At 49.4% G+C, this 72,089-nt stretch overlaps 1 protein-coding gene across 1 annotated transcript; it reads right to left on the bottom strand.

The window, feature by feature from the left end:
• Positions 1-6,250: 6,250 nt before the first annotated feature.
• LOC122383973 lies at positions 6,251-46,256 on the bottom strand. The gene is made up of 2 exons (XM_043370878.1): positions 44,180-46,256; positions 6,251-7,275 (listed from the first exon to the last, which is right to left on the bottom strand). Exons 1-2 carry the CDS (start codon positions 46,254-46,256, stop codon positions 6,251-6,253), a joined length of 3,102 nt encoding a protein of 1,033 aa, XP_043226813.1.
• Between the last annotated feature and the right edge of the window lie 25,833 nt (positions 46,257-72,089).

Raw genomic sequence — 72,089 nt, forward strand, 5'->3', positions numbered from 1 at the left:
CACCTTATCATACATCAATTCTACACATGTTGTGAAAATTTCAGACCTAGGTCATTTAAGGTCAGGTCACCAGGTCACTTGAAGTGACCTCACCTCATAAAAAGTTTCAATGTCTGTCATAGCTACACCGAATGACCGATCGCTTTGAAACTTTCAGCGATTGCTAAGAGCAATAGCATGTACAAAATGTATATCTCAGAATTTTGATATCGATGACCTAAGGTCAGGTCAATTTTGCGACCTCCCCATTATAAGTCAATGGGAGAAAATTGAAATGCGCCTCTTTTGGACGAAAGACATTATAAACACTCCCAAACACCGAATTACAAGTGGATTAGACACACTGAACATGAAAATGGTGTCCGTGACCCTTGTGTATGCCCTGAGGTCATCTTAGGTCACGAATGGTATCTAACAGTTTTTCGCAAATAACTTTTGATAGGGGCATGCTAGAGCGATGAAAACGCCTTAGATGTGTTCAGCTCGACGATACGGATCGACTGATATGCAACATGACCCTTTCCGGTCAGGTCATGACCTTGACCTGAGGTCAAATTTTCAAGTTGACCTTTCAAGGTCAAGTTATAGTTCATTCGATGCGTCTTGACGAGAGGAACACGATGCCGGTAAAAGTAAGCTCGTACAGGGCTTGGGTCAAAAGTTATTGCAGAAAAACTGTTTCCGAAAAAATCGGCTATTTTTGCAGTTTTTGCCCCCTGCAGGCAAAACCGTTGACGTTAGGTCAAATCTGAGAGAATTACTCAGAAAGGGCGTTAATAGGGCTATCGAATGCGCTTTTCCGCGGCGCTGTAGCTCTATTGGTTCCCGAGTTATGCGTTGGCTTCTTGGAAATTTTCGACATTCGACCTGGAAATCGGCGGAATTTTGCCTTCAATGGCCTCTGGTGACCTGACCTTTGACCTGACCAAAAAATTGACCGAAGTGATTTCGTCATTATTTTTGACGCTCTTTCGAACGCCGCCTTCCGCGTATCGCTACGTGGCCCAGGAGCCGAGTTACAAGGGGGGGTGTTCAAACACCCCCCCCCCAGCAGGGCGTGGAAATCCAGGACCCCCAGCCGGGCGCGGGTTAATGATTTGAAAGGGAAGAAATACAAATTAACCACAAACCGATGAAACTGTTATAAAATACGGTGGATTCACCTCTCAACCAGTCCTACGGTCAACAAAATCCTGACGGAATCCGTTTACAGCGTTTTATTACTATATAATTCCTATTGAACTGATTATGAAGAAGAAACTACCTACCGACAAAATCTCCATATGTAGCATATCGAAAAGAGCAAGTTTTAGGTTTTCAGGTTTCATTCAATAGTCACACACTCACGGAGGCTGGTGGTGGGCCTGGTCCCGGAGCCGGTGGTGCTGGTGGTAGTGCTGGTGCTGGTGCTGGTGCTGGTGATGGTGATGGCCGGTGTTGATGGCGGACCTGAAATAATATAAACAATTGAATTATTGTACATGACAGACCAAATGATCACCTTATCATACAGACAGAGCGGTAGCACTGTCTACGGCAAAATGAACAAAATTAGTCTGACACTAAAATACAAAAAGTTTCGATAACATATAACGAAACCGTGAAATCTGCAACTAAAAAACAAGTTCATGGTGCATTTCACACAGATAGCGGGCTATTGGACACAGCAAAGAAGAGTAACAATTGACAATTTCGTATATCGAATCTAAAAAAGTGTATCCATGACAATGACGGAACAAACTATTCCATTTGTTTCGTCTGTGTATCAATTATCAACGTCAAGCGTTCCTTTGCTAGAAACTAGCCACGGACGACAGTGTGCCCCAATGACATCGTGTCCGAGCTCTTAGAGGCTGGTGGTGGGCTACCCTATGTATGTACTGAGACCTGCGGCGCAGCAGTCTTCAGGTGCTGTATGGCAGAGCCATCTGTTGGCGACATAAGAAACTACTGAGTCGTGCGGCGCAGCAGTCTTCAGGTGCTGTATGGCAGAGCCATCTGTTGGCGACATAAGAAACTACTGAGTCGTGCGGTACAGCACTCTTCAGGTGCTGTATGCCAGAGCCATCTGTTGGCTAACACTGAAACTACTGAGACCTGCGGCGCAGCACTCTTCAGGTGCTGTATGCCAGAGCCATCTGTTGGCTAACACTGACACTACTGAGTCGTGCGGTACAGCATGCTTCAGGCGCTGTATGCCAGAGCCATCTGTTGGCGACATAAGAAACTACTGAGTCGTGCGGTACAGCATGCTTCAGGCGCTGTATGCCAGAGACATCTGTTGGCTAACACTGAAACTACTAAGTTGGTGCGGTACAGCATGGTTCAGGCGCTGTATGCCAGAGCCATCTGTTGGCTAAATATCAAACTACTGAGTCGTGCGGTACAGCATGCTTCAGGCGCTGTATGCCAGAGCCATCTGTTGGCTAACACTGACTGAGTCAATCGGTACAGCAATCTTCAGGCGCTGTGTGCCAGAGCCATCTGTTGGCTAACACTGAATCTACCATGAGTCGTGCGGTACAGCATGCTTCAGGCGCTGTATGCCAGAGCCATCTGTTGGCTAACACTGAAACTACTGAGTCGTACGGTACAGCACTCTTCAGGTGCTGTATGCCAGAGCCATCTGTTGCCGACATAAGAAACTACTGAGTCGTGCGGTACAGCATGTTTCAGGTGCTGTATGCCAGAGCCATCTGTTGTCGAGATGAACAACTACTGAGTCGAGCGGCACAGCATGTATCAGGCGCTATATAGGTAATAGAGTCATCTGTTGGCTAAATTTCAAACTACTGAGACGTGCGGTACAGAAGACTGTGTTCCCGCCGATATCGCGTCTGTACTCACGGAGGCTGGTGGCGGGCTTGGTGCTGAGGCCGGTGGTGCTGGTGGTGGTGATGGTAGATGACCTGAAAAAGAATCAGCACATGTTTTATTCAAATTGTGATAGGTACACTGCAAGAAAAAAAACATCGCTAATTTCTTTTCTAAACACGTCTTACGTTTTCGGGTATTTCTGACAAACTATTAGTTACAATACAAGGTAAGGCCCATCTACCTACATTTTGTGATGAGAAAAGAACTACGAATGGGTCTCGAAATTACGAATAAAATAAAATGTTAACGCCTTTAGGGCCAATATGTTACAAGACACTTACGGACGCTGGTGGCGGGCTTGGTGCTGAGGCCGGTGGCGCTGGTGGTGGTGCTGGTTGATGGTCTGAAAGGACGGAATAAAATTATAAATTGATCCCGATTGCTGCATGTATAGGTAATACATTACGGTGGTTTCTTTTCTGACCATATCTTACGATTAGAAGCTTCCTGACAGAATCCGTCATCAGTATTTGAATAAATATAATGCTACAGTACATCACTTTATCTGATTATTAAGACGAAGTTACTCACTAAATCTCCTGTTTATAATACAAAATCAGTTTTTCGTTTTCAGGTTCAAAGATCAGCCACTCACGGAGGCTGGTGGAGGATTGATCCCGGAGCCGGTGGTGCTGGTGGAGGACTTGATCCCGGAGCCGGTGGTGCTGGTGGAGGACTTGATCCCGGAGCCGGTGGTGCTGGTGGCGGTGCTGGTGATGGTGGTGGACCTGAAATAATACAAACGTTTTAATTACTAGGTACGCAGAGACCAATTAGCGCCGCATGTAATTCAGATACAATACAACTGCTAACCACACAACAGATATTACTAACATTGGTTTGACTTTACATACGTAGGACTAGGTATTTTACATCGATTGCTCTGTATATTTTGATGAGAACCATATAAGAGAAAAGAAAAATAACCATGGTGGTGGTTATTTCACGCAAAACACGACCATTCATAACAAAATGAAGAGTAAGAACTGACCTTGTGTTTATGAAAAAAATCATCTATAAGATAAAAGACCACATTCACAAGTTGTCTTTTATCTGCATACATTAGAATGGCCAAATATTGTATTTCCTATAGACGAGTAAAACGGGTGACAGTGTGCCCGCCGATATCACGTCTGTACTCACGGAGGCTGGTGGTGGGCTTGGTGCTGAGGCCGGTGGTGCTGGTGGTGGTGATGCTGGTAGATGACCTGAAAGAGAATCAACGCATGTTAAGTTCACATTGTTATTCATTGTATTAAAAATATTGCGTTCACTTTTTTCTTAACACGTTTTGCGCTCATTAGCATTCTTATGGAATATTTGTTACAATATGATGTAGGTATGTTTGATCGATATAAATTTAGTGATGATTAACAAACTATGAATGTGTCTCAAACTTACGACATAAATGAAAGACATTTGCTTTTATAGTCAATTTGTGATAAGATACTCACGGAGGCTGGTGGCGGGCTTGGAGCTGAGGCCGGTGGTGCTGGTGGTGGCGGGCTTGGTGCTGAGGCCGGTGGTGCTGGTGGTGGTGCTGGTAGATGACCTGAAAGGGAGATAGTACAAATTAACCACAAACCGATAGAACTCCTATAAAATACGGAGTATTCACCTCTCAACCAGCCCTACGGTCAACAGAATCCTGACGGAATCCGTTATTATTGTTGTATAATGATATCAATATTACTATTTGTTATTCCTATCGATCTGATTATGAAAAAATATGGACCACAAATCGTATGTAACATTGCGGAAAGAGCAAGTTTTACGTTTCAGGATGCATTTAACGATTACACACTCACAGAGGCTGATGGAGGGCTTGATCCCGGAGCCGGTGGTGCTGGTGGCGGTGATGGTGATGGTGATGGTGATGGTAATGGTTATAGCCGGTGGTGGTGGTGGACCTGAAACAATATAAACGATTGAATCATTATATATGACAGACGAAACGATCACCTTATCATACAGACAGAGCGGTAGCAATGTCTACGGCAAAATAAACAAAAATGTTCGGACAAGTACATTCAATACAAAAAGTATCGACAACATATAGCAAGAACGTGAAATATATAACTGAAAAAAGAATACGTTCATGGTGTTTTTCATGCCAAGTATAGGACTATTTATTGGTAAGATCAAAGAAGAGTCGGAACTGACAGTTTGGTAGACCGAATAAATATAAATGTACCTAACGAAGACAATGAAAAAAAATCAAATATTTCAGTGCCTTTATTCTTATTTTCATTTTTAGCTTGTTTATAGTTTCTGCATTATTGAACACCGTCAAATGTTTGCGTTTCCTAGAGACAAGCAACAGGCGACAGTCTGCCCGTATATCACGTCTGTACTCACGGAGACTGGTGGCGGGCTTGGTTCCGGAGCCGGTGGTGCTGGTGGTGGTGCTGGTGATGGTGGCGGTGATGGTGATGGTAGATGATCTGGAAAACAGTCAGTAGGTTTTGAGATCAGCGTATTATGCACTGTAAGAACAAGCAGTAAGACAAACAGAGGAATTTGGTCAAAATTAGGACGATTGGAGAAAGGTTTTGAGTTTAACATGATCATTGTCATTTTATGATTAAACACTTACGGACATGCTGGTGACAGGTTTGGTCCCGGAGCCGGTGGTGATGATGGTGATGGTGATGGTGATGGTGATGGTGATGGTCATGCTGGGGACGGTGGTGATGGCGGATCTGAAATAGAAGCCGCTAGTTTTAATGATTAAAGTTATAATGTCGACATTGATATTTAGATATTAGATACAGCGCTAAAGAAGGGAAATTACCATGACAATTATTTTGAGTTAGGAAGCAAATGGTAAAAACATGAAAATCGCACCATGCATTATTTATACCCCCGCGCGGGGCTGGGGTCTCCAGCCGAACGCGCGGGGCTGGGGGGGGGGGGGGTAAATTTTACCCCCTCCCTGTTATCTCCCGATTTAATGGTCCGATTTGGAAATTCAAACGCCAATCGAAAGATCTCATCACGGACAACTAAAAACATGTACTTAATTTAAAGTTTGAGGTCAAGGTCAAGGCCAGGTCAAGGGTACATATTGCAAGTCTCTAAAATGCCCAAAAGTTACTCAGAAATGCCGAAATATGTTCATAATAATTATTTTACGCAACATCTGTTGCAAAACTCTCACATACCCTAGCCTAACATACTATGGTCACAATAACAGCTGTTTTTAATTAGTAATCAAATGGAGGACATGGTTCTTTTTGCAACGATATCCACATATTTTGTGTCAAAAGCAGAAACATGATCTGCAAAAGATGTCTAACAAAGATAAGGCGGCATTCATTTTGCATTGCCCGCTGCCCAGATCTGTGCTTCCCAGAATCGCGGAATATGCCGCTCATTGCTTACCATCTTCAAGCTGCTTTTGTAGCTCCTCCAGCTCCTTCTGCAGCTCCACCTGCAGCTCGTGACATCTGCTGCTGCACTCCTCCAGCGGCCGATCCAACTCCTCCTCTGACCGAACGGTCCGGAATCTCTGCTCCAGTTCTTGTGACTCCTGTTGGTGTCTGCGCTCCATTTTGTTCCGCTGTGTTCGGAGTTTCCGCCCCAGGCCCGCCCACTGTGCGGCATGCTGCTGCTCCAGAACTGCTCGCTGTCTCCGCTGTCTCCGAGCCTGCGCTTTCCGCTGTCCTTTGGTCACCGATCTCTGCGGCTGCGGCTGTCCCTCGGTCGGCACGTTCACACCTCGAGAGTCCTCCTCGTGCTGCCGAAGGAGCTGTTCACGCTCCTCCTTTTGACGCGCCAGCAGGCTCTGCCGCTGATGGTCGTGTTCCTGCTCCTGAAGCTGTTTCTCTAACTTCTGTCTCAGCTGATGACGTCTCCTGCTGCACTCCTCCGTCAGCCGATCCAACTCCCCCGACCGGACGCTCGGGAGCCTCTCCTCCAGCTCTCGTGACTCTCTTTGATGTCTGAGCTCTAGCTCTTGCCACTGGTGCTGCAAGGTCTGTAGGAGACTTTCCCATTGCTTCTGGTGGGAGAGGTCCAGCTGCCTTATTTGGTCCTCAGTCGGCATGTTGATGCATCTGGTGTGCCCCCTGTGCTGCTGATGAAGCTCAATGCGCTCATCATAGTGACGTTCGGCCAGGTTCTGCCACTCCGTACCGTGTTTCTGCTCCAGATGCCGACGCTCCTCTTCATGCTCTTTGTCCATCCTCACTCTTTCTTCGTGACCTGGATCCTCCAGCTCCTGCCATAGCTGCTGATGTTGTAGTTCCAGCTCCTTCCACCGCTGCTGATGTTGCTGTTCAATCTGCCGCCACCTCTGCCCGTGTGGGTGAGGAGCATCCTCTGATGGCTGCTCCTCCTCATCGCAGTGCTGCTCCTCGTCTTCGACCCCTCCGTCGCGGTCACTCTGCGGCGAGTCTGGAACACAGCAGGCCAGGCAGAAGTCACACGCTGGGAGGAAGGTCGATAGGCGACCGAAACGTAAGAAAACTAGATCACTATTCACAATGCAAGCTAAGAGACATTTTGTAATGTCACGTCATTTTCATCATGGCGAAGTAGTACCAAAATCTAGTTACGTCGTTCAGCATGTCTTCTATGCAAGAACGATTTGTTGATTGTTCAAATAATGAGTACAGCATCGTGCCTCACAATGATAACGTAACAAATAAGACACTGTTAACACTCGCGGTATTGTATATGACTGAAATTATTCAGTATGGGCGTCATTACTATCGCCCTCTAGCCCATGCTGTTGGATATAAACACAGGACGGCAGTTGGTGCACAGGGTACTTAGAGTGGAAGGGGTCAGTTTTTTTTTACCCTCGCCAGCACATGCCATTTTTCCATCCTAGAACGCATTACGCATATGGGTTGCCACCCCCACCCCGCACCATTTCATTCCTGCTGGAGGTAAAGCTTCGCGGTTAGGACCAATATATTCTTTGGGAAAGTACAAGTCCAATGGTTTCCAGTTCTACCTCATTGTGTCAGTCTTTGACATTCCAGGTCAGGTCAAACTAAAAAATGTTGCTGTTTGAGGTCACCGTTGGATAATCAAGTGCGGTGCCCATCATACACCGATGACGCTGCAGTATTGGTGCCAAGCCAGCTAGAACAGCTCGTTGTCACACTATCCGACTAGGTTTTTGCTGGCTGTGGTCATTTCAGTTCAAGTTAGGTCAAGGTAAATGATGTGTTTGTATGTCTGTGTGTGTCTGTGTATATGTGTGCACCAATTGGTTTGTGTGTCCCTATTACATGAGATCATGAACTGAGAAGCTTTTATCAAAAATGCAGACAAGGAAACTTCATTAACCCGCGCCCGGCTGGGGGTCCTGGATTTCCACGCCCTGCTGGAGGGGGGGGGTGTTTGAACACCCCCCCTTGTAACTCGGCTCCTAGGCCACGTAGCGATACGCGGAAGGCGGCGTTCGAAAGAGCGCCAAAAATAATTACGAAATCACTTCGGTTAATTTTTTGGTCAGGTCAAAGGTCAGGTCACCAGAGGTCATTGAAGGCAAAATTTTGCCGATTTCCAGTCAAATGTCGAAAATTTCCAAGAAGCCAACGCATAACTCGGGAACCAATAAAGCTACAGCGCCGCGGAAAAGCGCATTCGATAGCCCAATTAACGCCCTTTCTGATTAATTCTCTCAGATTTGATCTAACGTCAACGGTTTTGCCTGCAGGGGGCAAAAACTGCAAAAATAGCCGATTTTTTCGAAAACAGTTTTTTTTTTGCAATAACCTTTGACCCAAGCCTTGTACGAGCTTACTTTTACCGGCATCGTGTTCCTCTCGTCAAGACGCATCGAATGAACTATAACTTGACCTTGAAAGGTCAACTTGAATATTTGACCTCAGGTCAAGGTCATGACCTGACCGGAAAGGGTCATGTTGCATATCAGTCGATCCGTATCGTCGAGCTGAACACATTTAAGGCGTTTTCATCGCTCTAGCATGCCTCTATCAAAAGTTATTTGCGAAAAACTGTTAGATACCGTTCGTGACCTAAGATGACCTCAGGGCATAAACAAGGGTCACGGACACCATTTTCATGTTCTGTGTGTCTAAAACACTTGTAATTCGGTGTTTGGGAGTGTTTATAATGTCTTCCGTCCAAAAAAGGCGCATTTCAATTTTCTCCCATTGACTTATAATGGGGAGGTCACAAAATTGACCTGACCTTAGGTCATCGATGTCAAAATTCTGAGATATACATTTTGTACATGCTATTGCTCTAAGCAATCGCTGAAAGTTTCAAAGCGATCGGTCACTCGGTGTAGCTATGACAGACATTGAAACTTTTTATGAGGTGAGGTCACTTCAAGTGACCTGGTGACCTGACCTTGAATGACCTTGGTCTGAAATTTTTACAACATGTGTAGAATTGATGTATGATAAGGTGTACCAAAAACGGCGGCGCTCCGCGCCGCCGTTTTTGAGATATTCGCGAAAAACCACAAGGGGGGGGGGTGTTCAAACCCCCCCAGCAGGGCGCGGGTTAAAGGTAAATTCAGCTTGCCTAAAACGAATTGCTTTTAGATGGCCTAAGGTTGACCTTGACCCTCACCCTGACATCTGTACCTACATAGTCAAACAACATGTTCCGCATGATAGGTTGGAGGTAAGACCGGTAAAAGCCGAAATCAAGGTGTCTAAAGCTCACAAGATCCATAGCCAACGCATGATATTGGGTATTGGTCATTTGGGTCATGACATGACATGAAAAACGAGGTCATATCTCCGAAACCAAAAAAACAGAAACTGATCACAAAAGTAGTTACTAGGAAGGCTTTCTATGGGTAATCCATTTTTATTTAGTTCCTCGTTATATGTGCAAGAAGTGTAAGTCTGAATGGGGAGAGGGGGGGGGGGGCATACTCCTACTGAATGCCATCCCAGGCTCCTGTCGGGGAGGGGGGTGGCATATGACCCTATATGCCCCCCCCCTTGGATCTGCAAGTGATATTTCATATACAAATGGTGTAAAATTAACCCCACTCCACATCAACATATAACAAAAAACAGGTAAGTTTGTGGGTGGATAGTGAATCACCGAAAAGGGAAGTCCCCCCCCCGGGCCAATGCGACATGCGAACTGTGAACTCTGCATCCTTCACAATCTTAGATCCCGGTATGGCGGGAAACTCGGCCAATTGGAATGCCCAGATTGGTTGTCATGACAACGGTTGCCTGGCAACGGCTTGTATCGGGGAGCGGAGGGAGGGAGCGGATGGAAATGCCGGCGAAAACGGATTCTTGTGTGTTCATTTGGCATCAGCTCTAAATAGGTATAAGAAGATGTGAAGGTGATTGAGAGCGAAGATCAGAAAGACGGCCTTCAGGAATTTGGGACACAACTCGGTCACGATACGACATACGTAAACAGTAAAGTAGATACTCGAAAATATTATATAGCTTCATTCATCCCTAGTAATAATATTAAATTAGGTATAGGTGTAAGTTTCATGGAATAGGTATGAGTGACACAATTGTTCTTATCTTAATGTTTTATTGCATTTTGTGATATTTTTTATTTTTCGCCTTAGATTCTGTTGCCATAGTGACCGCTCGTCCAAGTAGGAAGGTACTTTTTGTTACAAAAAAGCAAGACTTCTATTTCGTCATGACAGAGGGTAAGCTATCTACATAGGCGTGGGGGTATCGGTAACCAGAGCTGGGCGCGTTCCTCGATTTTCGGTAGTGCGTTAGCGTTCCTGCGTTCCTCCGGCCGCGGTTAGTGCGTTCCTGGAATAGCGTTCCTCAAATTTTTTCGCTCGGTGCGTTAGCGTTCCTGCGTTCCTGCGTTCCTCCCTCAAAAATACCGCCGAACCACGCGGCGCGGGCCCAACCAAACACGGGGCGAATCGATCACAGAATGCCCAGAATGGCGACGTGGGGCAGAAAAGCAACTCGACATCTCTTTTCCGAATCGAATATCTGAAATACGTTTTACCAATATCATCCGTAGGGTTTTCAACAAAAATACGACCTGCTTAAAATTAATAGTTAAGTTAAAAGATGTATCTTAGTAAAAGTTATCATATTTACTTTACACATTTAATGCCTGAAACTGAATCGAATAGTAAACATCACCACTAAAAATATTTACACATTTAATGCCTGAAACCGAATCGAATAGTAAACATCACCACTAAATCTAAGCAAGCCTTCCTCGATTCGACCGACAAGTGGCGCCTCTACCGGCAAACACACGTACTCGAGATTCAAACATTTGACACAGAGTTCATTGGCAGCAATATAATTTTTCGGGTGGTTCCGCAAGAACGCAGGAACGCTTCAAAATTTCGGGTGGTGCGTTCCTCTTACTTGCGTTCCTTTGAAAAACTTTGCGTTCCTGCGTTCTTGCGTTCCTAAAAAGGGCGGTGCGTACGTACGGAAGAACGCAGGAACGCACTAAAGGAACGCACTTGCCCAGCTCTGTCGGTAACCCTGGCGTCACCGGTAGTGTTTTCGTTCAAGGCTAAGGTTTCCTGTATTAGGCTGCCGTGCCAAGCCGAAGCATGCTGTGACGTCACTGGGTAAGAGAAGATAACGTACCACGCTATCGACTATCGACTGAGACTCAGATAGACTCAGACCGACTCAAACTACTCAGACCGAATCAACCGACTCAAATCGATTCCGATCGACTCAGACAGACTTAGAACGACTCAAACCGACTCAGGTAGACTCAAACTGACTCGACCGACTCAAATCGATTCAGATCGACTCAGACCGACTCAGATAGACTCAGACAAGGGCGCACACAAGGGGGGGGCACACGGGCCCGTGCCCCCCCCATTCGAGTTGGGGGGGGCCCAACTCGAAGGAAGGGGCCCATTTGAGGCGGCCGAAGGCCGCCTCAAATGGGCCTCTAACTAATCCTTAGACCACCGAAGACCGTGTACAAAGGGCCCTCAAATGGCCTTAAAGGGCCCTCAAATGGCCTTAAAGGGCCCTCAGATGGTCTCAAAAGGCCCTCAGATGGCCTCGAAGGGCCCTCAGATAGCGTCATAGGACCCTCATCTGGTGTCAAAGGGCCCTCAGATGGCCTTAAGGAACCCTCAGATGACCTCAAAGGACTCTCAGATGGCCTTAAAGGGCCCTCAGATAGCCTCAAAGGGCCCTCAGCTAACGTCAAACGGACGTCAGAAGGCCTTAAAGGGTGTCAAAGGTCCCTGAGCTGGCGTCAGAGGGCCATGCCCTTGCGTCGAACGGCTCTCCGAAGACTCTAAAGAGTCCTTTGCTGGTGACAGAGGGCCCCCAGCTGGTGCCAGATGGCCCCCAGCTGGCGCCAAATGGCCATCAGAAGATCTCAAACGGTCCTCAGCTGGCGTCAAGCGGCCCTCAAAAAGCCTCAAGGGGCCCTTAGAAAACCCCAAGGGGCCCTTAGAAGACCTCAAGGGCCCTCAGAAGGCCTTAAATAGCGTCAAAGGGCCTTGAGCTAGCGTCAGAGGGCTCCCCAGCTAATGCCAGAGGGCCCTGAGCTAGCGTCAAACTTAAAGTGCCCTTAGCTGGTGTCAGAGGGCCCCAGTTGGTGTCAGAGGGTCATCCATTGGCGTCTAATGGCCATCAGAAGGCCCAAAAACACGATCCTCAGCTGGCGTCCAACGGTCCTCAGCTGACGTCAAGAGGCCCTCAAAAGGCCTCAAAGGCCCCTCGACTGCTCAAAGGGCCCTTAGAAGGCCTCAATGGGAACTCAAGAGACGTTAAACAGCCCTCAAAAGGCTTGAAAGGGCCCCCTGCTGATGGCAAAGGGCTCGCACCTGAGTCAATAAGAGCCTTGTCAAAAAACGGACCTGAGAAACCTTGCCGGCCCTTCTGCGGGACTCCTACACTTACCTGAGTGGCCCCCGTTTACTGAGGGGCCCTGGTTATTGATGGGGTTCCTCGTTACTTAACGCCTGGTTACCAGAGGGGCCCATGGTTACCTGGTGGGCCCCTGATCAACTGAAAACCCCTGGTCATCTGAAACGCCCCTGATTACCTAAAGGGCCCCTAATCACTTGGATTCAGTGACATAGCAAGGGAGCGAGGGGGTACGTGCCCGTTCTCGGGTTTAGGGTTCCTTCAAAACCGAGGGGCCCTGCGGCGCCAGTTGGTAGCAGAGGGTTCGCGCTGGCCGCACTTCAACTCGGAAGGACACCACAGGGCTTGTGGGGGCACGTTATTGGCTCCTATGTAGCCACAATTATCTTCATAAAGGCCCAATGCCGGTTTCTGAGAGACCTCGCCGGCCGCTCAGGGCCCTAGTAACGGCCAACGAGGGATTGGCTGCTATGGCTCCACATCCGTCTGTGATAGACACACGGTCCACACCAGTGTTTCTAAAGGCACCCACAACGGCAACTGCGAGGCCCCTCGCCCCACCTCCAAGGGACCCCCACCAGCGCATCTTAAGGGCCCACATCGGCGGCTCTGAGAGTCCCCACACCGACGCCTCTGAGGGCCACGTACCAGTGACTCTGAGGGCCTCTTACCAGCCTCCGAGTGTCCTTGGCAGCCTATGACGGGCCACTTTCCACTTGCAGGCCATTTTGCAGGGCCACACACATGCCAATGATGGCCCCACCAGTGTCTCTAAGCCCTAAGACCCCGCAACGGCGCCTGTGAGGACCCAACACCAGCGCATCTGACGGCCTTTCACTGGCACCTCTGAGCGCGCCACACACCGGTGACTCTGAGGAGCTCGCTCGCTTCGCTCGCTCGTAAAATACCATGTAAATTAGGCATTAGTGTACATTAGGCACACTCCTCGGGCATAAATGATACTTTTGCTTGCCGATTTTCCACATTTTCTCATGCAAAGACCGTTTTAAAGAGACCCGTCTGCCAGTGAGACTGGACCCACCGTGCCTTCCTCCTCCCATCGAAAGGTCCTGGATACATCCTTGCCTGAGCTGACCCCGGGCCACCGGGTGACTCGCGGGCCCGGGGTCCGCGAAAAAAAAACATGTTAAAAAAACATGCTAGCGTAAAAATATATATGTTTTGAAAATTAAGCTGGTACCGAAATAATTGTTTTACCTACCATGCATTGACAAACCAATTGCTCAAGCTTCAAACCAACCGAAATATAGCCCCGTGGGCCGTATTTTTTTTTGGGGGGGGGGCCCTTCGGCATGGGGGCCCAGTTCGAAGGTCGTGCCCCCCCCCATTCAAAAATCCTGTGTGCGCGCCTGGACTCAGAACAACTCAAACTGACTCAGACCGAATCAACCGACTCAAATCGATTCCGATCGACTCAGACAGACTCAGTCTCAGAACGACTCAAACCGACTCAAGCAGACTCAAACTGACTCGACCGACTCAAACCGATTCAGATCGACTCAGACCGACTCAGATAGACTCAGAGCGACTCAAACTGACTCAGACCGAATCAACCGACTCAAATCGATTCCGATCGACTCAGACAGACTTAGAACGACTCAAACCGACTCAAGCAGACTCTAACTGACTCGACCGACTCATACCGATTCAGATAGACTCAGACCGACTCAGATAGACTCAGAACGACTCAAACTGACTCAGACCGAATCAACCGACTCAAATCGATTCCGATCGACTCAGACAGACTCAGAACGACTCAAACCGACTCAGGTAGACTCAAACTGACTCGACCGACTCAAATCGATTCAGATCGACTCAGACCGACTAAGATAGACTCAGAACAACTAAAACTGACTCAGAACGAATCAACCGACTCAAATCGATTCCGATCGACTCAAACAGACTCGGAACGACTCAGACAGCCTCAGGCAGACTCAAACAGACTCAAACTGACTCGACCGACTCAAACCAATTCAGATCGACTCAGACCGACTCATCTAGACCAGAACGACTCAAACTGACAGACCGACTCAACCGACTCAAACCGATTTAGACAGACTCAGACAGACCCATCGGTTTGACCTGAATCATCAGACCTGAATCGGTTTGAGTCAGTCGAGGCTGTTTGAGTGTGCCTGAGTCGGTTTGAATCTGCCTGTTCTGAGTCGTTCTGAGTCTGTCTGAGTCGATCGGAATCGAATTGAGTTGGTTGAGTCGGTCTGAGTCAGTTCGAGTCGTTTTGAGTCTATCTGAGTCGGTCTGAGTCGATCTGAATCGGTCTGGGTCTGCCTGAGTCGGTTTGAGTATGCCTGAGTTGGTTTGAGTCTGCCTGAGTCTGTCTGAGTCGTTCTGAGTCTGTGTGAGTCGTTCTGAGTCTGTCTGAGTCGATCGGAACGATTTGAGTCGGTTGAGTTGTTCTGAGCCAGTTTGAGTCGTTCAGAGTCTATTTGAGTCGGTCTAAGTCTATCTGAATCGGCCTGAGTCTGCCTGAGCCTGTCTGAGTCGTTCTGAGTCTGTCTGAGTCGATCGGAATCGATTTGAGTCAATCAGATGCGATTTGAGTCGGTTGAGTCGGTCTGAGTTAGTTTGAGTCGGTCTGAGTCGATCTGAATCGGTTTGAGTCGGTTGAGTCAGCCTAAGTCGGTTTGAGTCTGCCTTAGTCGTTCAGAGTCTGTCGGAGTCAATCGGAATCGATTTGAGTCGGTTGAGCCGGTCTGAGTCAGTTTGAGTCGTTCTGAGTCTGACTGAGTCGATCGGAATCGGTTTGAGTCGGTCGAGTCAATTTGAGTCTGTCTGAGTCGGTCTGAGTCTATCTGAGTCTCAGTCGATACTGATGGCGTGGTACGTTATCTTCTCTTACCCAGTGACGTCACAGCATGCTTCGGCTTGGCACGGCAGGCTAATACAAGAAACCTTAGCCTTGAACGAAAACACTACCGGTGACGCCAGGCGGCCAGGGTTACCGATACCGGCGTGGGAACCCGCGCAGTGGGAGGGGGCAGTTGGGCAGCTTGCCCCACAATTCTGGGGGCGTGTGGGCGGTGCCGCGGTGCCCCCACAACTTTGAGACTGAATATCGCACTTTGTATGCAAATGTTTTCTTTTTTTGTTGAAAGGGTAAAAGGATGAGAAATAAGTGGCCAAAAAACGATGAGAAAACTAGATTTCGGGGTACCCTAGGTTGACCTCTATTATAGGGTGCACCACCCCCCCCCCCCCCCCAGTCTGAAAGTAGTTCACACGCCCTGGCTATCCAAATGATTCGTATAGCCCACGCCCCGTGGGCCGTAGGGCTATCGCCGGACAATGCTTCATTGCCACCCGTAGGGGGGGGGGGGGCTGTTTCGCCCCTGAACCCTCGCCGGTCCTATAGGTCCGGCGAGTGTTGGTTTTCTACATTTTCGCCCGCCGAAGGGCCGGTGTTATGCCTACCTATTCGCCTGCCGCCGGTGTTACGACCTCCCTCGCCGTTTCGACCCTGATAGGCTGATGGAGCTAGAGCGCCGCGGAGAGAACGAGCGTTTGTGCCGTTACGAGGCACATCGACTGGAAGGTCTCAGGTGAGCCGGTGACCTCTGAGGTCAGGTCAAGTGACCCGGGCACGGGTTCAGTTTTTTCATTAATATTTTCGAAAAAAACGGTCGCAGAACCGCGATTTTGGCATCATCGTCCTCGCATCGCTCAGGCGAGTCGAATCGTATACTTTTTGTTCGGGTAAGGTTAATTTAAGGTGCTCACCTCGGGTCAAGGTCAGGTCAGCGCCCCATTGAGTCCATTGGTGGTTTTCCCGGCTCGCTAGGTCCATTTGACCGAGAGTTATTTACGAAAAACCCTTATGACCCAAGTGACGCCATAAATAATAAAAATGTGGGGGGGGGGGGGCGGCACCCAACACCTAATAGTTTTTTTTTTTGCCGAAAACGGGGCGATAGAGAGCTGAATCTTGTGTTACGTGACCTTTGATCCAAGCCGCATTTTGTGACACCAACTGCATTTTCGCGTCACATCAGATCACGTCATAATTGAACCTCTGCACGATCGTCAGATGTCGCAACTTCACAACGCTCTCAGTGCCAGAGGAGCTTTCACAGGGGGATGGAACTTACAAGACCTATGCAGTATCCTCCAGAGGTCTCAAATCTTGTATATCGGATCTTTTTTTAACACTCGCACCGACGGGGGTCTGCGCCAACTTCGTAACGACGGGGGGGGGGCGGATGACCTCCCCCCACCTGAGATCTCGAGAACGAAGCAAGATAGCGACAAGCGGTAAACGGCATCGGATACGGACGGACAAGGTCTACAATTTTTACGAAGGTCATTTTTAGGTCAGGTCAAAGATGACGTTACAAGGGTCAAAAAAAGTCAAAATGGCGGCGCAAGATATGGAGAGTTTTTCTCGAATAACTTTCGAATTAGTCCAGATAGGAACAAACTAAGGGCATCATCGTGATCCTTTCGTCAATCCGCATCGAATGATATATATGTTGACCTCAAAAGGTCAAGGTCAAAGGTTGACCTCAGGTCACGTGACCTCGAGGTCATCATGTATATTATTCGATGCGTCTTGACGAGCTGAACACAATGAGACCATCCGCACGGCTGTATCTTGTTCCTGTACGGAGTTATTGGCAAAAAACCGCTGGTGACCTTTGACGACGTCACATGACCTTACAGCTCTGCCCAACAGCAAAACTGACCTCAAGGTAGTGAAGGTTGATCGTATATGAAGTCGTGCATGGTATATGGGGCCATTCAGACCCATTTTAGTGGTAAAAACAGGGAGTTGATTTTTCCCCCATTTACTTATAACCCGCGAGTTGCTGGGGGGGGGGGGGGCGTTAAACGCCCCCACTTTTTTCGCCGGGCCATAGCATAAAAACGGCGCGCCGCAGGCGCGCCAAATTTTAGGTACCTGTAGGGAATAGATTGAAGTTTATTGTGACAAAGTTTCAAAAAATCGGTCGGAAATTTTTGAGATCGAGGTTTTAGTGACGTCATGATTTCTGAGTTTTTGACCAAAAACGGCATATGTTCAAAAAATCATATAAAATCACAGAATAGACATACAGACATGCCGTAAACGCCATTAGATTGGCAATACCATGAGCCATCAAATGACTTATCTTCGATTGTTGATTATCGTTCCGCATTTTCCAAAATCTTGAACTGAACCTTGGCAATTTCTCGTGAGTACTCTACGACCATGATACATGCATTTCTTAAATTGAACTTTTTTAGCCAAACACGTACACATATGATAAAATGAATGTCACCATCGTGTTCTACGCCCCAAATTACCCATAAAACATGTGTCACAGGCTGCGAATATCAGTTTTGATTTTCGGGGATATGTGCCTACCCGGTCGACCTGACCTTGACCCTGACCTATGCTTAACCCTCGCCCGCACATGCCATTTTCCCATCCTAGAACGCACATGGGGGGGGGGGTGGTTGCCACCCCCCCTGCGCCATTTCGTTCCTGTTGGAGATAGAGCTTAGCGGTAAAGACCAAAAAGATTCTTTGGGAAGAGACGAATCCAATGATACCCAGTTTTACCTTCTCAGGTCACTCATTGACCTTCCAGGTCAGGTCAAACTAAAAAATGTTGCTGTTTTGGGTCACCGTTGGATATCAAGTGCGCTGCTTGTCATATACCGATTACGATGCCGTTTTCTGGTGCCAGGCCAGCTATAACCTCTTTGTCACACTACCCGACCAGGTTTTTGCTGCTGAGGTCATTTCAGGTCAAGTTAGGTCAAGGTCAATTATATGTGTTTGTATGTCTGTGTGTGTCTCTGTGTATACTGATGTGTGCACCGATTGTTTATGTGTCCATATTACATGAAATCATGATCTGAGAAGCTTTTACCAAAAATGCAGTCAAAAAACTTCACAAAAAGTAAATTCCGCTAGCCTAAAACGCAATTATCTTAGATGACCTAGGTTGACCTTGACCTTGACCTTGACATCTGTACATCGTCGAACAACATGTTCCATGATAGGTGGGAGGTAAGACTGGCAAGAAAGGCCGAAATCAAGGTGTCAAAAGCTCACAAGGCTCATAGCCAACGCAAGATGTTGAGAATTGGCCATTTGGGCCATGACATGACCTGAAAAACAAGGTCATATCTCCGAAACCAAAAACCACAGAAACTTGAAATTTTCAGTGGACATCAAGAAAGGATAGAGGAGAAGCTATACGAAAAATCAGCTTTCTAGCTCTAAAAATGTTGAGTGCAGAGCAGAAAGACTACCTGGAGGGGGGGGGGGGGGTGGCAACCACCCCCCCCATGTGCGGGCGAGGGTTAACTGACCCCTACATGGAGCTGACACCTTTTAGGCCTTATATGATGCATTGTGTTTTGACAGAGTTTATGACGAGAGGCGCCCATTGCGAAGTCCTGAAGTCCATGCTACTGAAAGCCCGATTTCAGGTGTTTGACCTGACCTTGACCCGACCTGTGACCTCAAAATTCAACTTTAAAGTACTCATCTGAAGCGTCTCGTCGCGTTCTTTCGTTTGCCGCCTCGTGCGTTTCGCTGCGCCTATTGGTTCTCGAGTTATCGGCTGGGGGCGTTTAACGCCCCCCCTCCCAGCAAACGGTGGGTGGCGAAATACCCCAGCAACTGCCGGGATAATGGGGAGGTCGCGAAATTGACCTGACCTTAGGTCACCAATATCAAAATTCCGAGACATAAAAATTGTAGCTACTAATGACCTTATAACATCCTGCGACATTCAAAGGCCTCCGACATCTACTGTAGCTCTGGTACGGTGACAAAGTTGCAAAAAAGTGACTTGAGGTTGGGCCATTTAAAGTGATCTGGTGACCTGACCTTAAAAGTTAGGAGGTTCAAACTTGCACACCATGTGTAAAATTAATGAGAGAATAGTCGTACCAAATTTCGCTGCGCAACGCGCTGCGGTTTTCCCGCTATTTGCGAAAAAACCTCAGGGAGGCGGATATCCGCCCCCCGTCGGTGCGCGTGTTAAGGTGATTAAAACCCACGAGCCGCTGGGCGGGGGGCATAAAGTTGCCCCCCACCCTTTACGTTTTGTGAAATATCTCCGAAACCTGATGAGCTACGAACGTGAAACTTGGCATAGCTTCAAATGAATACCTAGGCAATGTTTGAGGAAAGTTTGGTGGTTGTAGCACCTAAGATGACGTCACAGTGACGTCATAAAGTTTTGTCGTTTTCCGATATGGACCGTTTCTGATGACGCTGAGCATGAAACTCAACTGTAAATGAACTAGACAGCACCTGCTGTCATCCTAAAACATCTAACTACACTTCCATCTAGTTTCTGACCAATAATCGACCCTTTATATTCGGTCTCATATATCTGATGTATCGTGAGGAATGTGAGAGTCGCAAATCTATAATTCCACTTATGACGTCACTGTGACGTCATTCCGAATGGGATCGACACCAAGTTTGGACACCACCTCGGCTAGGTATTCAGGAAGATGTGTGCAAAGTTTCGCTTCTCTATCTCTTCGCGTTGCGACGATATTGTCGCAGAAGTAAAGGGGGGCAACTATATGCCCCCCCCCCAGCGGCCGGCGCGCGGCGGGTGGCGCGGAGGCCCAGCGGCCGCCGGGTTAAGGTGATTAACCCGCGCCCTGCTGGGGGGGTGTTTGAACACCCCCCCTTGTGGTTTTTCGCGAATATCTCAAAAACGGCGGCGCGGAGCGCCGCCGTTTTTGGTACACCTTATCATACATCAATTCTACACATTTTGTAAAAATTTCAGACCAAGGTCATTCAAGGTCAGGTCACCAGGTCACTTGAAGTGACCTCACCTCATAAAAAGTTTCAATGTCTGTCATAGCTACACCGAGTGACCGATCGCTTTGAAACTTTCAGCGATTGCTAAGAGCAATAGCATGTACAAAATGTATATCTCAGAATTTTGATATCGATGACCTAAGGTCAGGTCAATTTTGCGACCTCCCCATTATAAGTCAATGGGAGAAAATTGAAATGCGCCTCCTTTGGACGAAAGACATTATAAACACTCCCAAACACTGAATTACAAGTGGTTTAGACACACTGAACATGAAAATGGTGTCCGTGACCCCTGTTTATGCCCTGAGGTCATCTTAGGTCACGAATGGTATCTAACAGTTTTTCGCAAATAGCTTTTGATAGAGACATGCTAGAGCGATGAAAACGCCTTAGATGTGTTCAGCTCGACGATACGGATCGACTGATATGCAACATGACCCTTTCCGGTCAGGTCATGACCTTGACCTGAGGTCAAATTTTCAAGTTGACCTTTCAAGGTCAAGTTATAGTTCATTCGATGCGTCTTGACGAGAGGAACACGATGCCGGTAAAAGTAAGCTCGTACAATGCTTGGGTCAAAAGTTATTGCAGAAAAACTGTTTCCGAAAAAATCGTCTATTTTGCAGTTTTTGCCCCCTGCAGGCAAAACCGTTGACGTTAGGTCAAATCTGAGAGAATTACTCAGAAAGGGCGTTAATAGGGCTATCGAATGCGCTTTTCCGCGGCGCTGTAGCTCTATTGGTTCCCGAGTTATGCGTTGGCTTCTTGGAAATTTTCGACATTCGACCTGGAAATCGGCGAAATTTTGCCTTCAATGACCTCTGGTGACCTGACCTTTGACCTGACCAAAAAATTGACCGAAGTGATTTCCTCATTATTTTTGACGCTCTTTCGAACGCCGCCTTCCGCGTATCGCTACGTGGCCCAGGAGCCGAGTTAGAAGGGGGGGTGTTCAAACACCCCCCAGCAGGGCGTGGAAATCCAGGACCCCCAGCCGGGCGCGGGTTAACATGAGTTCAGGTCGGTCACAAGACCTCACCATTAGCTGAGTCAATGTCAATAAGTCATTGGGGAAAAATTAAAACTGCTATTTTGGCGCCGGGAACGATGTCACACTAACTTAACCCGCGCCCCACTGGGGGGGGGCTATTTATAGCCCCCCCTCCCGTTTTTCTGCAATAACTTCCAAACCGCTTGACGTATCGACGCCAAACTTTCAGTACCTTCGGCTGCATCAATTTGACACCTTGTGTCAAAATTTGAACTTCGTAGCTACCATAGGTCGGCCGGAAATGACGTCAGAGTGACGTCATGTTCGGCCGATTTCGACGCAAAACATTGAACCACGGCAATCGTTCCCAAGGGCTCAGTTTTTGAGCTAGATCCAATTTCTTTGCATGAGAGGACTCCGAATAGACTGCGCTATCAAACTGCTATCTCGGATTTTTGAAATTTTGAAAATTTTGAAAATTTCATATAATGAAATTCAAAATTTACATTTTTACATTTTTTTCAAAAAGTTTTTGACTTTTCCAAAAAACCGGAATATATGTGATAGAACGCGTTATTATGACTAACTCTAGCAAGTTTTAGCTAAATATCTTCAAAAATGACCAAGTTATACGCATTATTGCAAAAAATTCACAATTATTAATTTTTCAAATCAATTTTTCAGCACGTATTTGACATCGTACGCCAATATAAATAGCACCATCGTGTTCCTGAGCTCAAACTGCATCCAATAGACACCTTTTTTGTTGAAAAATTTTACCTTCAAAATTTGACCTTTTTTGACCTGAAAGTGACCTGACCCTAAGCTAAATTCGACTCAAAATGACCTCGAATGACACAGACGACATCAAATTCGAAATCTTTGGCCTAAATGGACCATAAAACATGTGTCACGTGACCGAGGAATGATATAATATTTTCGTGACCTGTGACGACCTGACCTTGACCTGAAAATCAAAGCACAAGTTTGGTACCCTCAGGGTATCTAGAACATCTGTTCACGAGTGTGTGAACCAAAAATGAGCCTGATCTGACTTGTAAGACGGCGGCCAGAGCCCAAAACGTGAACAAGCCAAAATGCTAATAATTTTTACTTTGACCTGACCTGTGACGTCATCGGTGACCTCGAGGTCAATGAAATTAGGTTTCGCTCGACAGTTTTTCCGGGGCTATCAGACGCCGTTTGAATTTTGACGATCGGCCCAGTAGTTTCGGAGTTAGGAGGGGGGGCTATGAATAGCCCCCCCCCAGTAGGGCGTGTTATACGCAGACCCCAGTGGGGCGCGGGTTAACCCTTGCCCGTATTGGTGTTTTTCCAGCCGCGAACGTATAAGGGGGGGGTACGTTGGACCCCCCTTGCCGTTTTGCCCCTGATCGAGCTAGAACTTCGCGGAAAAAAAAAAAACGAGCGTGTTGCCCGTGACGAGAGGAAGCCGATGATACCCAATTTTAAGGTCCTAGGTCATTGGTTGACCTTGCAGGTCAGGTCAATGACCCCAAAGGCGGGAAAATCGGGACCTGTTAGAACGTCGTAAAGTGTGGCTGCTATGGGGTTTTTCGGGGAGCTGATCACGAATATCATGTTAGTTTTTATCACAGATATGATGTCTTCATGTATTTAGGCCAGGTCGGGTCAGGTCAGGTCAACCAGTACGGGTATTCGTAGTAGGTGGCAACCGCTTCTGACAGCTTCGTAACATGTTACGAAGGCACCAAAACTACTTCGTAAATGTTCATATGGTTGCTAAATTCGAATTCAGCTCTAAAAACTGGCCTAGAAACATGTAAAACTCGAAATAAGTGAACCGAGGTCATCAAAGGTCAATGACCTGACCTGACCTTCAGGTGAACTTCACACCCACCCTAATGCATGGGGGCAACATCATATCACATGTTTGAACGCTTGAAACCACGAAAAGACTGCAAACGCGCGGCTAATGCGAGCCGATATACGCCGAATCGCGATTCCAGCCAAACATGGTCTCGAAAAGTAGGTCACAGGTCACAGGTCATTTGGGTCAGGGTCATACAATTTTCAGGGTAGGTGTGAAATTGATAAACGCAAGACTACTGAAAGTTTCGTCGCGATCGGCCGCTTTTTACGCGAGTTATTCGCGAAAAACCATGGGGGGGGGTCCGTTCGACCCCCCCCCCCCCCTATACGGACGAGGGTTAACACGCGCAGTGGAAGGGGGGGGGCGGATTTCGCCCACGCCTCCTGTTTTTCGCCAATAACTCGCGCCGCAAACATGATATTAATGTGAAATTTTGGCTACCTGTCCAGAATTGAACTGCGGATCTTTTCGTGCAAGAAATAAAAAAATCGAGTCACAACTTTTCTAGTAATAGCGGTGTAAAGTCAAACATCCTGCCGCCGCGGCGGCGCGGCGGCGCGGCGGCCGGCGCTAGCCGTTACGCGCCGCCTGAATTGTAGACTGTGCCGGGGCGGGACGGTTCCGTCTTTACATCGCGCTCCTTACCGCTGATTACATTCGATTCGCGTCAAATTTTGTGAGAAGACTAAGAAATGTACAGGCAATCTTATGGTCAAAGAATTTTGAAAATCGGCCGGTAACAACTTGAGTTATGAGTGTGTAAACACAAAATTGTGATTGCGGCGTTTCCCGCGTCCGCCGATCCCGCTTCAGCCGGCGACATCTTACGCTTAGTAGGCTTCTAACTGCAATATTTATTGTTGGATTTACAAGAAATTCACTATACGTACTCACCAATGTATTTTCTTTCGTATAGTGAAAGAAAAAAGAAAATCGGCCGGTAACTTTTTGGGTTATCGGCGTGTAAACGCAAAAAAGTCGCTTATATGGCAGATTTGACCACTTTTGACCTCATTTGACCTTGAAGATATTGACCTAGGGTCATGAAATTCACACACAACAGAGTTCCCATGAGCTTTCAACTACCCTCCAAATTTCGTCTTTCTAGCTCCAGTGGGAGCTGAGATCTTAGGCCGCCCCCCTTCCACTGGGCGTAGTATGTACTCGCAACCCTTCCACTGCGCGTGTTAACCCGCGCCCCAGTGGCAGTCTCAGCCAACTTCGCCCTAGTGGGGGGGGGGGCATATGTTACTACCCACCTCTAACTCAAAAAACAAGAGGGCTAGAAAGACGCGGTAAAAAGCAGTCGATAACTCTCAATGCGTACGTTTGAAAGTATTTCAGTCATTTTTCATCTTAGAGCAATATTGGGGTCACCAGAGGTCATCAAATGTCAAAACTTGCCAATGGTCATAATATTTTTCAAAAAACATGCCGTTATCTCAGGAACTATGGTAGCTAGAAAAACGCATGGAAGAGCAATCGATAGCTCTTAAACTCTTCTTTTGAAAAGGTCATTATCAAAATTGACCTCAGGTCAATGAATTAGCCTTAAGAGGGCAAAAACTAAAAAAAATAGCTGTTTTTACGTTAAGTGTTTTTCGACAATAACTTTCGACAACAAAAATGCACGACATTTCTATTGCCAGAATCATGTTCCTCTCGCCGAGACGCGTCGAATGCACTATAAGTTGACCTTGAAAGGTCAACTTGAAAATTTGATCTCAGGTCAAGGTCATGACATGACCGGAAAAGGTCATGCTGCATATCAGTCGATGCGTGTCGGCAAGACAAACACAATGAGACCATCCCCAGCGTTCTATCTCTTTCCAATCGCGAGTTATTGGCAAAAATTTGTTTGTAGCCTCAAATGACCTCGGATGACCTTTCTAGAGGCTATCAGCAAAAATGACACCTTGGTCATCACGGGTGGTCCAAATCATTGTGATTCTGAAATATTTGGACTGTTCCTATGCGTACACACGGATCTAGAGGCATTTTCATTTTTCTCCATTGACTTGTAATGGAAAGGTCACGCCACTGACCTGAACTTAGGTCACGGATGTAAGAAATCCGAGATATGCAAATTGTCGGCGCCCATAACAGCATGCAATCCACCAAGTTTAAAACCTTTCTGACAAACACTGCAGGCTGGACATGATTGCAATTTTTTTAGGCTTGGTCAGTTAACTTGACCTGGTGACCTGACCTGACATGACCTGGGGTCAAAAATTTCACACATTGTCCAAAATTGATGTACCAAAAGCTACCCCAAGTGGCGCGGCGCTATGCGCCGCGGTTTTTATTCACACGCAAAAAACGAGACAGGGTGGTAACATATGCCCCCCCCCCCCCTATTGTGGCGAAGGCTAACCACATGGAATCGTGATTTCATGCACTCATTGCAAGTTGCAATGTTTCACTTTTGTATTGTTGAACTTGTGTGACGTCATTTATGACGTCACTAGGGTCATAATAGTTTTTCGTCAATAACTCCTGATCAAATTGAGCTAGCGAGCCGGGACAGCCACCAATGGCATCAGAAAGACCTGCCGAATCGAATGATATGCAAAATGACCTCCTTCGACCAACTTCGTGACCTGGGGGCTCTGACCTGACCGTGACCTTAGGTCAACACCACAAGTTGACCTTGCCCGAACAAAAAGTATACCATTCGACGCGCCTGAGCAAGGCGAACACGATGATGCCAAAATCGCAGCTCTGCAGTAGTTTTTTTGCGAAGATTTTGGCCAAAAACCGAGCCTTGGGCCACTTGACCTGACCTCAGAGGTCACCGGTTGACCTGAGACCTTAACCCTCGCCGGCACAGGGGGGTTGATGCAACCCCCCCTAAGGTTTTTCGCGAATAACTCGCGTTAAAAGCGGCCGATCGCGACGAAACTTTCAGTACCCTCGCAATGATCAATTTTACACCTACCCTGAAAATTTCATGACCCTGACCCCAATGACCTTTGACCTGCGACCTCTTCTCCGAGACCATGTTTGGCCGGAATCGCGATTCGGCGTATGTCGGCTAACATTAGCCGCGCGTTTGCAAGTTTTTTTTGTGGTTTCAAACGTTCAAACATGTGATTTGATGTCGCTCCCATACATTAGGGTGGGTGTCAAGGTCACCTGAAGGTCAGGTCAGGTCATTGACCTTTGGTGACCTCGGGTGACCTCGGTTCACTTGTTCGAGTTTTACATGTTTCTAGGCTAGTTTTTGGAGCTGAATTCGAATTTGGCAACCATTTGAACATTTACGAAGTAGTTTTGGTGCCTTCGTAACATGTTACGAAGCTGTCAGAGGCGGTTGACACGTATTACGAATACCCGTCACAACCCCTACCGGTTGACCTGACCTGACCTGACCCGACCTGGTCTAAATGCTTAAAGTCATCATCTCTGATCAAAACTAACACGATATTCGTGATCAGCGCCCCGGAAAACCACATAGCAGCCACAATTTACGACTTTCTAACAGGTCCCGATTTTCCCGGTTTTCGGGTCATTGACCTGACCTGGAAGGTCACCCGATGACCTCTGACCTTAAAATTGGGTATCATCGGCTTCGTCTTGTGACGGGCAACACGCTCGTTTTTTCCGCGAAGCTCTAGCTCGATCAGGGGCCAAACGCGAGGGGGGGTCGTACCAAACCCCCCCCCCCCTTTGTGCCGTCGGAGGACGCAAAATGGCCTGTGCCGGCGAGGGTTAACCCTCGCCCGCACATGGGGGAAGGGGGGTGGTTGCCATCCCCCAGGTAGTCTTTCTGCTCTGCACTCAACATTTTTAGCGCTAGAACGCTGATTTTTTGTATAACTGCTCCTCTATCCTTTCTTGATGTCCACTGAAAATTTCAAGTTTCTGTGATTTTTGGTTTCGGAGATATGACCTTGTTTTTCAGGTCATGTCATGACCCAAATGGCCAATCCTCAACATCTTGCGTTTGCCATGGGTCTTGCGAGCTTTTGACACCCTGATTTCGGCTTTTTTGCCAGTATTACCTCCCACCTATCATGGAACATGTTTTTCGACGATGTACAGGGGTCAAGGTCAGGGTCAAGGTCAACCTAGGTCATCTAAGATAATTGCGTTTTAGGCAAGCTGAATTTACTTTTTTTTAATTTTTTTGACTGCATTTTTGGTAAAAGCTTCTCAGAGCATGATTTCATGTAATATGGACCCAAAAACAATCGGTGCACACATCAGTATACACACAGACACACAGACATATAAACACATATAATTGACCTTGACCTAACTTGACCTGAAATGACCTCAGCCGCAAAATTCTGGTCGGGTAGTGTGACAAAGAGGTTCTAGCTGGCCTGGCACCAGAAAACAGCATCGTCATCGGTATTTGATAAGCAGCGCACTTGATATCCAACGGTGACCCAAAACAGCAACATTTTTTAGTTTGACCTGACCTGGAAGGTCAATGACTGACCTGAGAAGGTAAAACTGGGTATCATTGGATTCGTCTCTTCCCAAAGAATCTTTTTGGTCTTTACCGCTAAGCTCTATCTCCAACAGGAACGAAATGGTGCGGGGGGGGGTGGCAACCACCCCCCCCCCCCATGTGCGTTCTAGGATGGGAAAATGGCATGTGCGGGCGAGGGTTAACCCGCGCCCCACTGGGGGGGGCTATTTATAGCCCCCCTCCCGTTTTTCTACAATAACTTCCAAACCGCTTGACGTATCGACGCCAAACTTTCAGTACCTTCGGCTGCATTAATTTGACACCTTGTGTCAAAATTTGAACTTCGTAGCTACCATAGGTCGGCCGGAAATGACGTCAGAGTGACGTCATGTTCGGCCGATTTCGACGCCAAACATTGAACCACGGCAATCGTTCCCAAGGGCTCAGTTTTTAAGCTAGATCCAATTTCTTTGCATGAGAGGACTCAGAATAGACTGCGCTATCAAACTGCTATCTCGGATTTTCAAAATTTTGAAAATTTTGAAAATTTCATATAATGAAATTCAAAATTTACATTTTTACATTTTTTCAAAAAGTTTTTGACTTTTCGAAAAAAACGGAATATATGTGATAGAACGCGTTATTATGACTAGCTCTAGCAAGTTTTAGGTAAATATCTTCAAAAATGGCCAAGTTATACGCATTATTGCAAAAAATTCACAATTATTAATTTCTCAAATCAATTTTTCAGCACGTATTTGACATCGTACGCCAATTTAAATAGCACCATCGTGTTCCTGAGCTCAAACTGCATCCAATAGACACCTTTTTTGTTGAAAAATTTTAACTTCAAAATTTGACCTTTTTTGACCTGAAAGTGACCTGACTCTAAGCTAAATTCGACTCAAAATGACCTCGAATGACACAGACGACATCAAATCCGAAATCTTTGGCCTAAATGGACCATAAAACATGTGTCACGTGACCGAGGCATGATATAATATTTTCGTGACCTGTGATGACCTGACCTTGACCTGAAAATCAAAGTACAAGTTTGGTACCCTCAGGGTATCTAGAACATCTGTTCACGAGTGTGTGAACAAAAAATGAGCCTGATCGGACTTGTAAGACGGCGGCCAGAGCCCAAAACGTGAACAAGCCAAAATGCTAATAATTTTTACTTTGACCTGACCTGTGACGTCATCGGTGACCTCGAGGGCAATGAAATTAGGTTCCGCTCGACAGTTTTTCCGGGGCTATCAGACGCCGTTTGAATTTTGACGATCGGCCCAGTAGTTTCGGAGTTAGGAGGGGGGCTATGAATAGCCCCCCCCCCCCAGTAGGGCGTGTTATACGCAGACCCCAGTGGGGCGCGGGTTAAAGGGACCCTCGGCTCCCACCTTCAAAAAAGTTAATGAATTGGCATGAAAGTGATGTCGCTCGGTTCTGACTCCCGTGGGAAAAATATGCATCATTAAAACTTTACTACTCTCAAAGATTGTTCACCTGTTCATTACATTGCCAAACCCTGATAAAGAAGAAATGAAACTAATTGAGAGTTTATTATTTAACTTTATATGGCAAAACAAAGGTGATAAAATCAAACGCACTAAATTGGTACAAACGTACGAACAGGACGGATTAAAAATGGTAGACGTGAAAGCCTTCATTGATTCGATGAAACTAACATGGCTGAAACGCCTGATGACATCTGAAGCTGACTGGACACAGTTAGCGTACAAAGAATTACCTGATGTTAGAAAGCTTCTTACTTATGGTAAAGCGAAGCTTGCTCTAGTCAAATCCAAAGTGACTAATGGCTTCTATAGGGACCTTATTGATGCACTCATGAGATTTTCTGTAGACTGTAAACACAGTAGTGAGGAAATTTTATCAGAGACAATTTGGTGCTCTGATCATACGAAATTTTCGAAGACTGTTGTCAAAGAATGGGATAGAAAAGGTCTCAGGTTTATTGGCGATTTGTTCGATAAAAAGACAGGAAATGTATACAAAAAAGAGGAAATCGAAAATAATTATGGCATCCAGATGACATTCCTGTGTTATGAGACACTAGTACGCAGCCTTCCACTGTGTTTGCGCAACAGCCCAAATAATTTCGAAAGTCCGAACATACCGTTCAAAATAAACGCGGTGATGAACGAAAATAAGTTTTCGAAGTATTCTTACAATATTTTTGTAAAATCCCTGGCAGCAAAACACACAACAACTAACAAAAGAATCGAGGAAAAATGGAAGAATGACATTGGAAACTATATTATGGGAACATCAAGGAAACTGATTGATGCAGCTTTGTCTACATATTTTGTATTCTTTCACTACAGAATAGTTATGCGTACGTTCCCAACAAATAAATTGCTCCACGTTATGCAAATAGAACCTTCCAACCAATGTTCCTTTTGTGAAGAATCTATTGAGACAATTATACATCTTTTCTGGGAGTGTCCTAAAGTGAAAATTTTCATAAAAGAAGTCCTGTCACATATTAGGCAAAAGTACAACAAAACATTGACAATAAACAAAACAATGTGGTTCTTGCTGAACGATGCAGATGACGTTGAAGTTCTCATTATTACGCTTTGTAAATATGTCACACACAAAGCACGATTGAATAAAAGTAAACCTACCTTGAACGTTATGCTAAACGTATTGAGGATCGAAGCACAAAAAGAGTATATTTTATTCAAATCTAAAAACAAACTAAACGAATTCCAAACTAAATGGGGAGCACTCGAACAAATCCTCAAATAGGAAGCGTACATTCTCTGAACTTGCGACGGATAGGTGTCAGCAGCGTCCCGGAAGCCGCAGGCACAATAAATCACGACATGAAAACAGGAAAGCGCGCGACACACACACACACACCCACACACCCCCCCCCCACACACACACACACACCCACACACACACGTCCACACTTTTTTTTTAATTCGCGTCGTTTTTACCGAGGCCCCCACCCCTATGACCCATCCGGGCCAACCCGGGACCGGCCCCTGTGGGTCGGTCGGCTGGCCGGGCGTGCGAGACGCCAGCCGGTCTGGCTGACGTCTCGCACTCCCGGTTGGTGGCTAGGGAGCACCGCCCGACGGGATGAGTCGGTCGCCGGGCGGTGCGGGTGGGGGCTGGCCGGCCCGCCTAGAGGTACACCGGGGCGGTATCCCCTAGCCCTCCCCGGTCGGGGAGGCATCTTCTAGACCTCCCCGGGGCCGGGACGGTTGTCATATGGGTTAAGACACCGTCCCGTCCTGGCCAGGCGGGCTTTAGATACTTTTTATTCATTTTAACCATGCATTGGCTCGTGAACATGCATTGTGGTACAGTTTAACTGTCTTATAAGTGTATGAATAATGTATATGCAAGACACACACGCGCACGCTCACAAACTCAAACATACTGCACCCAATCATACAGCATTTGTGCATGCGCGGGCGCGGCCGCGCGCTCTTCTTGGCGCGCGCGGGCGCCGGTGTGGGCGCTGGTGGCTGGCGGCGGGCGAACGCTGTGTGCGAGCGGGTGCCCTGTTTCAATATTATTGTAAACTGTTTTGCAGCTCAACCTTCAAACAATACCTACCTATTGATTTTGGTGCAACAGTGAAAAAAAAAGCTTCATACCAAATGCTCGCTTTTTGTTTTGTTTTCTTGTTTATATAGTGTTCGCCTGTGTCGTCCATTGGGTAAGTCAGAGCGCCAATATGGAAGGATACGGGTCATTGTTCTGTGTTTGGCGTCTTTGTTGTGTTGTTGCGCATTGGAGAGGAACAATGTATGTTGCAGTGTGGCACGAAAATAAACCGTTCAACCTAAAAAAAAAAAAAGATGTCGCTCGGTTCAGAAAGAGCAAAAACGAATATCTACCAAATTTCATCGAAAAATATTCACCGGTTTTCAAGATATTAGACTTTTACTTTTGTTTACTTTTTGGGATCTCCGCTGTTCCTAGCGACTTTATTTGAAAGTGCGGCATTTGTTGCGCGCAAAGCAGCATATACCACCGCGTGCTACAAAACGTTTTAGTCAAACATTTAACCCTCGCCCCGTTGGGGGGGGGGGCCATTTTGGCCCCCCCCCCCCTGTGGTTTTTCCTGAATAGTAAGAAAACGGCGGCGCGCAGCGCCGCCAAATTTTCAGTACCTTCCCGGGCATCAATTTGACACCTTCACACCAAATTTCAAGTCTTAGGTCACCTTAAGTTAGGAGTTATTGAGGTCAAACTGAGGTCATGTTCGAGCAAAAATGAGCAAAAAACATGCAATCTTGAAACGCTCACCAAATCTACAGTTATCAAGCAATTTCAAAGTTCTTTATATGGTCTAGTAGACAAAAAGCGGCGCTACAAAACTGCTATCTCGGATTTTCAAAATTTTTGGATTTTAACCCAAAAAAATCAAAAAATTGACTTTTTTTAGAAAAACTTTAAAAAATCCTAAATTTTTCCGAATTTCGAAAAAAACCGGAATAAATGTGATAGTCCCAGCGCTCTTCTATATACATACCAAATTTCAGATCAATATCTCGTTTTTTGGCCAAGCTATAGCGAAAAAACTGTTCAAAAATGATGACGTCAAATTTTTGAACTCAATTTTTAGCGATTCTAGACCACGTACGGCAAAACAAAGACCACCATTGAACTCCCCGTGACGAGCTGCATCGATTTGATACCCATTTAATGCAAAAATATTAACTTTGAAATTTGACCTAATTTGACCTGACCTTGACCTGACCTTGACCTGACCTTGACAAAAACGTGACCTAAGCTGGCCCAAAAGGCTGCCTGACCCACATAATCGCATTTGTCATGTAAAATGGACCATAAAACATGTATCACACGACACTTTCATATTGTGACCCCCCCGTGACCTGACCTCTGTGACCTGACCTAGTATCAGTGACCTCAAATAGCAAAATATGTGTTTGAAGAACATTTCCCCATCGATGATTTTCAATGAAATGCATTTTACTCGATTTTACAACGCATTTCTTGAAATGCCTGTAAACGGTGAAAATTGGAACTTTGACCTGACCTGTGACGTCATCGGTTTGACCTAGGTCAATAAAAATGGGTCACAAGGTAGTTCCCCGTTGGGGCTATCCAACGCCGTTTACCGCTTGTCGCTATGTTGCGTGGTTCTCGAGATCTTAGGGGGGGACCAAAATGGCCCCCCCCCCAACCGGGCGCGTTGCTCGGCAGAGCCCAACGGGGCGCGGGTTAACCCGCGCCCGGCTGGGGATCCTGGATTTCCACGCCCTGCTGGGGGGGGGGGTGTTTGAACACCCCCCCTTGTAACTCGGCTCCTGGGCTACGTAGCGATACGCGGAAGGCGGCGTTCGAAAGAGCGTCAAAAATAATGACGAAATCACTTCGGTCAATTTTTTGGTCAGGTCAAAGGTCAGGTCACCAGAGGTCATTGAAGGCAAAATTTCGCCGATTTCTAGGTCGAATGTCGAAAATTTCCAAGAAGCCAACGCATAAATCGGGAACCAATAGAGTTACAGCGCCGCGGAAAAGCGCATTCGATAGCCCTATTAACGCCCTTTCTGATTAATTCTCTCAGATTTGACCTAACGTCAACAGTTTTGCCTGCAGGAGGCAAAAACTGCAAAAATAGCCGATTTTTTTGAAAACAGTTTTTCTGCAATAACTTTTGACCCAAGCCTTGTACGAGCTTACTTTAACCAGCATCGTGTTCCTCTCGTCAAGACGCATCGAATGAACTATAACTTGACCTTGAAAGGTCAACTTGAAAATTTGACCTCAGGTCAAGGTCATGACCTGACCGGAAAGGGTCATGTTGCATATCAGTCGATCCGTATCGTCGAGCTGAACACATCTAAGGCGTTTTCATCGCTCTAGCATGCCTCTATCAAAAGTTATTTGCGAAAAACTGTTAGATACCATTTGTGACCTAAGATGACCTCAGGGCATAAACAAGGGTCACGGACACCATTTTCATGTTCAGTGTGTCTAAACCACTTGTAATTCGGTGGTTGGGAGTGTTTATAATGTCTTTCATCCAAAAGACGCGCATTTCAATTTTCTCCCATTGACTTATAATTGGGAGGTCGCAAAATTGACCTGACCTTATGTCATCGATATCAAAATTCTGAGATATACATTTTGTACATCCTGTTGCTCTTAGCAATCGCTAAAAGTTTCAAAGCGATCGGTCACTCGGTGTAGCTATGACAGACATTGAAAGTTTTTATGAGGTGAGGTCACTTCAAGTGACCTGGTGACCTGACCTTGAATGACCTTGGTCTTAAAATTTACACAACATGTGTAGAATTGATGTATGATAAGGTGTACCTCTGCGCCGCCGTTTTTGAGATATTCGCGAAAAACCACAAGGGGGGTGTTCAAACCCCCCCCCCCCAGCAGGGCGCGGGTTAACGGACGTTCGAAAGCCTGATGACGTCATCAGATTCCCGTAATGGTTAAGAGATAGGGACCACGCTGGTCCTACCCTGCAAGTAAAGGGAAGAAATTTCTTGAACACCATAAAGCTGCGGGGGTTGCGACCAGGATAAATGGTGGTTTCTGAGCCTGGCCGCAAACTTGGCTATCTCAACTCAAAACTAATGTTAACCCGCGCACCGACGGGGGGGGGGCGGATATCCGCCCCCCCTGAGGTTTTTCGCGAATAGCGGGAAAACCGCGGCGCGTAGCGCCGCGAAATTTGGTATGACTATTTCCTTATCAATTTTACACATGGTGTGCAAGTTTGAACCTCCTACCTGTCAAGGTCAGGTCACCAGGTCACTTTGAATGACCCAACCTCAAGTCACTTTTTTGCAACTTTGTCACCGTGCCAGAGCTACAGTAGATGTCGGAGGCCTTTGAAAGTCGCAGGATGTTATTAAGTCATTAGTAGCTACAATTTGTATATCTCGGAATTTTGATATCGGTGACCTAAGGTCAGGTCAATTTCGCGACCTCCCCATTATAAGTCAATGGGGGAAAAATCAACTCCCTGTTTTTACCACTAAAACGGGTCGGAATGGCCCCATATACCATACATGACTTCATATACGATCAACCTTCACTACCTTGAGGTCTGTTTTGCTGTTGGGCAGCTGTGAGGTCATGTGACGTCATCAAAGGTCACCAAAGGTTTTTGGCCAATAACTCCGTACAGGAACAAGATACAGACGCGTGGATGGTCTCATTGTGTTCAGCTCGTCAAGACGCATCGAATGATATACATGATGACCTCGAGGTCACGTGACCTGAGGTCAACCTTTGACCTTGACCTTTCGAGGTCAACATATATATATCATTCGATGCGGATTGACGAGAGGATCACGATGATGCCCTTAGTTTGTTCCTATCTTGACTAATTCGAAAGTTATTCGAGAAAAACTCTCTCCATATTTAGCGCCGCCATTTTGACTTTTTCGACCCCTGTGACGTCATCATTGACCTGACCTGAAAATGACCTTAGTAAAAATTGTAGATCTTGACCGTGCGTATCCGATGCCGTTTACCGCTTGTCGCTATCTTGCTTCGTTCTCGAGATCTCAGGGGGGGGGGCGGTCATCCGCCCCCCCGTCGGTACTAAGTTGGCGCAGACCCCCGTCGGTGCGCGGGTTAAGGTGGGAGGGTCCCTTTAAACCTCGCCGGCACAGGCCATTTTGCGTCCTTCGACGGCACGAGGGGGGTTGGTTGGTAAGACCCCCTCCTTGCGTTTGGCCCCTGATCGAGCTAGAGCTTCGAGGAAAAAAAAACGAGCTAGGAGGGGAGGAGGGGGAGGGGGGCTATGCAGGGGCGCGGGAACTACTTTCCGACTGGGGGGGGCACACCATAATAGAGATCAACCTAGGGTACCCCCAAATCTAGTTTTCTCACCGGTTTTAGGCCACTTATTTTTCACCCCTCAGCTTTTTCAAAAAAAAGAAAACATTTGCAAAAAAGTGTGGTATTCCGTCTCAAAGCTGTGGGGGCACCGCCCCCACGGCCCCAGAGTTGGGGGGCAAGCTGCCCCCACTGCCCCCCCGGCTCCCGCGACTATGGGGCTATGAATAGCCCCCCCCCCCCCAGTAGGGCGTGTTATACGCAGACCCCAGTGGGGTGCGGGTTAACTTTTGACGTTGACTTTTTGCGTTCAACTTTCTGCATACCTATCGATGCGGATTGACAAGTGGATTTTGATGGTAGGTACTGTATTTTGATTTTTGATTTGGAGTACTGTATAGTTCGATTAGGTCAAAAGTCAATCGCAAAGAAAAATACTTTCCTCACGGCTCACACGCCACAACTTTGACTTGTTTCACCCCTGCAACGTCATCTTTGCACTGACTTGAAAAAAAAAAAACGGTGTAAAAATTGCAGACACCAACCGAATGTTTCACATAGGTACCTACCTACGTTTACCGCTTGTCGCTAACCTGCATCGTTTTCGAGATCCTAAGGGGAGGCGGGGGAGGGTATCGCCCTTCGGTGCGAAGCTGTCCCAGAGTCAAGTTTTGTCAAAGCACTTTGAGATAGGCAAGTCTGATTTGTCCATAACGATGACCTCAACATGAGCTAACGATGCATGTCTGTTGTTTTGTTCGTTTCTTGATTTTGTTCCTATTTGACCATCCCCAAAATGGCAATCAGCTCACTCAGCTGCACGTTTCGGTCACTGACATGTTTTTGTTGTTTCTGTTCGCAGCTCTACTCTGGTGTTTCTGAGACTCGATGTGAACATTTCAATCGGTTCCTATTATGATGTCGGCCCTGTCATCTCACGACATATTCCGGCACCGACGGCAGCAGATGGATATCTTGGACTGGATCAGGTCTGACTCTATTCAAGCGTTATAATTGTATTAAGCACAATAAATGTACTTTTCATCTGCTGAATCTAGTTTCGTTGAACCATTTTATGTTATTGCAAATATCCCTATCCTGGCTACCTAGGTAGGTACCTACCTACCTATAGCTAATCTGAAACGCAAACATGAGAAATAGGGTAAGTGGCTCCTATCACGCACACCTAGTAGGAAAACTGCTTTTGAGACTTACTGAAACCTGTTTTGCTGATAAAATGGTCACAAGCAGTTTCCATAAGCATTTGTTTTCTTGATTTGACTTTTACGTTCCAGCGTTCCTTCATCATTTATGACATATAAGGCAAAACATCCAACAACGTCCGACGTGCGCTAATAGAGCACCGGTGCTCTTATGACGCACATTCAGCTGCCTCAAATGCGCACAAGAACAATTCCAACAGGTTTATTAGACATGTCGAGGTATTGATCAAATCACTTTATTTTAAAGTTGAACACCATGAGCACATCATGAACTTTGATCTCGACACATCATGAAACACACCATGAACATGAACGCATCATGAACACATCATGAACTCGAAACCTTTTCACTGACTCAGTATCTACTGTCGGCAGAGGTCACAAGTGAAACTTGTCTGTTTTGTTTCAGCGTCAGTGCATGGCACGCATGCCCAGCCAGTGCACACTTGACATTGTATCCACTCTTCACACGATCGTGAGAACTTCATGCAGCAGTATATGCATGTCGTCTCACTTCCTGATGACTGGTCTTCATTGGGCTTTACCTGTTTTATTTTCACTTGTCCATGTTTGGCTGTTTTCTTTGTTTTTTCCTTGTTACCGTCGGACTCAAACAATGCCCTCTTTACCAGCACAGCATCTCTATTAACTGCCCTTCGCTTACCTTTCCTCTGCACGCGAGGGGTTGGCATCACGTCATGCAGACTTCTGTCTAGTTCTTCGTCGTCCCGCATGGATACGGAGTCAGCACGAGATGTTCCATCGGCCGAGCTCCCGGGCCCGGCGTCACCAGCCGAGCGCCCGGGCCTGGCGTCACTTGCCGAGCGCCCGGGCCCGGCGTCACCAGCCGGGCGCCCGGGCCCGGCGTCACCTGCCGAGCTCCCGGGCCCGGCGTCACCTGCCGAGCTCCCGGGCCCGGCGTCACCAGCCGAGCGCCCGGGTCCGGCGTCACCAGCCGAGCTCCCGGGCCCGGCGTCACCAGTCGAGCGCCCGGGCCCGGCGTCACCAGCCGAGCGCCCGGGCCCGGCGTCACCAGCCGAGCGCCCGGGCCCGGCGTCACCTGCCGAGCTCCCGGGCCCGGCGTCACCAGTCGAGCGCCCGGGCCCGGCTTCAGATGCCGAGCGCCCGGGCCCGGCGTCACCTGCCGAGCTCCCGGGCCCGGCGTCACCAGTCGAGCGCCCGGGCCCGGCGTCACCAGCCGAGCGCCCGGGCCCGGCGTCACCTGCCGAGCTCCCGGGCCCGGCATCACCAGCCGAGCGCCCGGGCCCGGCTTCACCTGCCGATATTTCTGAGCTGGTGGCACCAGTCGTGACTTCATGCCTGGTGTCGCCGACGAAGTCCCAGAACTCATCATCATCGGCCCAGTCGATCTGATCTTGCGGCCTGGCGGAGGCTTCAGCCGGTGCGAAAGCGTTGTCGTCGATTTGGTCCATGTCTGGCGGGTACATGCCACATTTCAAGAAGCCGTTTGTGATTGTGGATGGTTTGGCTGACCGTTGAAAGGCGGCAGTGAAGATTTTCTCGAACACGCAACCCTTCTGTATCCCTTTTCCAGGGTTGGATCGAAGCCACTTTCCCACCTCGCTGTCCATCTCCCTTTTGAAAGGACCAAAATAGGCCTTATCCAAGGGTTGCAACTCGTGAGTGGTATTGGCTGGCAGGCAGAGTATTTGAATGCTCAAGTCCTCAGCTTTTTTAGCAACCTCGAAGCTCATGTGGCTCCTGTGCCCATCAACCACAAGCAGGCACTTGCCTGCGGGACGGTGACGGTTGAAATGTTCGAGCCATTGAATGAATATTTCACCGTTGAAATATCCAGTTTCACTCAGCGTGTGCCTTCCACCAGGTGGCAGAGCGGTGCCATAGTGCGACTGCTCCCTTCGCCCTTTGTACACGATGAATGGTGGTATGTACGATCCGGTGGCATTAGCTGCGCACATGATAGATACGGTTTCGGCCTTCTCGCTGGGCACTTGACGGTGGACTCGCTTTGCTCCCTTTAGCGCAAATACTTTCGGTGCTGAGTTTGCGGTCAGCTGCACACCAGTTTCGTCGGCATTGAAAACGAGTTCGGGGCGCTGCGTAATGCCCAACTCTTCCATAGTTGCCGAGAGAATGTCGATATACTTGCGCACCACCGTCTTGTTCATCCTCTGCCCCCTGGCATAGTTGAGTTTCTCACTTTGTCTTATTGTTATTGTTGAGTTGCGTTTGAGAAAGTTGCGCACCCACCGATGACCAGCCGCCTTGTTTTGCTTGTTAAAAGGGTTAGCCCTTTTCAGCAGGTCCGCGAATTCGTAAACTGAAGAACGTAGCTCTTCTCTGGTTAGGCCGAAGCCCATCTTGGACAGCTTTGCCAGCCGTTTTGACAGCACTTGCTCTTCAGCGGCTGTGAACACAGGTGGGTGACCACGATGGGCCTGCTTCATGACCTTGGTGAGATGATCTCGGAGGGTTCTAATCGGTATGTTGTATGTGTTTGAGGCTTGGCGAAGTGACATTGATTTGCTTCGCAGCTGAGCAATTGCTCTCTCCATGTCAGTGGCTTTCCATTTTACCGGAGCCATGTCGGTGCCGTATAGGTTATCGGCTATGTGACCTGCAAAAATGATGCGTGAGTTAGTCCTTGCCAGTGTAAACATTTGAACTGTGTTCGTTTTTTTCTAAAAAATGTGCATTACCTATAAATGATACGAGGTAATGGGTTGGTATAGGTGCGAAATTATATAGGAACGAAATAATTAACAGTTGCGCAAAGCCGTTTTGCCAGCTCCACCGCCGGGAGTGGAGCTCAATGCCGCATTCTACACTGTGCCAATGCCTAACATGTCAATTCATCGTGATATAAGCTGTTCCTTCTAAGGAAGAAGGCTAGATAATCATCAGATGTACTGTGCGCATTTGCAGCACTGAAAGTGTGCGTCATTGCAGAACCAGTTGCCCTAAACACGCACACCTGACATTCAGCCCCCTCCCGTCAGCACTGACGCATTCTGGGTAAAGCATGCACGCCTAAACTGAGTCCCGTTTCATTGCCATCCGGTCAGTGCCCATCGATCTTTCCGGCCTATTCAGGTTTACGCGAGAAGTGCATGCGTCTTAAAACATGCATTATTGCTTCAGGCACTTTTTTGCTGAAGAAAAATTGCACCTCAATCACAATATCCGCCATAACTACTCACCTTTTGAGCCGACAGCACCCCACCGCCGTCCACACGCAGCACAAATGTCGCTGGAAGTGATTGACAGCTGATTTTTTCGTTCCTGGCTTCTGCTGAAGGAACTACATTAAAAAAAGTTCTTGGTGTGCGCTTTTAGGAAGTGTGCGTCATAGGAGCCACTTACCCTAATTAATAATCAATGCAGCAGCTGAACAATATTCATAATTTGCTTCCTCTATAAACTAGTATGACTGGCATACCTTTCCGTTTTGCTGTATTCGTAGAGTTCGACGCACCTTTCAACGATATGCGTCTCGTTGCCAGTAACCCTTTCGTTTGTGATTGCAGCTCTGGCCTGGCGTTACTGTGACTGGTGCTGCCACCTACACAAGCATCACTTGACGGTGCTGCCATCTGTCAAACTACTTTCGGCACCGACTGCAGCTCATATCTTGGACATTTGTCTCCAAGGGCAGTCTTCCCTACTGAGGCTTTTCAACACCGTGGTATTGGTATTGTATTGGAGGTAGGTATTAACGGAATTGCATAAACTTTGGCATCATTAGAGAGATGCAAACTCTTACAGATACCTATTCATTAGCATGATATAGGTAAATCGCATTTGGACCATATAATAGAGCGTATATCTAATCATACAATCATACTGATCATAACATTATATCATATAATTTACTTATATATGTAGAATTGATCAATTTCACGGGTCCCATTCTGATTTAGTATCGGTCCACGGCCATTGAACAGTCGGTGATCTCTCGTATTGCCGCTGTACAGTGATGACCAATCCGGTCCAGTGTTGTGGCCATCGGGTGACGGAGTGCACCGCCCACTTGTGTGTGTGTCTGTGTGTGCCAGCGGAAGGGGAGGAGCCACACGGGGAATAATCAACTTCTCCTTATAAGTTACTAATAAGTCGATGCAAGAAAAGTTGCTGCGTGGCGTAAGAGTTAGCGAAGTTGCATTCCAACCAGGGGGGTTCGCTCCCGTGCCTTCAGCATTACGAAAAATGGCAACAGCCCGTGAGCAGCATCAGCGCTCACGCACATGTTCAAGGAAAACAACGTGTAATTAGCTGCTGACGACGGCCCTCTCCACCAATCAGCGCTCGGTAACTCGAGCGCTGATTGGCTGGTAGCAAACGCGTCATATGTGGGTCTCATTTTTTGCTATCAGTGAACGCGTTATTTAATACACAGTGGCCTATGGAGAATGGCACGCGGAATTGAAGGTCAGTGTTTTATTGCTTCGTACTTGCGAATGGGGGTATTTGAGTGGCATTTGACACCATTTTCGAAATCTACAGTGAATTTCTGATCGACTCATGTATATTTTTTTATGAATCTGACAGTATTAGTGCTACATAGTCGGTGTTTTATGTTGGTGTTGTTTCCCTCGACCTTTGTCTTGGACTTTAATATCTTTTCTCGAAAATGGTTGCCATAACCAGGTCTAAACTGTATTTGTATAAAGGGAATATGTGTTGAATATGAGGGGAAAGTAGTAATGACCATTCTGCCTATCAAACTGCCAGAAGGTGTGCTTGTAAGGTGATTGAAACTGCAGAACGGGTTGCAGATGTGAGTTTGACATTAGCATTGTTGTTTTAACCCCACTTGCTCTAATAAAATGGCAACATGGGGTTATGTACACACTATTGCACAGCCTGGTATCAAGCTGGTTGATATGTGGAGGATAATGAAAGCATAAAATAATAGGAGCGTTGCGTCTTGTGACTTATGTCAAGTCATTTTAAATCAAATGATTGTGATTGTAACTTTTACTTCAATTATTATTGCAAGTTTTGACCTTTTTAATCATCAAATTTTATGTGTACCAAATTCATATGCCTGTGTAATGTCTGTGCGACTTTGTGCAGTGTGCGTGTCTTGAAACAAACCAATTTATTTTGTACCTTTTTGTACTTCAACAAATGTATGTCAAAGGACAAAAATGTCATGTCTATTATCATTGACACTACTATAGCTAACCCTGCCTGTATTCCTATCTTTCAGAGGCATTCAATTCAATCTGCTTTCCAGTGCAGTACCAAGGAGGCTGCAACTGAAACTCGCACAAAGGCAATCAAGTGTCACTTCATCAGCCTACAGTAACAGCCCATCTGTAATCAAAATATGGATGAAGGGGCATAGAAGAACTAGAGCAACCAGTTCAAACATGAAAAGATTGTATTTTGTTTTGGATTATTTCTTAGCATAACAGAACAGTACACTTGCTGCTTTTTATGTTTGCCCTGTGTGCAGTTTTGAATAATTTTAACCATGAGATGCTTTTGTCAACTATTCTCTTTACATGAGCTTCCTTTGTCATGCATGTGTAATTTTGAGTTTACATGCATGATGTAGGCACATTTTCCTTGGCTTCATAGAAGTTAAAACTACTTGCAAGCTTTGGTTATGGACATTGGTGCTATATATGATGCTTCAAATGTGTCCAGTAGTTGATGAAGGGAGAAGAGGAGTAGGACAGCTGATAGCTATTACCAAAAGTATGTGCTTGCCTGCACTTCGGGCTGTTTTACTTCCTTGAGTTAAAAAAGCCTCATCTTTTGTTTCTTTCCTGTGTGCCCATTGTTTCCATGGTGCTATACATAAACGTCAAGTTTGAAGTTGGTATCCAAGTGAGCAAAATGTGTATTATTTCAGTCCGTCTTGAATCATTCGTCTTGAATTATATCCCTAACTGACATCCTGTTATTTGTCCTCCAGGGCTGCGGAGTCGATGGATTTTCGGCGACTCCGACTCCGACTCCGACTCCGGCTTTCAAAAACCAGCTCCGACTCCGACTCCGACTCCGGGCAGAATTGTCGACTCCGACCGACTCCAACTCCCGGCTCCGACTCCGGCTCGAGTTTCTAAAATCGACTCCGACTCCGACTCCGGTCACAACTGTCGACTCCGACCGACTCCGACTCCGACTCCGACTCCGCAGCCTTGTGTCCTGCAATGTCTGTGCCTGTGTCCGCCCTTACCTCCGGCTCCAGCCTCCAACCAGCCCTGCTGAGCTCTGTCGCCGGCGCGGTGTGTCGCAACGTGCTGTTTCTCCACTCCAGCCGACAGCTGCTAGGAATCGTCCTGTGCCATGCGCCATGCGACACAGCAATTGTAAGCTGCAGATCACATTCGGACTGATTGGCTCCGCGTATGTGCATTCGGCCGGGAGCTAGTCGATATCAGGGACGTGGGTCGGACTGTTGTGGCGGCGTGCACTGTGCTGGTTGAAGTTGTATTTCTGTTAGTGAAAAGCATTAATACATAACCGTGGCCGCAGCCCAATGTTATTGTGGATTTCAGAGGGAGTGGCCAGTCAGGAGGGCCCCATGTGGGTATGGATCCAGTGTCCAGTGGGATTGGCTAAGATTTCCGGCGATTGATAAACGCTTCTATGATAGTAAACCTATTGAGTTATGAGGGGAGGTCACGTGACGGACCTGACCTTACTAAACTCTTGTGAAAACACGACACATACGAACGGTAAGAAACCGACAACTCTTCTTTCTGCCAAGTGTCATCTTTCTGTGAAGGATTTCTTGGCACTGAGTGTTCAGAAATTGCGTTGTTTTTGGACTGTGCAGAGGCTCACGAGCGACAACATAGGTCAACAACCTGACCTACCTTAAATATGCGACTTGTACCATAAGATCCAGCTTGATCAAAAGATAGGACATGTCAAATTTCATCTCTTTATCTCAAAAGAATTTTGAGCTATCGTAAAAACCGCCAGTGTGGCACCATATCGCCTCCGCGCGCGGTCGGAAGGTAAAAGTTCGCCGGCTCTAACTAAACAAATAGTCGTCGTATCGCAAATTCATTGACGGCGTTCGAAGCGTCGTTCAATTTACTTTCGAAACATATCCTAACATTACCATTTAACTGCCTAGCGCAATCACCAACAAGCAAAAGTTCCGCGCATCCCTCCTCATACAGTGTTAGCGGCGGCCGGCCGCCGGCCGCTGACCCACATTCGCGTCATCAGGGAATGCCGCAACTAATTTATTGTTTCCAACTTTTTTCCCGGAGCGTTCTACCTGGTTTATATAGCCTTGATTCCAACCCAAAGGTAGCGGGTTCGCGGCCTGGTTGATCCATTTGCTTTTGCCTGTATTTCTAAGTAGCATTTATTCAGTCAGTAACTCGGCTACCAAAGCGAAACCCGCGCGGCGGCGCCGGCGGCGGACTTACCTTGTGTGTCGTCCTCCGCCAGGTAATGCTGCAGCAGCTGCCACCGGTCCGGCCACCGGCCGACGGCCGCGTCGTAGGCCGCGCGTAGCCGGTCACCGGACAGCAGCTGCTGCGTCCGCCGGCGCCAGAGGCCGGCCGTGGCGACCACCGTCGGGCCGTCCATCTCTGGTAGATCGACACGGAGCCTGTGCTGCAGGTCACAGCTGAGGGCCCGCTCCAACACCTCCCGGCACCGCTGGTAGGTGGCCGGTGGTCGGAAGTTCCCCTCCCAGGCCTCCTTCATCTCCCGGTCCGTCTCTCGCCACACGTCCATCGCCCACGGCACGGCCTCACCGAGGGCCCGCAGCAGCAGCTCGGGCCGCAGCAGCAGCTCGGCCCGGCCCCGCGGCGTGTCCGGCTCGGCGGTCAGGCCGGCCGGCCGCTCCCGGCGACACCAGGCGGCCACCGCGGCCGGCTCGCCCAGCAGGTACACCAGGTCGGAGTCGGTGAGGAGCCGGGTGAGCGGCGTCACATCGAGCGTGACGGTGACGTCACCGACCGGTGACGTCATCGGCTCGCCGTCCGCCAGGTCCGCCGGGTCCACCACGCTCCAGGCCATGAGCAGGAGACACTGCTGGCGGTGTGTCCCCGAGCGACTGTAGTGGTACCACTGGAGCAGGCTGGGGGCCGCGCGGGCCAGGTGGGGGATGGCGGCACTCCACCAGCTCTCCCAGCAGGGAGCCGTGGGGCGGAACCTGATACCGGCCAACACTGCCGACCGGAGGAGCGTCCGTCCGAGACGGAGCCGCAGCTGGCGCTCTGAGAGCGGCTCCGTCGGCCGCCCCTCCAGCAGGATGTCCAGGTCTAACCGCTTCTCACAGCAGGCCATCAGGAGGGGTGTCAGGTGCTCCCTCACCAGCCGGAGGGAGCCGATGATGGCCTGCCGCTGGTCCGCGGTCAGCTCCGCCGCCACGATAATGGCCGGGTAGAAGAAGCAGGGCAGCACTCCGTCATCGAGGCGCCGCTCCAGCCAGTCCAGGAGCCGGTGGACGCCGTCCGTGACGCCCGTCCGCGGTCCACCGTGCGGCTCCTGGGCCACCCAGAGCGCCGCCGTCTTCATGAAGTACGACTTTAAGTCGCCGATGGCTACCCCGCTCTCCTTCAGCATGTTTTTGATGGCCTTTAGGGCTGTAACCGCAGCCCGCAGCCCCGGGCAGAGCTGACGGACGGCCAGCAGCTCCGCCCGAGACAGCGAGATGCGGTACTCAATGAACTCCGTCTTACTGCCCGGCCGGCCGGTGGGCACCAGGTGGACCCCGAAACTGGTGTCCCAGGGGGCGCCGTCGGGCCAGACTGGCGCGGGCCACCAGCCGCGCACCAGCAGGCAGAAGACGAGGTCTATGCCGCCGTGTTGTTCACCAGGCCTTTTGACATTGACTGCCGGGCCGGTGGGGGTGATCTCACCAGTCATACCGACCCGGCAGTAGTCCAGCATCAGCCGACGGACGGAGTCGGCCGGCAGCGCCTCCAGCGGCTCCTCGTGGCCGCACCGGTCCGTCCGCACCCAGTGCAGCGTCACGAAGCCGGCGTTGTCGGTCGGCCGGGCCCACAGCTGCGGCGCAGAGCGCGGCTCGATGTCGGCCGGCTCCGCGCCCGGCGGCGCCCAGCGGAAGGGGCCGTCAAACTCCAACATAATGTCGTAGTCTGACGTGCCCCCCTTACCGATGATACCGTCAGACAGCCCCTCAGCCGAGCTCCCCGACCTGTTACAGGTGACCAGCCGGAGCGGCTGGCGGGGCTGGCAGTGACGACACCGGGCGGCGGCGGCGGCGGCCCCGACCTCCGCCAGCGCCGACAGCAGAGGGCGGCTCAGCAGATCAGTGACGGCGTCACCGACCTCCTCGCCGGTGATGTACGCCTGTCGTCCCGGGCCGTGGTTCCACACCAGGTCTGTGGCCACCAGCAGCGTGTCGGCGACCAGATGGGCCGCCGACCCGCACCTCTCCACCAGCTGCTGCACCGCGGGGCTCAGAGTCCCCACCAGCCTCCTCCCCTGCTCCAGCCTGAGGGCAGAGATGGCGTCAAGGATGTTACTCATGACTGTCTATTTGCTGTACAGGTCACTGGTTAATCACTTAGTATCACTGGTCACTGTCACAGACGGACTGGCCGGTGCCGGCCGGCGCCGCTGCTGATATACCGACCGCCGGCGGCGGCCCCGATAAGAGCCGCCGGCCGCCGGCAGCGACAGGCGCGCGGCGCCGACTGGAGCCGGCCGGCGGCCACCTCCGGCTGCCGGCGTCACGGCCAACACAGAGACGAGCCGGGCCGGCTAGGGGCCACACACCAGAGGTGGTACCTGCGCCGATCTATTCATTACAAAATGAATCATTTTTTAGCCTTGTTAGTTGCAAACAAACATAATTGCCTTGTTCAGTGCTGTTTATACACGACGGGGATGGAAACTACCTCCCCCGTCTGGATGAGCACAATAATGGACTCGTCCGTCCATACTGGAACGTCCAATGAGCACCGAGTGCGGTGATGCTGGAACATCGGCGTAAAGATATTTGAATAAACGACTTCTTAGAACCATTTGCTGTCTGTGGGGGGGGGGGAGGGGGAGCTAGAGGGGGGGGCACGCAGCTCATACCTATCCTGAAAACTAACGGTTCAACATCGTTTGCAGAACGGTGATTGGTGATTGCTTGGAAGTGAAGACCCAGCCATCAAACGTAGGTAACATGCAAGCACAATACAACGATTTTAAATGTATTCAGTGTTTAGAAAGTGCCCCTACAGCGCGTTGTCGCGAGTTGTCTCGTGCTGTAAATACATCGGGTCGCCGGCGGCCGGAGGTTGGCATGGAAGCGCCGTTTGTATATACATGTGGATGGCGACTTCAGTGATCATTTTGTGCCAATGGGAGCTGTTTGCAAATAAATAACCACTTGTTGCTTTCACAACGTTCTGCCTATCATGCCTGTGAATCTGCTTCCGAAATGCCGAGAACGACAATCGAACGATGCGTTTGGAGGATTGTCAGCATTGATTTACACGTTACTCTCACTTCTAGAGATCAGCTCAAAATTCAGTTAAACAGGCGACGTTAACCCTCGCCCCGTTATGGGGGACATTTTGCCCCCCCCCTGTGTTTTTTCCTGAATAGCAAGAAAACGGCGGCGCGCAGCGCCGCCAAATTTTCAGTACCTTCCCGGGCATCAATTTGACACCTTCACACCGAATTTCAAGTCTTAGGTCACCTTAGGTCAGGAGTTATTGAGGTCAAACTGAGGTCATGTTCGAGCAAAAATGAGTAAAAAACATGCAATCTTGAAACGCTTACCAAATTTACAGTTGCCAAGCAATTTCAAAGTTCTTTATATGGTCTAGTAGACAAAAAGCGGCGCTACAAAACTGCAATCTCGGATTTTCAAAATTTTGGGTTGTTGACCCCCAAAAATTAAAAAAAAAATGATTTTTTAAGAAAAACTCAAAATCCAAACAAAATCCACATTTCGCAAAACCGGAATATATATGATAGTACCTGTGCTCTTCTATATACATACCAAATTTCAGATCGATATCTTGTTTTTTTGGCCAAGTTATAGCGAAAAAAATGTTCAAAAATGATGACGTCAAATTTTTGAACTCAATTTTTAGCGATTTTAGACCACGTGGGCAAAAATAAAGACCAACATTGAACTCCCCGTGACGAGCTGCATCGAATCGATACCATTTTATGCAAAAATACCAACTTTGAAATTAGACCTAATTTGACCTGACCTTGACCTGATCTTGACCTGAGCTTGACCCAGGGCCTCGGCTAAGGAATTTTGACTACTGGGGCAAATCGTTAGCGTGTGTTGGCGCCCTGCTGGGGGGGGGGGGGGTTGAACACCTGCGGTTTTCCTGTGTTTTTTTTCGCGGATATCTCAATAACGGCGCCGCTCCATCATCCAACAATTCTACACGTGTTGTAAAACTTTCAGACCAAGGTCATTCAAGATCAGGTCACCAGGTCACCTTCAAGTGATCTCACTTCATAAAATGTTTCAATGTAGGTATGCCGTAGCTACACCGAGTGACCGATCGCTTTGAAACTTTCAGCGATTGATAAGGGCAACAGCATGTACAAAATTTATATCTCGGAATTTTCATATCGGTGACCTAAGTTCAGCTCAATTTTGCGACCTCTATCATAAGTCAATGGAAGAAAATTCAAGACCACCTCTTTTGGACGAAAGTCATTCTAAAGACTATAAAACACCGTAGGTACGTGACTTTGACACACTGAACATGAAAATAGCACCCGTGACCCTTACTTATGCCCCTGAGGTAATCTCAGTTCACGAATGGTATCTAACAGTTTTTCGCGAATAACTTTTGAAAGATGCATGCTTGAGCGATGAAAATACCTTAGTTGTGTTTGGCTCGACGATCAGATCGACTGATATGCAACATGACAATTTCCGGTCAGATCATGACCTTGACCTGAGGTCGAATTTTTAGTTGACCTTCAAGGTCAAATTGTAGCTAATTTGATGCATCTTGACGAGAGGAACACGATGTCGGTAAAAGAAAGCTCGTGCAAGGCACGAGTCAAAAGTTATTGCAGAAAAACTGTTCCCCCCAAAATCGTATATTTTGGTAGTTTTTGCCCCTTGCAGGCAAAACCGTTGACGTTAGGTCAAATCTAAGAGAAATAACCAGAAAGCATGCTAATATGGCTATCAAATGCAATTTTCCGCGGTGCTGTAGCTGTACCTAATTGATTCCCGGGTTATGCGTCGGCATCTTGTAAACTGTCGATATTCGACCTGAAAATAGGCGAACTTTTGCCTTCACCATGACCTGACCTTTGACCTGACCAAAAAAGCGGCCGAGGTAATTTCGTCATTATTTTTGACGCTCTTTCGAACGTAGATGGATTAGGGGGTGCAAAAAGATATGTTTGCCAATGCACACCTATGTTTTTTGATTGAAATTGAGGGTGCAGCTGCACACCGTGCACTCCCTCTTCCGCCGCCCCTGATTTCTTGCCACAAACGTCTTCAACCGCTTCCGAATGAAAGAATGTACGTACGTTAATGTTGATATATTCTCATTTTGTGGAGGTTGGGCAAGGCCTGACCACTACTGGGGCATTCCTCGACTCTACTGGGGCATTTGCCCCAGTAGTTAACATGTTAGCCGAGGCCCTGCCTTGACCAAAACGTGACCTAAGCTGGCCCAAAAGTCTGCCTGACCCACGTAGTCGCATTTGTCATGTAAAATGGACCATAAAACATGTATCACACGACACTTTCATATTGTGACCCCCAGTGACCTGACCTCTGTGACCTGACCTGGTATCAGTGACCATAGGCGGCGGAACGATTTGAGACAAGGGGGGGGGCACCATGGCTCAAGGAGCCAAACCTAGGGTACCCCCAAATCCTGTTTTCTCATCGGATTTAGGCCACTTATTTTTCGTCACAGCCCTGACACGATGATTTTTTTTTTTTTTACTAAACGAAAATGGCAGTTCACCCCCGTACGCAGGGGTGTAATTTTATATCTCTTTGTGGGGGCATATGCACCCACAATCCTGAATTATGCCCCCACAATGATGAAAATGCACCCACAAGTCTTTTACAAGGCTGCAAGCGTCCTTTCGAGATCACGGTGCCCTTCGCATGCTCTAACGGCGTCCTCCTGACCGTCTCGCGTTCATGGATAATATAGCGTTTTTAATCACTCGGCGCCCTTCTGGGAGAATGGCGCACTTTTGACAGCACCGCGCCATTCTCATGGTCTAACGGCGCACTCCTGACCGTCTCGCGTCCTTATGTCTCTGTCCACCGTGCATCCCTCGACTGTTCGGCGCCCTTCTGGCCTCTCAGCGCCCCTGAACCACATATAGCGTTTTCAATCACTCGGCACCCTTTTACGAGAATGGCGCCCTTTTCATGATCTCAAGGCGCCCTCGTAACCATCTGGCGCCCCCACGTCCCCACCAACGTAACACTACTGACTGTGCGGCGCCCTTCTGGCCTCTTAGCGCCCCTGGACCACATAGCGTTTTCAATCACTCGGCTCCCTCCTAAGAGAATGGCACCCTTCTCATCGTCTCACGGCGCCCTCGTAAGTCGTAACCGTCTGGCGCCTCCACATTTGGTGCCCCTCCTGCTGAATGGCGCCTCTCTACATATTTTTACGTCCTACCGGTCAGTTTCCACTTTTAAGCGTGTATTTGCTTAGTCAGACACGGCACTTGAAGCACCATTCGGCTAGCAATGTTATCAAATTCGGTGTTAATTTAGGCTCCCACATAAAGAATATCCATCGCGCCCCAAAACGGCCTGGCGCCGGGCGCCCCTACAGCTGGGCACCCACAATCATTTTAGGAAAATTTTACCCCTGCCCGTATGTGTGGTTAACTTTAACCCTCGCACCGACGGGGGGGGAGGGGCGGATATCCGCCCCCCCCCCTGAGGTTTTTCGCGAATAGCGGGAAAACCGCGGCGCATAGCGCCGCGAAATTTTGTATGACTATAACCTCATCAATTTTACACATGGTGTGCAAGTTTGAACCTCCTACCTTTTAAGGTCAGGTCACCAGGTCACTGAATGACCCAACCTCAAGTCACTTTTTTGCAACTTTGTCACCGTGCCAGAGCTACAGTAGATGTTGGAGGCCTTTGAAAGTCGCAGGATATTATTAGGTCATTAGTAGCTACAATTCGTTTACCTCGGAATTTTGATATCGGTGACCTAAGGTCAGGTCAATTTCGCGACCTCCCCATTATAAGTCAATGGGGGAAAAATCAACTCCCTGTTTTTACCACTAAAACGGGTCGGAATGGCCCCATATACCATACATGACTTCATATACGATCAACCTTCACTACCTTGAGGTCTGTTTTGCTGTTGGGCAGCTGTGAGGTCATGTGACGTCATCAAAGGTCACCAAAGGTTTTTGGCCAATAACTCCGTACAGGAAAAAGATACAGACGCGTGGATGGTCTCATTGTATTCAGCTCGTCAAGACGCATCGAATGATATACATGATGACCTCGAGGTCACGTGACCTGAGGTCAACCTTTGACCTTGACCTTTCGAGGTCAACATATATATCATTCGATGCGGATTGACGAGAGGATCACGATGATGCCCTTAGTTTGTTCCTATCTTGACTAATTCGAAAGTTATTCGAGAAAAACTCTCTCCATATCTAGCGCCGCCATTTTGACTTTTTCGACCCCTGTGACGTCATCTTTGACCTGACCTGAAAATGACCCTTGTAAAAATTGTAGATCTTGACCGTGCGTATCCGATGCCGTTTACCGTTTGTCGCTATCTTGCTTCGTTCTCGAGATATCAGGGGGGGCCGAATCGGCCCCCCCCCCCGCCAGTTTCTTGTCCCGGCGGAGCCCGCCAGGAATAGGGTTAAGCTGATCCTCAAGTACCTATGTGTTTGTCTCTTCCTTATTGTCGTTTGATAAATTCCATTTATCCTACATGTATAATTCCCAAGAAGCCAATCGCAGTACTAATCAGTGGCGAATCCCAGGGTGGAGGTCACATGGGTCATGACTTAGGGCCTGGGGTCACCACATGCCTGCCAGGAGCACCACAGGCCTGACAGCCGACAGGGGCACCACAGGCCCGCCAGGGGTGCCAAAGGCCTAGCAAAAGCACTACAGGTCTTCCAGGGGCACCACAGACCTGCCAGGGGCACCAGAGGCCTGCCAGGGACACTATCGGCTTCGCAGGGAAACCACCGGCCTCGCAAGGGCACCATGGGCCTGTCAAGGGCACCACAAGCCTGTCGTTGGCAATTTAGGATTGTCAGAGGCACCACAAACCTGTCAAGGGCACCTGCGTTCTAACAGGGGCACCACAAACCTGCCAAGGCCAAGGGAAACCACAGGCCTAGCAAGAACACCACAGGCCTGTCAGGGGCACCACGGGCCTGTCAGGGCCCATGGACACCTAAGTCATGTCAGGGCCCACCGTAGGCTTGTCAGGGGGGCAGGGTAGGTAGGTACCACAGTCTTTCCAGGGGCACCAGCGGCCTAGCAGGGGCACCAGTCATCACATGACTAACCAAAAATAAAGGAAATAAAAAAAAAAACTGAAAATAGGGCACCACCAAAATTAAGTGGCCGAAATCCGTTGAGGTTTTAATTTTGGGCATAGGTAGGGGCATCACTTCGATTCATGGCCCTCCCCTTGGAGTTTTCCCGAATCCGCCCCTGGTACTAATACATCAAATTTAAGGGGGCACCCTGCTATTGGTGCCCCCCTTGCAGAATTCAAGGGGGCACGGTGCCCCGGTGCCCCCCCCGTTCCGCCGCCTATGTCAGTGACTTCAAATAGCAAAATATGTGTTTGAAGAACATTTCCACATCGATGATTTTCAATGAAATGCATTTTACTCGATTTTACAACGTATTTCTTGAAATGCCTGTAAACGGTGAAAATTCGACCTTTGACCTGACCTGTGACGTCATCGGTTTGACCTAGGTCAATAAAATTGGGTCACAAGGTAGTTCCCTGATAGGGCTTTCCAACACCGTTTGCCGCTTGTCGCTAGGTTGCGTGGTTCTCGAGATCTTAGGGGGGCCAAATTGCCCCCCCCCCAACGGGGCGCGTTGCTAGGCAGAGCCCAACGGGGCGCGGGTTAAAACTCATATAATGTAACTCCCCTGCGTTCTAGCTTCTAGAGTTGGCCCCAGAGGTCACATGGGTGACCTGGGTTTGACCTGAGAGGCCGGTCGTCGCAGGAGCCCCAACGATAGCTGAAAGCCGACGGCCAATAGCTGATCCGCCGATTGCAGGTCACCTCATGTCTGAGTCTGCCCTGAGTGGTGTGACACTCGGGCCTCTATAATCCTGTAGAGCCTGTCGTCGGAACAGTCGAGGTGGGCTCGATAACGCGGCGTCGTTCAAATATTGCACGACGCTAACGGCTCTTCATCGGGAAACTTCCACTGCAATGTCTGGTCCGATATTGATATAGCTAATGCCCAGCGAAGGCCAGCCCGTTTTCACTGATCCGATCAAGGCGTGGCTGTTTTTTACTCTGTCCTGTGTCACGTGAACTCGACTGGCGTCTCGGGGGGGGGGGGGGCTGCAGGCACGGTACCCTGGCGGTCATGGGGCCGACAATATACTGCTGACCTGACTCTGATGAGGTCAGTCAGCCCCCGAACGGTACGGGCTGAATCCGGGCTGCAACGAATGGGGTGGCGTTTATTTGTAGGTACAATTTGTCCCGCTGAGGTCAAACGGGGTCACATATCGAGAAGCCGTTTTCAAGGAACGTTACTACGGCTTATAACCTGACCGATGATGTGCTTTGATTTGGAATTCGGCCGAAGCTCATACTCGAGAGGCCACTTATTTTTCACCCTTCGCCTTTTCATCGAAAAAAAAACGAAACGAAAACATTTGCAAAAAGTGAGATATTTTGTCTCAGCTGAGTCAAGGAACTACCTCTTTGGTAACGTAAAATAAAGGCTTAACCCTCGCCGGCCGAGGGGGGGGGGCGGGTGCCGCCCCCCCATAGGGTTTTTTCGTGATAGCTTCGAACACGCTGGCGATAGAGAGCGGAAACTTGGCATACCTGACCTTTGATCCAAGCCGGATCTTTTGACACCAACCGCTTTTTTGGGTCAGGTCAGGTCACTGACCTATGACGTCATAAGTGAACCTCTGCACGGTCTTCAGATGTCGCAACTTCGCAACGCCCTCACTGCCAGAGGAGATGTCACAGGGAAATGAAACTTGCAGGATCTAGTATCCATTATAAGTCCCACAACTTGTATATCTCGGATTTTTCCTAAAGGTCATATGAGGTCAGGTCATTTTCGTGACCTCACCATTATAAGTCAATGGGGAAAAATTCAAACTGCTATTCTGGCGCCGGGAACGATCTCCAACTATCTCAAGCACACGTAATCGTGATTTGATGCACTCCTTGCAAGGTTAGATGCGTCACTTTTGCAATGTTGACCTTGCGTGACGTCATTTATGACGTCATCAAGGTCAAATTAGTTTTTCATCAATAACTCTTGATCAAATTGAGCTAGCGAGTCGGGAAAGGCACCAATGGACTCAGGAAGGCCTGTCGAATCGAATGATATGCGATATGACCTCTTTCGACCAACTTCGTGACCTGTGGGTGCTGACCTGACCTTGACCTGAGGTCAACACCCCAAGTTGACCTGACCCGGACAAAAAGTATATCATTCGACGCGCCTGAGCGAGGCGAACACGATGCTGCCAAAATCGGCGCTCTGCGGCCGTTTTTTGCGAAGTTATTCACCAAAAACTGAACCGTACACTGGGGCACTTGACCTGACCTCAGAGGTCATTGGTTGACCTAGGACCTTAAAATCGGGTACCAATCTCTGCGTCTCGTAACGGCGCACGCCGCACACGCTCGTTTTTCCGCGACGCACTAGCTCCACCAGGGGAGAAACGGCGAGGGGGGGGGGTCGTACCCGCCCCCCCCCCCTCGGCCGGCGCGTATGTAGAAAACCATTAGGTCCGGCGAGGGTTAAGCTCGAGAACCACTGTGCAGGTTTATTTTCGAAATATCCAAAAATGACCTTTGGTCATCGCATGACCTTGGAGACCAGTTTGCTACCGAGAAAGTAAGATGTAATACTGGCGAGTCGTCTGTTGTCATTTTTTGGCGCTTTAGCTTTACTGGGCGGGTTACAATCTGCTGTTCATCACGTGAACTTTGTTGACCTCTGCAGGTCAAACGGCTGAGGGAGTCACCGAATGGCTCGGGCTGTGGATTGTGTATGTCACAGCCTCTATTGTGTGAAAGTTTCAGCTTGATCTGTGGTGTTCCGAATTTGGACTGAATCCTGGCTAAATCTTGGCATAGACTGGACTTTTTGAAGTCATCTGGCCCTGGTCATGACTCGATGATGACGTCATCGAGCATGTCAGTCATCGGCAGCATGTTGATGGTGGTGCCGTCCTATATGATCGCTGTACTCCGTCTCTGTGGACTGGGTGGGACCGACAGAACATGTCAGTCATCGGCAGCATGTTGATGGTGGTGCCGTCCTATATGATCGCTGTACTCCATCTCTGTGGACTGGGTGGGTCCGACAGAACATGTCAGTCATCGGCAGCATGTTTATGGTGGTGCCGTCCTATATGATCGCTGTACTCCATCTCTGTGGACTGGGTGGGACCGACAGAACATGTCAGTCATCGGCAGCATGTTGATGGTGGTGCCGTCCTATATGATCGCTGGACTCCATCTCTGTGGACTGGGTGGGACCGACAGAACATGTCAGTCATCGGCAGCATGTTGATGGTGGTGCCGTCCTATATGATCGCTGTACTCCATCTCTGTGGACTGGGTGGGACCGACAGAACATGTCAGTCATCGGCAGCATGTTGATGGTGGTGCCGTCCTATATGATCGCTGGACTCCATCTCTGTGGACTGGGTGGGACCGACAGAACATGTCAGTCATCGGCAGCATGTTGATGGTGGTGCCGTCCTATATGATCGCTGTACTCCATCTCTGTGGACTGGGTGGGACCGACAGAACATGTCAGTCATCGGCAGCATGTTGATGGTGGTGCCGTCCTATATGATCGCTGTACTCCATCTCTGTGGACTGGGTGGGACCGACAGAACATGTCAGCCATCGGCAGCATGTTGATGGTGGTGCCGTCCTATATGATCGCTGTACTCCATCTCTGTGGACTGGGTGGGACCGACAGAACATGTCAGTCATCGGCAGCATGTTGATGGTGGTGCCGTCCTATATGATGCGCTGTACTCTATCTCTGTGGACTGGGTGGGACCGACAGAACATGTCAGTCATCGGCAGCATGTTGATGGTGGTGCCGTCCTATATGATCGCTGTACTCCATCTCTGTGGACTGGGTGGGACCGACAGAACATGTCAGTCATCGGCAGCATGTTGATGGTGGTGCCGTCCTATATGATCGCTGGACTCCATCTCTGTGGACTGGGTGGGACCGACAGAACATGTCAGTCATTGGCAGCATGTTGATGGTGGTGCCGTCCTATATGATCGCTGGACTCCATCTCTGTGGACTGGGTGGGACCGACAGAACATGTCAGTCATCGGCAGCATGTTGGTGGTGGTGCCGTCCTATATGATCGCTGTACTCCATCTCTGTGGACTGGGTGGGACCGACAGAACATGTCAGTCATCGGCAGCATATTGATGGTGGTGCCGTCCTATATGATCGCTGTACTCCATCTCTGTGGACTGGGTGGGACCGACAGAACATGTCAGTCATCGGCAGCATATTGATGGTGGTGCCGTCCTATATGATCGCTGTACTCCATCTCTGTGGACTGGGTGGGACCGACAGAACATGTCAGTCATCGGCAGCATATTGATGGTGGTGCCGTCCTATATGATCGCTGTACTCCATCTCTGTGGACTGGGTGGGACCGACAGAACATGTCAGTCATCGGCAGCATATTGATGGTGGTGCCGTCCTATATGATCGCTGGACTCCATCTCTGTGGACTGGGTGGGACCGACAGAACATGTCAGTCATTGGCAGCATGTTGATGGTGGTGCCGTCCTATATGATCGCTGTACTCCATCTCTGTGGACTGGGTGGGACCGACAGAACATGTCAGTCATCGGCAGCATGTTGATGGTGGTGCCGTCCTATATGATCGCTGGACTCCATCTCCGTGGACTGGGTGGGACCGACAGAACATGTCAGTCATCGGCAGCATGGTGATGGTGGTGCCGTCCTATATGATCGCTGTACTCCATCTCTGTGGACTGGGTGGGGACCGACAGAACATGCTAGTCATCGGCAGCATGTTGATGGTGGTGCCGTCCTATATGATCGCTGTACTCCATCTCTGTGGACTGGGTGGGACCGACAGAACATGTCAGTCATCGGCAGCATGTTGATGGTGGTGCCGTCCTATATGATCGCTGTACTCCATCTCTGTGGACTGGGTGGGACCGACAGAACATGTCAGTCATCGGCAGCATGTTGATGGTGGTGCCGTCCTATATGATCGCTGGACTCCATCTCTGTGGACTGGGTGGGACCGACAGAACATGTCAGTCATCGGCAGCATGTTGATGGTGGTGCCGTCCTATATGATGCGCTGGACTCCATCTCTGTGTACTGGGTGGGACCGACAGAACATGTCAGTCATCGGCAGCATGTTGATGGTGGTGCCGTCCTATATGATCGCTGGACTCCATCTCTGTGGACTGGGTGGGACCGACAGAACATGTCAGTCATCGGCAGCATGTTGATGGTGGTGCCGTCCTATATGATGCGCTGGACTCCATCTCTGTGTACTGGGTGGGACCGACAGAACATGTCAGTCATCGGCAGCATGTTGATGGTGGTGCCGTCCTATATGATCGCTGGACTCCATCTCTGTGGACTGGGTGGGACCGACAGAACATGTCAGTCATCGGCAGCATGTTGATGGTGATGCCGTCCTATATGATCGCTGTACTCCATCTCTGTGGACTGGGTGGGACCGACAGAACATGTCAGTCATCGGCAGCATGTTGATGGTGGTGCCGTCCTATATGATCGCTGGATTCCATCTCTGTGGACTGGGTGTGACCGACAGAACATGTCAGTCATCGGCTGCATGTTGATGGTGGTGCCGTCCTATATGATCGCTGTACTCCATCTCTGTGGACTGGGTGGGACCGACAGAACGTTAGGCGGCACGGGCGGACATCGATAGCAGCGCCTCTATCGGTCACTAGGGAAAGCTGGGCTGTAGGCGACGAAATACCGGCTGAGTTGTCACACGTTGAATAGGTTTATAGACGTCCGTCTTGTGAAAAAGTTGAACTTTTGCCTTTAATATTTCTAAAGGCAATTTTAGAAGTGTCTTCACATGGATTACAAAACCGTTTAGATTATTGTATTCACTTCAAGCCTTCCCTATTGTTCTTGATGATGCGGGAACTATTTCTAATTAGTGTTTCTAGCTTAGTAAAAGAACATACTGTGCAAACGATGAAAAAAAACATAAATGGAAAATTTTAAATGCAATTTTCTCTAACAATTAATGGTAAATTTTCTACATAACAAGGAAAAGGTGCATGCTAACTGATAATTTAAAGTTCTTGGGGCCAGTTGTTTTCTTCTTTTCTTACGTCGCCCCAATGGCCGCGAATACACTTGTGATAACGCCTATCGACATGTCAGTCATCGGCAGCATGTTGATGGTGGTGCCATCCTATATGATCGCTGGACTCCATCTCTGTGGACTGGGTGGGACCGACAGAACATGTCAGTCATCGGCAGCATGTTGATGGTGGTGCCGTCCTATATGATCGCTGTACTCTATCTCTGTGGACTGGGTGGGACCGACAGAACATGTCAGTCATCGGCAGCATGTTGATGGTGGTGCCGTCCTATATGATCGCTGGACTCCATCTCTGTGGACTGGGTGGGACCGACAGAACATGTCAGTCATCGGCAGCATGTTGATGGTGGTGCCGTCCTATATGATCGCTGTACTCCATCTCTGTGGACTGGGTGGGACCGACAGAACATGTCAGTCATCGTCAGCATGTTGATGGTGGTGCCGTCCTATATGATCGCTGGACTCCATCTCTGTGGACTGGGTGGGACCGACAGAACATGTCAGTCATCGGCAGCATGTTGATGGTGGTGCCGTCCTATATGATCGCTGTACTCCATCTCTGTGGACTGGGTGGGAACGACAGAACATGTCAGTCATCGGCAGCATGTTGATGGTGGTGCCGTCTTATATGATCGCTGTACTCCATCTCTGTGGACTGGGTGGGACCGACAGAACATGTCAGTCATCGGCAGCATGTTGATGGTGGTGCCGTCCTATATGATCGCTGTACTCCATCTCTGTGGACTGGGTGGGACCGACAGAACATGTCAGTCATCGGCAGCATGTTGATGGTGGTGCCGTCCTATATGATCGCTGTACTCCATCTCTGTGGACTGGGTGGGAACGACAGAACATGTCAGTCATCGGCAGCATGTTGATGGTGGTGCCGACCTATATGATGCGCTGTACTCCATCTCTGTGTACTGGGTGGGAACGACAGAACATGTCAGTCATCGGCAGCATGTTGATGGTGGTGCCGTCCTATATGATCGCTGTACTCCATCTCTGTGAACTGGGTGGGACCGACAGAACATGTCAGTCATCGGCAGCATGTTGATGGTGATGCCGACCTATATGATGCGCTGTACTCCATCTCTGTGAACTGGGTGGGACCGTCAGAACATGTCAGTCATCGGCAGCATGTTGATGGTGGTGCCGTCCTATATGATCGCTGTACTCCATCTCTGTGGACTGGGTGGGACCGTCAGAACATGTCAGTCATCGGCAGCATGTTGATGGTGGTGCCGTCCTATATGATCGCTGTACTCCATCTCTGTGGACTGGGTGGGACCGACAGAACATGTCAGTCATCGGCAGCATGTTGATGGTGGTGCCGTCCTATGTGATCGCTGGACTCCATCTCTGTGGACTGGGTGGGACCGACAGAACATGTCAGTCATCGGCAGCATGTTGATGGTGGTGCCGTCCTATATGATGCGCTGGACTCCATCTCTGTGTACTGGGTGGGACCGACAGAACATGTCAGTCATCGGCTGCATGTTGATGGTGGTGCCGTCCTATATGATCGCTGTACTCCATCTCTGTGGACTGGGTGTGACCGACAGAACATGTCAGTCATCGGCAGCATGTTGATGGTGGTGCCGTCCTATATGATCGCTGTACTCCATCTCTGTGGACTGGGTGGGACCGACAGAACATGTCAGTCATCGGCAGCATGTTGATGGTGGTGCCGTCCTATATGATCGCTGGACTCCATCTCTGTGGACTGGGTGGGACCGACAGAACATGTCAGTCATCGGCAATATGTTGATGGTGGTGCCGTCCTATATGATCGCTGTACTCCATCTCTTTGGACTGGGTGGGACCGACAGAACATGTCAGTCATCGGCAGCATGTTGATGGTGGTGCCGTCCTATATGATGCGCTGGACTCCATCTCTGTGGACTGGGTGGGACCGACAGAACATGTCAGTCATCGGCAGCATGTTGATGGTGGTGCCGTCCTATATGATCGCTGGACTCCATCTCTGTGAACTGGGTGGGACCGACAGAACATGTCAGTCATCGGCAGCATGTTGATGGTGGTGCCGTCCTATATGATGCGCTGGACTCCATCTCTGTGGACTGGGTGGGACCGACAGAACATGTCAGTCATCGGCAGCATGTTGATGGTGGTGCTGTCCTATATGATCGCTGGACTCCATCTCCGTGGACTGGGTGGGACCGACAGAACATGTCAGTCATCGGCAGCATGTTGATGGTGGTGCCGTCCTATATGATCGCTAGACTCCATCTCTGTGTACTGGGTGGGACGGACAGAACATGTCAGTCATCGGCAGCATGTTGATGGTGGTGCCGTCCTATATGATCGCTGGACTCCATCTCTGTGGACTGGGTGGGACCGACAGAACATGTCAGTCATCGGCAGCATGTTGATGGTGGTGCCGTCCTATATGATCGCTGTACTCCATCTCTGTGGACTGGGTGGGACCGACAGAACATGTCAGTCATCGGCAGCATATTGATGGTGGTGCCGTCCTATATGATCGCTGTACTCCATCTCTGTGGACTGGGTGGGACCGACAGAACATGTCAGTCATCGGCAGCATGTTGATGGTGGTGCCGTCCTATATGATGCGCTGGACTCCATCTCTGTGTACTGGGTGGGACCGACAGAACATGTCAGTCATCGGCAGCATGTTGATGGTGGTGCCGTCCTATATGATGGCTGTACTCCATCTCTGTGGACTGGGTGGGACCGACAGAACATGTCAGTCATCGGCAGCATGTTGATGGTGGTGCCGTCCTATATGATCGCTGGACTCCATCTCCGTGGACTGGGTGGGACCGACAGAACATGTCAGTCATCGGCAGCATGGTGATGGTGGTGCCGTCCTATATGATCGCTGTACTCCATCTCTGTGGACTGGGTGGGGACCGACAGAACATGCTAGTCATCGGCAGCATGTTGATGGTGGTGCCGTCCTATATGATCGCTGTACTCCATCTCTGTGGACTGGGTGGGACCGACAGAACATGTCAGTCATCGGCAGCATGTTGATGGTGGTGCCGTCCTATATGATCGCTGTACTCCATCTCTGTGGACTGGGTGGGACCGACAGAACATGTCAGTCATCGGCAGCATGTTGATGGTGGTGCCGTCCTATATGATCGCTGGACTCCATCTCTGTGGACTGGGTGGGACCGACAGAACATGTCAGTCATCGGCAGCATGTTGATGGTGGTGCCGTCCTATATGATGCGCTGGACTCCATCTCTGTGTACTGGGTGGGACCGACAGAACATGTCAGTCATCGGCAGCATGTTGATGGTGGTGCCGTCCTATATGATCGCTGGACTCCATCTCTGTGGACTGGGTGGGACCGACAGAACATGTCAGTCATCGGCAGCATGTTGATGGTGGTGCCGTCCTATATGATGCGCTGGACTCCATCTCTGTGTACTGGGTGGGACCGACAGAACATGTCAGTCATCGGCAGCATGTTGATGGTGGTGCCGTCCTATATGATCGCTGGACTCCATCTCTGTGGACTGGGTGGGACCGACAGAACATGTCAGTCATCGGCAGCATGTTGATGGTGATGCCGTCCTATATGATCGCTGTACTCCATCTCTGTGGACTGGGTGGGACCGACAGAACATGTCAGTCATCGGCAGCATGTTGATGGTGGTGCCGTCCTATATGATCGCTGGATTCCATCTCTGTGGACTGGGTGTGACCGACAGAACATGTCAGTCATCGGCTGCATGTTGATGGTGGTGCCGTCCTATATGATCGCTGTACTCCATCTCTGTGGACTGGGTGGGACCGACAGAACGTTAGGCGGCACGGGCGGACATCGATAGCAGCGCCTCTATCGGTCACTAGGGAAAGCTGGGCTGTAGGCGACGAAATACCGGCTGAGTTGTCACACGTTGAATAGGTTTATAGACGTCCGTCTTGTGAAAAAGTTGAACTTTTGCCTTTAATATTTCTAAAGGCAATTTTAGAAGTGTCTTCACATGGATTACAAAACCGTTTAGATTATTGTATTCACTTCAAGCCTTCCCTATTGTTCTTGATGATGCGGGAACTATTTCTAATTAGTGTTTCTAGCTTAGTAAAGAACATACTGTGCAAACGATGAAAAAAAACATAAATGGAAAATTTTAAATGCAATTTTCTCTAACAATTAATGGTAAATTTTCTACATAACAAGGAAAAGGTGCATGCTAACTGATAATTTAAAGTTCTTGGGGCCAGTTGTTTTCTTCTTTTCTTACGTCGCCCCAATGGCCGCGAATACACTTGTGATAACGCCTATCGACATGTCAGTCATCGGCAGCATGTTGATGGTGGTGCCATCCTATATGATCGCTGGACTCCATCTCTGTGGACTGGATGGGACCGACAGAACATGTCAGTCATCGGCAGCATGTTGATGGTGGTGCCGTCCTATATGATCGCTGTACTCCATCTCTGTGGACTGGGTGGGACCGACAGAACATGTCAGTCATCGGCAGCATGTTGATTGGTGGTTGCCGTCCTATATGATCGCTGGACTCCATCTCTGTGGACTGGGTGGGACCGACAGAACATGTCAGTCATCGGCAGCATGTTGATGGTGGTGCCGTCCTATATGATCGCTGTACTCCATCTCTGTGGACTGGGTGGGACCGACAGAACATGTCAGTCATCGTCAGCATGTTGATGGTGGTGCCGTCCTATATGATCGCTGGACTCCATCTCTGTGGACTGGGTGGGACCGACAGAACATGTCAGTCATCGGCAGCATGTTGATGGTGGTGCCGTCCTATATGATCGCTGTACTCCATCTCTGTGGACTGGGTGGGAACGACAGAACATGTCAGTCATCGGCAGCATGTTGATGGTGGTGCCGTCTTATATGATCGCTGTACTCCATCTCTGTGGACTGGGTGGGACCGACAGAACATGTCAGTCATCGGCAGCATGTTGATGGTGGTGCCGTCCTATATGATCGCTGTACTCCATCTCTGTGGACTGGGTGGGACCGACAGAACATGTCAGTCATCGGCAGCATGTTGATGGTGGTGCCGTCCTATATGATCGCTGTACTCCATCTCTGTGGACTGGGTGGACCGACAGAACATGTCAGTCATCGGCAGCATGTTGATGGTGGTGCCGACCTATATGATGCGCTGTACTCCATCTCTGTGTACTGGGTGGGAACGACAGAACATGTCAGTCATCGGCAGCATGTTGATGGTGGTGCCGTCCTATATGATCGCTGTACTCCATCTCTGTGAACTGGGTGGGACCGACAGAATGTCAGTCATCGGCAGCATGTTGATGGTGGTGCCGTCCTATATGATCGCTGTACTCCATCTCTGGACTGGGTGGGACCGACAGAACATGTCATCGGCAGCATGTTGATGGTGGTGCCGTCCTATATGATCGCTGTACTCCATCTCTGTGACTGGGTGGGACCGACAGAACATGTCAGTCATCGGCAGCATGTGATGGTGGTGCCGTCCTATATGATCGCTGTACTCCATCTCTGTGGACTGGGTGGGACCGACAGAACATGTCAGTCATCGGCAATGTTGATGGTGGTGCCGTCCTATATGATCGCTGTACTCCATCTCTGTGGACTGGGTGGGACCGACAGAACATGTCAGTCATCGGCAGCATGTGATGGTGGTGCCGTCCTATATGATCGCTGTACTCCATCTCTGTGGACTGGGTGGACCGACAGAACTGTCAGTCATCGGCAGCATGTGATGGTGGTGCCGTCCTATATGATCGCTGACTCCACTCTGTGGACTGGGTGGGACCGACAGAACATGTCAGTCATCGGCAGCATGTGATGGTGGTGCCGTCCTATATGATCGCTGTACTCCATCTCTGTGAACTGGGTGGGACCGACAGAACATGTCAGTCATCGGCAGCATGTTGATGGTGGTGCCGTCCTATATGATCGCTGACTCCATCTCTGTGGACTGGGGGACCGACAGAACATGTCAGTCATCGGCAGCATGTTGATGGTGGTGCCGTCCTATATGATCGCTGTACTCCATCTCTGTGGACTGGGTGGGACCGACAGAACATGTCAGTCATCGGCAGCATGTTGATGGTGGTGCCGTCCTATGTGATCGCTGGACTCCATCTCTGTGGACTGGGTGGGACCGACAGAACATGTCAGTCATCGGCAGCATGTTGATGGTGGTGCCGTCCTATATGATGCGCTGGACTCCATCTCTGTGTACTGGGTGGGACCGACAGAACATGTCAGTCATCGGCTGCATGTTGATGGTGGTGCCGTCCTATATGATCGCTGGACTCCATCTTCTGTGGACTGGGTGGGACCGACAGAACATGTCAGTCATCGGCAGCATGGTGATGGTGGTGCCGTCCTATATGATCGCTGTACTCCATCTCTGTGGACTGGGTGGGACCGACAGAACATGCTAGTCATCGGCAGCATGTTGATGGTGGTGCCGTCCTATATGATCGCTGTACTCCATCTCTGTGGACTGGGTGGGACCGTCAGAACATGTCAGTCATCGGCAGCATGTTGATGGTGGTGCCGTCCTATATGATCGCTGGACTCCATCTCTGTGTACTGGGTGGGACCGACAGAACATGTCAGTCATCGGCAGCATGTTGATGGTGGTGCCGTCCTATATGATCGCTGGACTCCATCTCTGTGGACTGGGTGGGACCGTCAGAACATGTCAGTCATCGGCAGCATGTTGATGGTGGTGCCGTCCTATATGATCGCTGTACTCCATCTCTGTGGACTGGGTGGGACCGACAGAACATGTCAGTCATCGGCAGCATGTTGATGGTGGTGCCGTCCTATGTGATCGCTGGACTCCATCTCTGTGGACTGGGTGGGACCGACAGAACATGTCAGTCATCGGCAGCATGTTGATGGTGGTGCCGTCCTATATGATGCGCTGGACTCCATCTCTGTGTACTGGGTGGGACCGACAGAACATGTCAGTCATCGGCTGCATGTTGATGGTGGTGCCGTCCTATATGATCGCTGGACTCCATCTCTGTGGACTGGGTGGGACCGACAGAACATGTCAGTCATCGGCAGCATGTTTATGGTGGTGCCGTCCTATATGATCGCTGGACTCCATCTCTGTGGACTGGGTGGGACCGACAGAACATGTCAGTCATCGGCTGCATGTTGATGGTGGTGCCGTCCTATATGATCGCTGTACTCCATCTCTGTGGACTGGGTGGGACCGACAGAACATGTCAGTCATCGGCAGCATGTTGATGGTGGTGCCGTCCTATATGATGCGCTGTACTCCATCTCTGTGGAATGGGTGGGACCGACAGAACATGTCAGTCATCGTCAGCATGTTGATGGTGGTGCCGTCCTATATGATCGCTGTACTCCATCTCTGTGGACTGGGTGGGACCGACAGAACATGTCAGTCATCGTTAGCATGTTGATGGTGGTGCCGTCCTATATGATCGCTGTACTCCATCTCTGTGGACTGGGTGGGACCGACAGAACATGTCAGTCATCGGCAGCATGTTGATGGTGGTGCCGTCCTATATGATCGCTGGACTCCATCTCTGTGGACTGGGTGGGACCGACAGAACATGTCAGTCATCGGCAGCATGTTGATGGTGGTGCCGTCCTATATGATCGCTGGACTCCATCTCTGTGGACTGGGTGGGACCGACAGAACATGTCAGTCATCGGCAGCATGTTGATGGTGGTGCCGTTCTATATGATCGCTGTACTCCATCTCTGTGGACTGGGTGGGACCGTCAGAACATGTCAGTCATCGGCAGCATGTTGATGGTGGTGCCGTCCTATATGATCGCTGTACTCCATCTCTGTGGACTGGGTGGGACCGACAGAACATGTCAGTCATCGGCAGCATGTTGATGGTGGTGCCGTCCTATATGATCGCTGTACTCCATCTCTGTGGACTGGGTGGGACCGACAGAACATGTCAGTCATCGGCAGCATGTTGATGGTGGTGCCGTCCTATATGATCGCTGGACTCCATCTCTGTGGACTGGGTGGGACCGACAGAACATGTCAGTCATCGGCAGCATGTTGATGGTGGTGCCGTCCTATATGATCGCTGGACTCCATCTCTGTGAACTGGGTGGGACCGACAGAACATGTCAGTCATCGGCAGCATGTTTATGGTGGTGCCGTCCTATATGATCGCTGTACTCCATCTCTGTGGACTGGGTGGGACCGACAGAACATGTCAGTCATCGGCAGCACGTTGATGGTGGTGCCGTCCTATATGATCGCTGGACTCCATCTCTGTGGACTGGGTGGGACCGACAGAACATGTCAGTCATCGGCAGCATGTTGATGGTGGTGCCGTCCTATATGATCGCTGGACTCCATCTCTGTGGACTGGGTGTGACCGACAGAACATGTCAGTCATCGGCAGCATGTTGATGGTGGTGCCGTCCTATATGATCGCTGGATTCCATCTCTGTGGACTGGGTGTGACCGACAGAACATGTCAGTCATCGGCTGCATGTTGATGGTGGTGCCGTCCTATATGATCGCTGTACTCCATCTCTGTGGACTGGGTGGGACCGACAGAACGTTAGGCGGCACGGGCGGACATCGATAGCAGCGCCTCTATCGGTCACTAGGGAAAGCTGGGCTGTAGGCGACGAAATACCGGCTGAGTTGTCACACGTTGAATAGGTTTATAGACGTCCGTCTTGTGAAAAAGTTGAACTTTTGCCTTTAATATTTCTAAAGGCAATTTTAGAAGTGTCTTCACATGGATTACAAAACCGTTTAGATTATTGTATTCACTTCAAGCCTTCCCTATTGTTCTTGATGATGCGGGAACTATTTCTAATTAGTGTTTCTAGCTTAGTAAAAGAACATACTGTGCAAACGATGAAAAAAAAAAACATAAATGGAAAATTTTAAATGCAATTTTCTCTAACAATTAATGGTAAATTTTCTACATAACAAGGAAAAGGTGCATGCTAACTGATAATTTAAAGTTCTTGGGGCCAGTTGTTTTCTTCTTTTCTTACGTCGCCCCAATGGCCGCGAATACACTTGTGATAACGCCTATCGACATGTCAGTCATCGGCAGCATGTTGATGGTGGTGCCGTCCTATATGATCGCTGTACTCCATCTCTGTGGACTGGGTGGGACCGACAGAACATGTCAGTCATCGGTAGCATGTTGATGGTGGTGCCGTCCTATATGATCGCTGTACTCCATCTCTGTGGACTGGGTGTGACCGACAGAACATGTCAGTCATCGACAACATGTTGATGGTGGTGCCGTCCTATATGATCGCTGTACTCCATCTCTGTGGACTGGGTGGGACCGACAGAACATGTCAGTCATCGGCAGCATGTTGATGGTGGTGCCGTCCTATATGATCGCTGTACTCCATCTCTGTGGACTGGGTGGGACCGACAGAACATGTCAGTCATCGTCAGCATGTTGATGGTGGTGCCGTCCTATATGATCGCTGTACTCCATCTCTGTGGACTGGGTGGGACCGTCAGAACATGTCAGTCATCGGCAGCATGTTGATGGTGGTGCCGTCCTATATGATCGCTGGACTCCATCTCTGTGGACTGGGTGTGACCGACAGAACATGTCAGTCATCGGCAGCATGTTGATGGTGGTGCCGTCCTATATGATCGCTGGACTCCATCTCTGTGGACTGGGTGGGACCGTCAGAACATGTCAGTCATCGGCAGCATGTTGATGGTGGTGCCGTCCTATATGATCGCTGGACTCCATCTCTGTGGACTGGGTGTGACCGACAGAACATGTCAGTCATCGGCAGCATGTTGATGGTGGTGCCGTCCTATATGATCGCTGTACTCCATCTCTGTGGACTGGGTGTGACCGACAGAACATGTCAGTCATCGGCAGCATGTTGATGGTGGTGCCGTCCTATATGATCGCTGTACTCCATCTCTGTGGACTGGGTGGGACCGACAGAAGATGTCAGTCATCGGCAGCATGTTGATGGTGGTGCCGTCCTATATGATCGCTGTACTCCATCTCTGTGAACTGGGTGTGACCGACAGAACATATCAGTCATCGGCAGCATGTTGATGGTGGTGCCGTCCTATATGATCGCTGTACTCCATCTCTGTGGACTGGGTGGGACCGACAGAACATGTCAGTCATCGGCAGCATGTTGATGGTGGTGCCGTCCTATATGATCGCTGTACTCCATCTCTGTGGACTGGGTGTGACCGACAGAACATGTCAGTCATCGGCAGCATGTTGATGGTGGTGCCGTCCTATATGATCGCTGGACTCCATCTCTGTGGACTGGGTGGGACCGTCAGAACATGTCAGTCATCGGCAGCATGTTGATGGTGGTGCCGTCCTATATGATCGCTGGACTCCATCTCTGTGGACTGGGTGTGACCGACAGAACATGTCAGTCATCGGCAGCATGTTGATGGTGGTGCCGTCCTATATGATCGCTGTACTCCATCTCTGTGGACTGGGTGGGACCGACAGAACATGTCAGTCATCGGCAGCATGTTGATGGTGGTGCCGTCCTATATGATCGCTGTACTCCATCTCTGTGGACTGGGTGTGACCGACAGAACATGTCAGTCATCGGCAGCATGTTGATGGTGGTGCCGTCCTATATGATCGCTGGACTCCATCTCTGTGGACTGGGTGGGACCGTCAGAACATGTCAGTCATCGGCAGCATGTTGATGGTGGTGCCGTCCTATATGATCGCTGGACTCCATCTCTGTGGACTGGGTGGGACCGACAGAACATGTCAGTCATCGGCAGCATGTTGATGGTGGTGCCGTCCTATATGATCGCTGTACTCCATCTCTGTGGACTGGGTGTGACCGACAGAACATGTCAGTCATCGGCAGCATGTTGATGGTGGTGCCGTCCTATATGATCGCTGTACTCCATCTCTGTGGACTGGGTGGGACCGACAGAAGATGTCAGTCATCGGCAGCATGTTGATGGTGGTGCCGTCCTATATGATCGCTGTACTCCATCTCTGTGAACTGGGTGTGACCGACAGAACATATCAGTCATCGGCAGCATGTTGATGGTGGTGCCGTCCTATATGATCGCTGTACTCCATCTCTGTGGACTGGGTGGGACCGACAGAACATGTCAGTCATCGGCAGCATGTTGATGGTGGTGCCGTCCTATATGATCGCTGTACTCCATCTCTGTGGACTGGGTGTGACCGACAGAACATGTCAGTCATCGGCAGCATGTTGATGGTGGTGCCGTCCTATATGATCGCTGGACTCCATCTCTGTGGACTGGGGTGGGACCGACAGAACATGTCAGTCATCGGCAGCATGTTGATGGTGGTGCCGTCCTATATGATCGCTGGACTCCATCTCTGTGGACTGGGTGGGACCGACAGAACATATCAGTCATCGGCAGCATGTTGATGGTGGTGCCGTCCTATATGATCGCTGTACTCCATCTCTGTGGACTGGGTGGGACCGACAGAACATGTCAGTCATCGGCAGCATGTTGATGGTGGTGCCGTCCTATATGATCGCTGTACTCCATCTCTGTGGACTGGGTGTGACCGACAGAACATGTCAGTCATCGGCAGCATGTTGATGGTGGTGCCGTCCTATATGATCGCTGGACTCCATCTCTGTGGACTGGGTGGGACCGACAGAACATATCAGTCATCGGCAGCATGTTGATGGTGGTGCCGTCCTATATGATCGCTGGACTCCATCTCTGTGGACTGGGTGGGACCGTCAGAACATGTCAGTCATCGGCAGCATGTTGATGGTGGTGCCGTCCTATATGATCGCTGGACTCCATCTCTGTGGACTGGGTGTGACCGACAGAACATGTCAGTCATCGGCAGCATGTTGATGGTGGTGCCGTCCTATATGATCGCTGTACTCCATCTCTGTGGACTGGGTGGGACCGACAGAACATGTCAGTCATCGGCAGCATGTTGATGGTGGTGCCGTCCTATATGATCGCTGTACTCCATCTCTGTGGACTGGGTGTGACCGACAGAACATGTCAGTCATCGGCAGCATGTTGATGGTGGTGCCGTCCTATATGATCGCTGGACTCCATCTCTGTGGACTGGGTGGGACCGTCAGAACATGTCAGTCATCGGCAGCATGTTGATGGTGGTGCCGTCCTATATGATCGCTGGACTCCATCTCTGTGGACTGGGTGTGACCGACAGAACATGTCAGTCATCGGCAGCATGTGATGGTGGTGCCGTCCTATATGATCGCTGGACTCCATCTCTGTGGACTGGGTGGGACCGACAGAACATGTCAGTCATCGGCAGCATGTTGATGGTGGTGCCGTCCTATATGATGCGCGGTACTCCATCTCTGTGGACTGGGTGGGACCGACAGAACATGTCAGTCATCGGTAGCATGTTGATGGTGGTGCCGTCCTATATGATCGCTGGACTCCATCTCTGTGTACTGGGTGGGACCGACAGAACATGTCAGTCATCGGCAGCATGTTGATGGTGGTGCCGTCCTATATGATGCGCGGTACTCCATCTCTGTGGACTGGGTGGGACCGACAGAACATGTCAGTCATCGGTAGCATGTTGATGGTGGTGCCGTCCTATATGATCGCTGGACTCCATCTCTGTGGACTGGGTGGGACCGACAGAACATGTCAGTCATCGGCAGCATGTTGATGGTGGTGCCGTCCTATATGATCGCTGTACTCCATCTCTGTGGACTGGGTGGGACCGAGAGAACATGTCAGTCATCGGCAGCATGTTGATGGTGGTGCCGTCCTATATGATGCGCTGTACTCCATCTCTGTGGACTGGGTGGGACCGACAGAACATGTCAGTCATCGGCAGCATGTTAATGGTGGTGCCGTCATATATGATCGCTGGACTCCATCTCTGTGGACTGGGTGGGACCGACAGAACATGTCAGTCATCGGCAGCATGTTGATGGTGGTGCCGTCCTATATGATCGCTGGACTCCATCTCTGTGGACTGGGTGGGACCGACAGAACATGTCAGTCATCGGCAGCATGTTGATGGTGGTGCCGTCCTATATGATCGCTGTACTCCATCTCTGTGGACTGGGTGGGACCGAGAGAACATGTCAGTCATCGGCAGCATGTTGATGGTGGTGCCGTCCTATATGATGCGCTGTACTCCATCTCTGTGGACTGGGTGGGACCGACAGAACATGTCAGTCATCGGCAGCATGTTAATGGTGGTGGCGTCATATATGATCGCTGGACTCCATCTCTGTGGACTGGGTGGGACCGACAGAACATGTCAGTCATCGGCAGCATGTTGATGGTGGTGCCGTCCTATATGATCGCTGGACTCCATCTCTGTGGACTGGGTGGGACCGACAGAACATGTCAGTCATCGGCAGCATGTTGATGGTGGTGCCGTCCTATATGATGCGCTGGACTCCATCTCTGTGTACTGGGTGGGACCGACAGAACATGTCAGTCATCGGCAGCATGTTGATGGTGGTGCCGTCCTATATGATCGCTGGACTCCATCTCTGTGGACTGGGTGTGACCGACAGAACATGTCAGTCATCGGCAGCATGTTGATGGTGGTGCCGTCCTATATGATCGCTGGATTCCATCTCTGTGGACTGGGTGTGACCGACAGAACATGTCAGTCATCGGCTGCATGTTGATGGTGGTGCCGTCCTATATGATCGCTGTACTCCATCTCTGTGGACTGGGTGGGACCGACAGAACGTTAGGCGGCACGGGCGGACATCGATAGCAGCGCCTCTATCGGTCACTAGGGAAAGCTGGGCTGTAGGCGACGAAATACCGGCTGAGTTGTCACACGTTGAATAGGTTTAT

This window comes from Amphibalanus amphitrite, unplaced genomic scaffold (assembly GCF_019059575.1).
Source record: "Amphibalanus amphitrite isolate SeventyFive unplaced genomic scaffold, NRLGWU_Aamphi_draft 000178F_arrow, whole genome shotgun sequence".
Taxonomy (NCBI): Eukaryota; Metazoa; Arthropoda; class Thecostraca; order Balanomorpha; family Balanidae; genus Amphibalanus; species Amphibalanus amphitrite.

What these genes read in the sequence shown, in the direction of transcription:
- LOC122383973 (XM_043370878.1), bottom strand. Translation starts at nt 46,256, where the DNA reads ATGAGTAACATCCTTGACGCCATCTCTGCCCTCAGGCTGGAGCAGGGG. An exon ending in GGCGGAGGACGACACACAAG is followed by an intron (nt 7,276 to 44,179) that starts GTAAGTCCGCCG and finishes GCTGTGTTCCAG; the next exon opens with ACTCGCCGCAGAGTGACCGC.